This window comes from Mirounga angustirostris, unplaced genomic scaffold (genome assembly GCF_029215605.1).
Source record: "Mirounga angustirostris isolate CCGP_5_RB_7025 unplaced genomic scaffold, mMirAng1.0.hap1 SCAF_1, whole genome shotgun sequence".
NCBI lineage: Eukaryota > Metazoa > Chordata > Mammalia > Carnivora > Phocidae > Mirounga > Mirounga angustirostris.
This window is the reverse complement of record NW_026991709.1, coordinates 104,569,733-104,641,821: the sequence shown is the minus strand read 5'-3', so window position 1 is coordinate 104,641,821 and position 72,089 is coordinate 104,569,733.

Below are 72,089 nucleotides of genomic sequence, written 5' to 3'. Positions count from 1 at the left end.
CTTAAATGTTCTCACCATAATAACAATAATAAAAAAAGGTAATAATGTGAGATGAAGAATGTTTGAACTAACCTTATTGTGTTAAGCATGTCACAATATATACATGCATCAAACCATTACACCATACACCTTTAATTTGCACAATGTTATCAATAAAGCTGGGGAGAAAAAAGGAAGTCGGCAGTTGGCGCTAAGTCTGGCTGATATCAGCAAAGATGTCTCGCACCAAGTTTGTTGCAAATATGATAGCAATGTGTTGGACTCTCCTACTCTGCAAGAACCTGATCTTTTTCAGATTATTGCGAATCTAAAACTGATTGAAAGAAAGACAGCTATTAGATTTGTGTCAAAAGGCCTTTCCATAATGGAAATGTACGAGCCATTTTAAAATTTAATAATAACCCTTTAGATCTTTGTAAGCCCCTAGAAACAATATCTTTTAAAGTATAGTATAACTTCAAATGAGTTCTCCATATTCTATTTTTCTCTTACATATTACTATGTTAGGATATGTTGAGCATCTCAGGAGTTTCTTTTTATAAGTAAAAACAGAGAATTAGAGAGTGCAAACAAATTCTCTGATCAAGGTAACCCAGAGCACTCTCAGTCATTAAAGGGCTTGTTCCCAGAGCCTCTCTGGGTGTCCCAAGAATATTGGAGCTTGGAAACCAGTAACCTGTCTACCAGGTTCCTACTCAAATTATACAACTTGTTCTTCTTCTAATGATATAACAGAGGATATAGGGGAACTAAAATTTATTGCATCTTTACCATGTGGCTAGCATTGTGCTAAGCCTGTTACATGCATTACTGTATTCAATCTTAGCAACAGCCCTATGCAGATTCCCATTTTACGGAGGAGGAGACTTCCATACAGAACCAACCTTAGTGTAACTTCAGTCACGCCAAAAAACTGTAGAGTTGCTATCAGATAGCAAAATCAATAGAGTTCCAGAAACATCAGACATTTGAAAATTTTTGCTCGCTAGCTGCAAAAATTCATTATTGCAATCAATGGTCCCCAGGTTTTTTTTTAGTCACATACTGCTTTCAGAAAAAAAGAAAAATTCTTGTGCACACACCCACAATATATGCGTATTTATTATAAATTATGTAATATATGATATATATTGCTGTCAATAGCTAATATTTCAAGACATAATATCAGCTTAGGGCAAGGTTCATGGTTTTAAAATACTAGATGTAAATCATATGACAAGCTTTCCTGATAATTTTGAATATTTTTGGCTAAACTTCTTGTCAGAGTATGATTTGTTCAACATCAATTTTACTGTGTGAAGTAACTGAAGAAGAGTCCATCTGGCAGGAAGGAAAAGGTCAGCTCTGCAGCTTTCTTGTGAGTTACTTGTTGTGCATTTTTAGTACTAGATTAAAACTAATTCCTGGGCGCCTGGGTGGCTCAGTTGGTTAAGCGGCTGCCTTCGGCTCAGGTCATGATCCTGGAGTCCCTGGATCAAGTCCCACATCGGGCTCCCTGCTCGGCAGGGAGTCTGCTTCTCCCTCTGACCCTCCCCCCTCTCATGTGCTCTCTCTCATTCTCTCTCTCTCAAATAAATAAATAAAATCTTTAAAAAAAACAAACTAATTCCTTTACAGAAATCTTGTTAAACTACTTATTAAGTGAGGGTTTAAACAAAACAAGATAGCATTCATAAATACACTTGACACATAAAAAGCAGTGCATCTAAAGACCAACATAGGAGTCAGGGTCCCCCACATGCCCCTCCATCCACCCTGCGAAACATTGCAATGCCCTCTTCTTGTCCATCCCTTGGGAATCACGTGATCACCAGCTGTGGGGTGGGGAAGTCCATATCTTAGATAATTGGTGGTTTGATTTAATTTCTTTATATAAATCAATATAAATGTTAATATATCTTTTCTACCTCCCAGTGCCTCATGTGACTCACCTAGTGCTGGCCCCAAATTTGAGTTCTACTGCTCTAGTGAAGAGGGTTAGAAGTCAGCATAGAAGCATATACATTCCCTTTAATACAAGGTCTTCTTGATTGATTTTAACTAACTTCCCAAGACACATCTACCTAATTTCTCAAGACAGAAGGAGATGGAGACATTATTAGAAAATGGTTAGAAGCCCCAGCCCTGCCATGTACTAACCACAAGTTACTTCACCTCTATGAGGTGCATTACTTACTTACTTCATCTACAATTGTGAGGCTTTGTTGAGCAACACTTAGAAAATACTTTAGAGACATAGCGTAAGCACAATAAATATCCACTGAATTATTACAAAATATTTCATGCTAAAAATGTTTTAATGGGCAATCTCCCATAGGAAATTATCTTCCCAGGAATTAGGAAAGCCACATACAATTACCATATAGTTATTCATATTCTGTGGAACCCTTTCCACAAGCAAAGCCTGATTACATCAATATATCATTATGCCAATTGAAGTTCTAAATTGAGTCCCAACCCTTGACCTGGGTTCATAAGAGACAGATTCAAACAATAATCATTTGACTTAAATAAATAAATAAATAAATAAATAAATAAATAACCAAAAAATACAGCTGTTTGTGGGGGAGGAGGGTGCAGAAAGGAGTTAGAATAAATCAGTGCTCCCCAGACCGGCAGAATTAGCATCACAGGGGGCTTGTTAAAAATGCAAATTTTCAGCCCAATCCTAGACCTTCTGAATCAGAACTCCAAAGATGAGTCTTGTATATTAACAAGCCCTCCCAGTGATTCTGATACATTCTTGAGTTTGAGAATTGTTAGTATGCATTGTACCTGTCTTCTAAAACGAAGAGATAAGTAAGATTTACAGTCTCCACTAACAGGTGCATTCACTTCCTCTATATAATTTCCCTATAATGAAGTAAACTCTCCTCCCTTGTGGACATTACAATGTTAGAACAATAATAGGGATAATCATCCTTGTTAAATTTGGTTTGGTTTGGAAAAACTACTCAAAGTTAAACACAAACATTTGGCTATAATTCAGGAATGAATTTGTTTGGTTATAAATTCAAGATTGTTCATGATACATTTTTAAACATAATCTTAATTTGTGAGTTATAATTTCCAATACAATTTGGTACAATAAATAAACAAAATTGAATACCTGTTTGTTCTTAGTTTTCTTTTTCTTAGTAACTGTTCCATTTTCTTAGTAACACATGTATGTTTCACAAATGTTTTTAAATAAGGAAAAAAAAACTCCTCTACTTAATTTTCTCAATATTGCCCTTGATATTATTAGCTAAAAAACCGGTTACCCTTATTATCATTTTACCTTTTCAGTCACTTTAACTCAGTACAAGTCGCTGTTCGTTTGCTTTTTTTTTTTTTCTGCCTTCTGTTCAATCCATAACTATGTCTGCAGCCCCATAGACAAATTTTGGAAAGGAAGGAAAGGAAGTCCTGCGCATTTCTGAATAATAAAAATAGACTTCTAGCTAAGTAATTCTAGATGTTTTATTTACTGTTTAAACTCAGGTGTGTATATTTAAAAGTACCACCAAAATCCATAGAGCTGGGTCTCCTATATAAACTACTTTCCCTTGATACACATGACCCTCCCTTTGAATTAAGCACTATTTATTAATGAGCTGCTTTCTCATTTACACATGGTTTGGGACCTGCTGGCAGAGACTTTTGCCCACTCACACGATAGTATTTGTAAGACAGAATGTGGGTGATTTCAAAGCTTGGATGGCCTTTCAGTATTAGGACTGACAAATAAAATGCAATATATTTGCAAAATTTGGTGACAGAAGAAGAGAACATTCTCGGATAATAAAGTATGGCCCAAGTCCAGACAGCCAACTGTGAACTTGATTCTTTAAAAATGATTTACATGGTCCCATTGCACTGTCTCTATAATTTTCTTTTTACACATCAGTCTGGATCTAGATTATGTATGTAAGATTTATTTGGTGTTTTTTGTTCATTTTGATTTATTATTACACTATTTGGACTCAACTTTCTCTGAACTGTCTTCTATGAAAAATGATGTAACATTTATTGCATTTATTATACTTAAAGATAAACCTTTCAGTAAATTCACCAATGTAAAAAATGGTCAAAATAACATCCATTTAATTTAATGCAACACATGATTTTACTTTGAGATTTTACATGTATAAAAATCCCCAAATTTTAGCCTTTATCTAGGGCAACTTGCTTCCAGCAGGACACTAGTTTGAGTCCATTCTTTTCCATTTTAGATTACATAAGGGTCAAACCTCTTATGTGAACCTCATGGTTATTTGTGGGACATGACAAAGAAAGGCAAAATCTAACCATTTTTTCTAGCCAAAAAGTTTAAATACTGTTTCTTATTTGGTTCTACCTCTTTCATGTAAGATTTAAGTGTTTTATTTCTCCTACCAAAAAAAAAGAGCTTATAAAATCTAATTCTAAATCAACTTTTGTGGTTAGATACATACTCCTAAATGGAACGAAATGACTTCATCAATTTAAAATTCTTTCAAATCTCCAGTCACACTGTAAAACATGCAATCCTTAGTTGGGGATGGATTAAAAGGGTTAACATATCTTTTCAAGTTAATTAAGACTCAATTTGAACTAACTCGATTCTTTCCCCCCAATTTAATGCTTCCATTTTTTACCAGTGACCTGAAAACATCTGATTTCATAGATGCCAATGGAGACAAAAAGCCCCAAACACCGAAGAATTGATTTTCCTTGCAATGGCAACATGTTCATCTTGTTTAAGCTGGTCGGTAAAGTTCACATTTCCATGTCTAACACTCCAAATTTTATATTCATGCAATTTAAATACCTTATTAATGTTGTCATAGAATGCTTAAGTTTATTTTCTTGACCTATGATTAAATTTAAAATTTTGATGATTTCTCCTATAACTTATTGTGAAACCAAAGGCCTCACATTTCATAAATCTTTTAAGGAGTTGTAAATATGCTACCATGAAATTACCTAATTACATATTTTACAGTCCAACCCATGAGTAAAAACAATCCATTGCATTAAAAACAAATGAATCTAAAGATGCTTAATTCAGTTGAGGAGATATCCTAACTTAAGGGTTTTTTAAGCCCTGACCAAATAAACAATGTCATTTGTATTTGATGGAAAATGCAATTGCTATACAGAAAAAGACAAATTGTGTTTAAAAAGAAAATGAAGCTTCCCTTATTTTTGAAACAGAAAATATCATTCAAATTCAACCTTGTCCCCAACATATCACCATCACTTTGACCTTCACCAGGGAAAGTTAGACCAAACTGAGGAATAAGTGCTGGGCTGGCGGGGGGCGGGGGATGGAGATGGGGGATGGGGGATGAGAAACTAAGAACATTAACTGGGTAAAACACTAAGCTCACACAAATGAACCACTGATCCAAAACAGTTGAGCTCTGAACGGAGGTTATTTCACATCACATCATCACATCTTAGCACTGAGTTTTTGTTCAGGCTCCTTTTTTTTTTTTCTCTTCCCCTTTGAAAGCTGAAACTAGTCAGATTGGTAATTTTTACAATGAGAAGTCAGGGTAATGTTAAATCATCAATTTATTTTAACTTGAAAAATATCAACGATTTATAATTTGTTAACCATCCTATTGGCTTTGTTTTTCTATATGGACACCTTCCTTTCCACGTATCTTATTCATTAGAAAACAAGTTCATTTATCATGATTCCAGTACTATTGTTTTAGTAATAGAAGTTCACTAAACAGTCACGGAGTTTCAGATCCCACTCATCCTGCTGGCAGCCGGCCCACTCAAATCACTAACCGTTAAACCTGCATTTGGTCACTAATACGCTAAAACATTGCTAATGACGTGGAGGTAAGACAAGATAAGCCCACCCTCATAATGAATGACTCCACAAAAGCCAAGTGGCAAAAGTAATTATAGAATCACACGGACCGCTGGCCTTGAATTGTCATGGACATCCCAGTTCATGTGCAGCTAAAACAACTCAGAGATAACCTTATGTTCAGCAGAAGCAGAGGCTGTGTCACCCATGGACTTCAACTGACACATACTTCTGTTACAAGAACTAACTGTTCTATAGGAAAACAGCTTCAATTTCTTTATTATCAAGATGAATGAAACAGTTGTCCACAGTCAGATTGTATCCTAACTACAGAAAAAGCCTTGTGGAAATAGAAGAAATGATTTTTAAATGTTGCAATAATCTCGTGTTGAGTTTTATTAAGTACCATTCAGAATCACCAACCTCCCATGCATTCCCATAAAACTTCACAAGAAGTTTTAAAGTACACATGAAATATACTAGTTATAATTACAAAAATATGAGTGCACTTAAATATGTCAAATGTTTAATCTAATTATAATAAAGACAAATCTAATCAACGTTCTAAATAAAGATGCGACAAAAGTTGTATAGAAATATTTAAAATTACTTGATGTGATATTTAAAATGTGTCAATGGAAATAAAAATCCTATGAGCAAAATAATAAATTTAGCCCACCATTCCATTACAGTTAACATGGAAAACGGAAAATTTCTTTTTTTAACTAAGCAAGTAAAAGATTGCTTCACCAAAGCAACACTACAACAATCCAGTTGCTCCATCATAAAACTGAGCCACAAAATCGAGCCCGTGACACTGTCACTTTTATCCAGATGGGTATTTTTCTCCACAGTCTGTTAATAGACATTGTCAAGGTGATAATAAACACCAGCACCTAGGCACATATATCAATATACTCTGTGATGGGAGGGGGAAAAAAACAAAAATAACCACAAATTTTGAACAGAGTTACTGCTGTGATAATCTCTACAACAAATGCAACACGTCAAGGTATTTCTAAACATTAACCATTTGTTTGAGTTCTAGGCCTAAAATAGCATCATCCTAATCTTATCAGTTGAGAAAAAGACCATAAAGTCAGGGATGTGTTTGCTCTTCTAGCACATGCGATTCCAATTACTGCTTTCTTACTCCAAAACACTAAATATTGGGTTTTTGATAAGCTGAAATTAATAAGAAGTGACAAATGAGACATAGTGTAGTCAGGATAAGAAATTTATAAAGGGGAGAAAAATGTTGCCAGGGCATGGGAAAGAGGGAAGGAATGTTTCTGAAATTCTAAAAAATCTTGATATAGGAAACTGGATTCTGTAGAGCATATTTATTGTGTTTTAAAGACTATTATACAGACCACTATTTTAAGCTTGTGCTAGGAAGAAAGTATCACTCCTAGTTCTCATTTTGCTTTGGATACCAAAAAACAAAAAAACAAAAAAAAACACAGAACTAAATTTGGGGCTCACAGCTGAAAATTTACAAGATTTTTAAATTTTTTTTTGTTTTATTTTTTCAATTTACCTTATCTCAGCTTTTTACATTTTTTCATATTACATCTATTCATTTTACCTTATTTTACGTATTTTGAAAAACTGCTTCAAATTCTTTTTGGACAGAAGTGGGGATAAATACCCTATTTCATTCCTTATGAAAGTGGGAATAAATGCCCTATTTCATTCAGTCTAAGTCTCCCTTTATTGTAAGATGCATCGTTAGTGTCTATGCCACTAACAGGGGGCAATAAACCAACAAGAAACCCACTGCCAGTTGAACTTTGACACATCATCGATTACAAGATGCATCCTGATTTCAGAGATGATAAATGTAAAACAAAAAGTCCATCTTTGAATCAGTGAAATACAGTAACATCATTCACATCGCTATGTTTGTAAGTATTTATTGACAGTTCAATTTGGTGCTAGGTTTTGGAGGGCAAGGTCAACAACTCAAATTGTGAAGATGCGCAAGATGTTAACCATCATCTTGACCATAAGAGGTTATTTTACAGATGAAGAAATGCAGAAGAGAAGACACAGTCTGAATCCTCAAGAAGCTTATCATCTCATTGCAACTTCAATGATCACATGACATTGTAACATGAATTGACTGCCCTCCAATTACTCAAAGAACGAGATACATTTATCACACATATGTATATTGAGACTAAAACTAAACCTGCACTTAAAAAGCTTTTCTTTTTCTTTTTTTTTTTTTTAAGATTTTATTTATTTATTTGAGAGAAAGAGAGAGAGACAGAGAAACAGCATGAGAGGGGAGAGGGTCAGAGGGAGAAGCAGGCTCCCCGCTGAGCCGGGAGCCCAATGTGGGACTCGATCCCAGGACTCCGGGATCATGACCTGAGCCGAAGGCAGTCGCTTAACCAACTGAGCCACCCAGGCGCCCAAAGCTTTTCTTTTTCTATGAAAAAAAATACACACCACAATACCAACTGAGCATTCTCTTACATCTCATTTTTTTCTGAAAAATATAAGCTATTTTCATTTCTGGCATCTCAATTATTACTAAAGAGCTCCTACCATCAGTAAAGTCTGTTGCTTTATTGAAACATTTAAGCAGGCATGAGAAAAGCCATCCCATGTAAAAGTATCCCATGTTGAAAAGAGAATTTGACTCCTTGGGTTTTACATATCTAGAAGAAGATAAATTTTACATAGATTTTGTGAAACTCTAAATACGAGTGAAGAATAAAATTTCTCTTGAGCTTCTAGTGTTGTATATGGATATAGAGAAAATGAGTCATTTGAGTCAAATTTTCTGATTTTGTTAAATGGTGACTATAAAGAGATTTTTATTTTTCATCATTCAAGGATTAAGATACATTATCTTTATCCCTCTAAAATTTCTAATTGAATGATAAATCTTATATACGTAGCTTCAATGTCAAGTTACATTCAAGTTACACTCCAGTTACAGTAGAGACAACCCAATATCCAATCTAATTATACACACACACACACATATATATAAAGAACACCTTAGTGAAATAAAATCTGACTGTAGATAATTGGCAATATGAATAGTTGGAAGTTAATAGTGACTTTGCCTAAACACACAACATTTAAACATTAATGATGGTAGGTGGCTAATTAGTAAAATTTAACTGGATGTATGCAAAGGGGTATAATGAGAAGAATTAAAGCATATTTAATTTTTAATCCAAACATAAACTCTGAAGTGGAAAACCAACTAAAGCCAATCATTGTAAAAGATAGATTGACACATTTTAAAGACTACCCTATTAGCACACAGAATGGATAGATGTCTAAAATTAAACACAGTAATATATTCTCTTGTGCTTTTTAAAAACACACACACATATAGCATGCAATTATCTAAACTGCTTAAAGAGAAAAATTTGAAATGGTAAGGTAGACAAATGTATATGGAAAATGACCCCATGGAATATAGTTTAAAAAAATGAATTGAATTTTATTATATGCAGATAAGCATCCATAGCAAGTGAATTCAGCAGACCTAGAAACCTAGAAAGCAGCCAAGGTAAAAGGAGACATGTCAGGGATAGTGCCCAATTTCACTGAATCTGATATCAGGGCAATATGATATGGAAGTCAAAAGGGTCAGTGCTATTTCAGGGAATATATGTTACAGAGAAGTCGATAGTTCCTCTCTGTACACATGATATTGACACCACATCCAGAGCCTAGGGCAAGGGAAAAGGTTCTGTGTAGAGTGGATCACAGTCCTAGCTGTGATCATGATCCATGATCATGTCAAGAGCTTTAAAATACTGGTGCCTAGGCCCCCACACCAGGAATTCCAGTTTAACTGATGTGGGCTAGGGTCTGGCCATGAGGATTTTTTAAAGCTGTCCCAGAGGTTTCTACTGGCCATCCAGTGTTGAAGACCCTGGTTTGGAAAGACCTTGGAGCAATTTTTTTTTTTTTTTTTTTTTTTGCCATTAATTGGTCCTGGCTTTTGCTGATTGGTAGGTGTGTATCTTTTTCTTGGAAGTGAGTATAACTTTTTGTTCTTGCCTAATATTCTTCAAAATAGAAATGTGATGTTGGCACACAACATGAGATAATGTCAAAATTATAAGTCAGAGATATGTTATCTTAAGCACTACAATCAAGTTTGCAATGTTTTCCAATGTCTTCTCTGTGTGATAGACAATTATGCTAAGTACTGAGCATTGAAAAAGCCTGGCTTTATGGCTTCTCGGCAGGGAACTTAAAATATGACATAATCAAATATGAGTTGTGTTTGCCAGAGTCCTTAGTAACAACAGAAACAACTCTGACTAATTTAGGCAGAAAAGGAATTCTCAAAAGGCTACTCTCTAGAAAGTCAAAAACCAGACTTGAGGTTACAAACTAGCAACAGTGGCCCAACATACTTCATGACTGTCTTGTCAGAGCCCCGCTGCTTTGGGGCACAGGCCTGGCCATGCACCAGCTGCTTACACTTTTTGGCATCCCCAATGCGGCGTGCAGGGGATATATAGCTAGACTCCCCACTGGTGCCAGAATGGAATCCTAGTTCCATTGAATGGAGTCCTTCTGAATGGAGCTGTCCATCATCTACACCAGAATGGAGTCCTAGCAGTCCCTGCTTCTGTGTCACCACTCACTGAATCTAAATCAGCAAGTAATGGTCATGTGTCCACCCCTGGCTCTCAAGGAAGCAGGCAGAGCCTTCATCTGGCATCTTCTATGCCCATAGTGGAACATGTCCTCTACTTCCCACTAAGATTTATAAGGTGGGGAATTCTTCACACAGAAAAGGAGTTTGTTCACTGAGAAACCTAAAAAGAATTCTAAATGGCCTCTACATTTCACTTTTCCCAGAATTAAGCAAAACTATAGGAAATGTCTTGGTCTGCATTTTAGTTCTGTGTCTATAGTGTGCTGTATCTGAAACTAGACTTAACTTCAAGTTCCCAAGTTCATTTTTATGTGTCTTGGGTTCTTCAGTCTCTCCAACACAAAAATATTTTATTAAGTACTAATGTAATGTTGCTCAGTTCATACCTAGCATACTGAGTTCTTACACTGGTTTCCCACATTGTGCTATGATATGCTCTTATATGTAAAATTTGCCAAGTTTGGGTAGGTATTAACATATTGTAAAATATTGATGCTTCCTTAGTTACATGCGGCACCTGAAACAACCATGTCCATTATCATACATCAGACATTTATCTTAAATTTTCCATTTTACATCATAAGTAGATCTCATTTTTAGAATGTACATACGCCAGGTGTATGCCAGGAACTATGAGGTTTAACATGATCCTGTGGTCCTGAGATCCTAACTTGCTGAGGAAAGAAAAGTTTATGCTGGCTCAAGGACATCTCTAAAATTCTTCTCCTTGACTGTGATGCTTTGATTATTTCTAAAACATTTTCTGGTCCTGTAAATTATAGCTCCTCCTGCCATTTGTTGGCAGACTCTTTGAAAGGAGTGGTTAATATATATCTTTTCAGAAACAACTGAATGGTATGATTTCAAACCTACATAGTCACTATTTAGCATTTCAGCCTTGTTCTGACAGGTGAATCCAAATCTTCTCTTTTGGAATATATTAGGTTATTACTGCAAATACAAAATCAAATGAGGTACAGGTCCGTGATTCAACAGTCTTACACAATTCACAGCGCTCACCATAGCACATACCCTCCCCAATGTCTATCACAGACATATACTTCTGAAACAAATAATACATTATATGTTTAAAAAAAAAAAAAGGAAGAAGATAGTAGGAAGGGAGAAATGAAGGGGGGAAATCGGTGGGGCAGACAAACCATGAGAGACTATGGACTCTGAGAAACAAACTGAGGGTTCTAGAGGGGAGGGGGTGGGGGGAGGGGCTAGCCTGGTGATGGGTATTAAAGAGGTCACGTACTGAATGGAGCACTGGGTGTTATACACAAACAATGAATCATGGAACACTACATCAAAAACTAATGATGTAATGTATGGTGACTAACATAACATAATAAAATAAAATAAAATAAACAAAATCAAATGAATCCTCAACCAAAGTTTTCTCAGAGTTATTTCTTTCAATGGGAAACTTTCTTTTCTCATGAAAAGGAAAGAAGTTATCTTTACCCAAGAACAAGCATCCAGTCCAAACCAGAACCTGTATGAAGTAGTTAGTCCCAATATACAGTTAACGGAAATGACTTGGGAAGGACCCCAGTATTCCCATAAACTATTTTCCTAATGCCAAACTCTAAAGTTCTCTTTGGAAAAATAAAACACAAGTCAGGTGAGTTTTGGAACACAAAGAACATTTCTAAATGCAAAGGGCTCCAGCTTTCAGCAAAGAGGAAACACAAACAGGGCTTTTATGAGAGATTCTACTAATTCTATGCATTTTTTCTATGGAGAAGGTGCATGGCTTTCAACAGAATCAAAAAGGGATACATCTTTAAAAATAAAAGTTAAGAAACGTGCTCTAGAATAAAATTAAAGAGCCTCTTCCCTGTTCCAAAGGTGGATTCTTCAACTACCACCACCCAACCTTCTAACTGAAGCAATGAAAGATAAAGTCAATTTTTGAAATTCAACATTTCTCTAGAGTCCTAGTTTCCAAATGTCTTAGATATAAAGACACAAACTGCCAACAACTGTATCTTAAATGGGTTTCTCATAGAAGACTGAATTATTCTTCTGCACCTTTGGGAGCAGTGAGTTTTGAGTGGGGACTCCATCCAGTGTTTATAGACATGATCACCACCATTCACAAGCTTAGTCACCACATGGTGACAGGTAGAAGAACTGTTCAAGGAGCAGAGATGTCCCTCTGCAGTAGGAGACATCATCATATAAAAAGAGAGAAAGAGTAACCCTGAGTACGGCATTAAACCATAAAAATGGCATTTTTCAAACATTAAAATGCTACTCAGCAGTTTAAAAGCCTAAATGGTACAGTAGGCTCTTCTGATACTTTCCATTGTGTTCCCACAAAATTCAGAGGAGATGGTTGTCATCAGATATGGCTAAATGCTTCTTTTTAAAATACTAAAAATATTCTTATCTTATAATGCAGACAACCCAGTCCTCATCCATTTGTGAGTATCAAATAAGTCACGACTGAATGCATCACTAGCCTGTTTTTCAGAAATTAGTTTCTCTCAAAGTGTCCCCCATTATTTTTAGGAGTTCCCTTACATTTCCCAAAGTGTATTACCTGAAACACTAGACCCAGAAGATGCTCCATGGAGAAAGAGACTCAAAGTCCAGGAAATACTGTACCTAGATCCCTCCTTGGCAAGAAGCCATGCACCTTTGATCAGTATGAGTGCTGAGAAGTCCCATTTTGCTTTCTTTAGTCCAAAGTCACTTGACTCCTGACCCAGAAAGTGAAGAGTTTGTGTTTGAAGGATATGTTTACTTTCAGTTATAGCATTTGGTAACATTTATGACTTCATATTTGTGAAGTGAGTAGGGCAAGCATTAGCTGCTCTGTGTTGGAGATGAGAAAATTGAGGCATGAAAAGGTTAAGTCATCTGTTCAGTGTCATCCAGGGTCTAGGTGACAAAGCTGGGACTCAAGTCCAGTGCTTTTTCTGCTCTGGGGCCTCTGAACAGCCACAAGAAGCTGGGATAGTCACTTACTACATATCCTCTAAACACAGAAATACACCTAGGTCTTCAGAGAAGCCATTGTAGGAAAGATTTCCTGGGTCACAGGTCCGCAAATTCCTGATCTCATTGTCCAATGCAAATACCTTAGCAAGGCCAGGAAATTCTTACTGCTTTCTTTCACTAACCCACACCTAAATTATGTGTCAGCCTTTCTCAATTCACACCCATTAGTGATGACAAATCTCCTGAAAATTTCAAGAAATGGTGAGAGTTAATGAATTGGAGAGAGAAAATATATGTAAACCTTATATTTAAGGTTTGAAAGACTTTTTTAAGCCTTTAGGAATGTAAAAGTACTCATTAGTTTATGAAACATGAAATATATTGATTGTAATTTGATTTGTTCACAAAATCATTAGGTTTCATTGTTGTTCAAATAAACCATTCAATGGGTTAATTGAATTTACATTTAAGTGTATTATATTTTCATATAAAGGGAATATTATATTGCCAACCTTTAAACAATTTAGCTGGTTTTAATAATTTTGAATTTTTGAGAAGCAGGCAAACTCTTAAGAACAGATGAAATATTATATTCCAGTAACACAGAAGGTTATTATATTTTCTGGGCGGAGTCCTCCAGTATAGGACAGAAGAGAGACCATAGTTTTAAACAAAGAGCTCAGAAAAAAAAAAGAAAGAAAGAAAGAAAAACATTTTTTGAGTGAAGTTGTGGTCACATGCAAGTATATCTGATCAGCTTCTGCTATCCAGAAATTTCTACAAGTAATTTCTGCTTTTCAGAAGCTTTGTATGCATCTTTTGGTGGTCTTCTGAAAATTAGAGTTTTGTTCTGAATGAGACAAGTTTTTTCTTGTCTATTTTCCTACACAGCTCATTTTCTTACACCAGAGGTAGTATTGTGGGGATGTGCCTGACTCAGCTTCAGGAAAGAGCCTTCCCCATCCCTGCTCCATGCAAATTCCTCCCTGGCACACCATCTAGGGTTCCAACAAACACTGGCCAGTCTTCTCAGTCTCCATCACCCCACTCCCTCACCAGCCTTCTGGTGCCTCCTTCTTCTGAAACTCCCCAGCAGCATCATTGCTTGCCTTCTTTATCTCCTCCCCCTTAATCTTCACTCCACAATTGTCTCTTCTGTTTCAACACAGGTGGTCTTAAAAACAAAATTGATCAACCATCTGTGTGTTTAAGAAAAATCCAAGTTTGTATCAGGCTGAGTCCCTGCCATTTCTTTCATTCATTTAACAGACTCTATTAAAAGCCTGCTCTGGCTGGATTGTGCTGGATGCCAAGGATAAAACATGACCCCTGACCTGGAAGAGCTCAGTCTAGTAGAATAGATACTGTGTCCAAAATAAATTATGATCCCACAGAGTACACACAACATGAGTACTGAAGAAATACAGAGAAGGAAGCAACTGACTCTCCTGGAAGAATTAGGGAAAGGACATGGCCCCACAACTAGGTCCTGGAAGGTGGATAGGAGTCTATCAGTCTGAAAATCTGAGCACAGGTATACCTGAGGCATTAGAAGATTTTGCCTGGAAAAATGGAAAGTTATTTTAACATACATGCCAATAAAGTTTTGGAGGGGCAAATGCTGTCACCTTCAAAATCTCTGTGAGAGAAATTTATACTTTCTGACCCAAAGGAGGACCATTAATCAACCTTTGGCTTTCCCTCCACCTTACCTCACTGTCCTGTCAGGAACCTCTCCACACCTTCACCAGCAATGATTTAAATAGGTTATCCCTTCTCCCAAGTTTTCAGGCCTACCTGTTAACATCCCCTCCTTCACACCTGATAAATGAACCAGCAATTCATTCTCGTGGAAATACTGCTGTAAAGGTTCATAAATAATAAATTAAAACTTGCAGTTACCATCTAGGTTAAAATAATCCTTAGACTGACTATTGGCAGAGCATTTAGTCATAGCTCATGAGGGAATATGGTTATACCACATTCAGTTCTAATTTGTGCCTGAGGGGGATTTTCCAGGTAAAGGTGGATAGCACAGTGTCAAAAAATGTCTGAATGTCTGGCCTTATGTAGGCATAATATTTAACTACATTTTGAGGGGACTTATCCATGATCCCTGGTTTTCCTCATCTCAAAAACAAGAATTTAAAAATGGACAGAAACTCTGCTTCTCCTCTCCTCCGTATCTCCTTTATTTCCCTACCAAATTTTGGGTGCAAATGTCCCCTCCACCTCCAGTTGATTATCACCATTCCCTTCTCCAACCCCTCCCCATCCCACACAGTGACATCTCTGTCAGGCCACTCCAATCCTATTCTACTGATTCTGCTCTAAAGTTCTCTAATGACTCCAAACCTTGAACCAAATGTTCCCATCAATGCTTAATATTTTATACTACACTATGGGTTATTTCTGTCCTCCATCCTTTCTTCTAAGAGCCACCTTGTCTCTCAGTTCTGGATGCCATCATTTGTCAAACATCTATTGGTGGACCCAAGCCTGTGCTAGGCATGGGGGTTAGCACCATTCCTGCCTTCAAGAAATTTATAATCCAATAAGGAAGGCAGAAAAGAATCCAGTGGTTACAAACAGGCATGGCATGTTATTGGAAGATGCACTGGGTGTCAGAGGCACGTGGCTGGGATCCTCTCACCAACAAATGAAGCCAAAGAAAATGTCCTGGAGAATGTGAGCTGGGTCCAGAGATCAAGGTTGAGTTCACAAGGAAGGAAAAGCAGGCAGAGCATTCCCGGGGCGGGGCGGGGGGGGTGGTAAATCCATGCTTTCCTAGTCCTGATTCCCTGCTGTCATTCTGCTTACTTCTTTTCTGTTTTGATTCTGGGTAAAAACTGAGGCTCAGTCCTCATTCTCAGTGCTTTCTCCACTGACTTCTGTTCATTCACAGGGCCTACATCAGGGTTTAACTACCTGCAGTGCAAAATGGTGGTCAAATCTGAGCTTCCTGCCCAGGATCCCCAAGTCCCCACATCATAGCCCCACAGGAAGGGTGCACCATCTCCTGGTTATCAGTGTTTTCAGACCCTGGCTCATTATCTGCCCATGAACAGTGGCCCCTTCACAGCCACAGGATTTCAAGCAATAGCACCATCCTTCTCGCAGGCATTAAAATTCAAAACCTTGAGAATAATCTTTTCCTTTTCTCCCCCTCCCTACTCAGTATTCCATGCCTTCATGAATGAGTGAAAGAAACTACTATTCATCATGGTTTTTCCTTCTTCTAAAACCTCTAAGGAGCTCTCTTTTGCCCTCAAAATAAAGTAAATCCTTAATCTGGATTTAAGAGTCTCCATAATCTGATCCTTTATCCAACCCCAGCTACCTATACTGTGCCATCTTGCTGCATTTATGGGACAGTTGATGGTTCTGAAAGTGTCTTCCCAAACCATTTTTACAAACATTATCTCCTTCGGTCTACGACAACACCCTGATCAGATTGGCAAGACAGGCATTATTATTCCCCTTTTTTCTGGAAGACAAAGCCAAGACTCTGAGAAGCAGATTAAGTCAAGTCTTCTAATTCTTAGCCCAGTACTCCTTCCCACTGGGTCGTCTCACGTCTTGTGTTTTGATTTGTTCCATAAGTGCAACATCAATTGTTTCATTTGTGAGTTTTATATTCTTGCCAAATTGTGAGCTTCTAAAAGGGTGGGGGGGTGTCCAAGATTTTTTTTCTATAACTCCTCAGCACATAGCAGGTACAACTGCATTGTGCATAGAAAAGACACTCAATAAATAATCCTTGAATAAATGTTCTACACCATGTGATTCTGTTTAGGGAAGTCATCACACTCTGCTCTGCTGATTAGATTCCCTTAATCGAAACTCATGACCACAGCCAACAGGGCTTTTGTGATCCTGCCCTGGCCAACTTCTCTGACTGCATCCTCTCCCTCTCCTTCTTCTCCACCTAGCTCCAACCTTCTCCACCTAGCTCGGGCCTTTTTTATGTCCCTCAAGTTTGCTGAGCTCATTCCTGCCTTGCAGCTTTGTGTCTGCTGCTTCCTCTGACTGGAATCCTCCATGGCTGGATTTTTCTCATCAGTCAGGTCTCAGCACAACTGCCACCACTTCAGGAAAGCCTTCCCTGACTATCCAACTTAAAGTTAGCCCTTAGTCATTCTCATCCTGACATATTTTCTTCCCAGCACACACCACAGCCTAAACCCAGTGATTAATTATTTACGTGTTGTATTGTCTGTCACGCGACTAAAGTATGGGAATCGGTAGGTCAAGGGCATTATCTCTCTTGTTCCCCAGGGCCTAGATCAGGGCAATATCTATTTGTCAAATGCATGGATAGATGAATGGGTGAATGAATTAATTAATGAATTAGCCTCAGTTTCCTCATCTATAAAACTAAGGAGTTGGCATGGATAACTTCTCAGGTCTCTCTCCACCTAATGTTTTGTAATGAATCAAAGCTCTTGCCTTTTGATGGAATCAGCCAAGGTTCTTTTATTGGTTATCATTAGATCATGTTTGCGTTTTCTCATAGCTTTAGGTCCCTCACCGAAGAGATTCCCCTAAGTAGAGAAACGATAATGAGAAGAGGAGAGACCAAGGTCAAGCCGTAGAGTTGAGGGGAAGAATACCTTGCTCCATATCGTGATGCAGCTGCTTCTCCTGTCACGGCTTTGTTACAGGCTGTGTTTGCCACAGTCACATTTGCCATTTACTTTCTGGTTTTTTAAAATATGGTTTGCATGACTGTCCCAATATGCTCCTTTGTTTTCTTTGGCCTTGACAAAGATATTCCTAAAATGGTTATCATTTCTGAGTTTTCCCCAGGGGACACATTATACTGACTGAGAAGATGGTTCCTCCTAAAGGGGCAGTGTTGGCACGTGGATGATAGGACAAGTCGGTGTGTGGCTTCGACTGCTACTAACAGTGGCCGTGGAGGTTTCTGTGTTTCCGTTTCATTCTCTTTATGTGCTGAGCATCTCATTACTGCTGAATTATAATCATTCACGAAAAATACTGTTTCTCTGAAGACTGTAGACACGTAAGACATCGTGGTGAAGACTGTGTTAAGTGTTCTCCAACCACCACGATGGATAGCCAACTGCTAACATGGCTGCAAATCACTAAGAATTGCTGACCTTCACCTGTGCTTTTCTTGGAAAAACAAAATCTACCGCTGGATACTTCCTTTGTCAAGAATCTCCAGAAAATGCATTTAAAAAAAAAAAAAAAAGAATCTCCAGAAAATGCATTTTTCAATTTGTTCAAAGTGTACTGGAGGTTTACCCATCATTTCGGCGGCTTTAGACTTTCAGTGTTTTCTGCCCTCAACTGCAGCTCACTTATGTAGAGATTAATTGAACAGCCCTCCTTAAAACCTGACAAGGTTAGATGTCCTGATGGTTCACAGTATGAAAAGGTCAAGAAATAGAAAAAAGCCCCCAGAGAGGTCTCTTCTTCAACAGTTCTCAGGACACTGTGGCATTGTGTTCTTCACTTTTGTTTCGTTACATCATCAACTTCTGGTTTGTGTTGTGGCACAAAGATGCCAATTGAATCAGAATATAAATCCTTTTCTGCCTTTGCCCATACGTAGCTACCACTGACAGATTGTTGCAGTTAATTAGCACTTCAAAGGACACAGAAAAAAACATAGAAACCAAGTTTGGATCAAAATTTAAGAGTTTATGGTAGTCACTTCTAGCATAGGGTGCTGGCATGCCTTGCCCCAGAGCAGCTAGTGGGGAAAGGAAGGCATGTGAGTATGGTCACCAAGGACAAAGGGTTCTCCTCCCGAGCTAGACCCCCTCTCTTGGATTTCTGCTTAGCATCTGCTTAAATCCCAGTTATTTGATTACAAAGATAAGATAAATGGATCCCCAAGGACTACATCAATTAAATTAATAACCTAGAATTTCAAGGACAAAAATTCCCAAGGCAAAAGATTCAGAATAATGGAATATTTACAGAAAAACCGTGAAAACCTGTCTTCCGAAAATGAACTTTATAAAATGAAGCTACCTCAAATGTGCCAGATTTAATTAATGATCATAAATAATGCTACAAAGTATATTATTATTAAATCTCTTCCCTTTTAAAAGGGCTGGACAAAAACAATAAAATAGTAACCATCAAGTCAATTTCAAAGCTAAGATATAAATATCATAATTAATTTTGCTCTAGGCCTTTTTATTTTTCATGAAAGCTTCTCTACTGATAAGAGAAATAATTTATGAAAACAGAAGGAATATTTCTTGCAACCTGCCTCATGGTCATTATTGATCATTTAATTTATAGCCTGAGTAGTTTATTTCCACCTTTAAGGACATTTTAAGCTCTGTTTTTAAATCTCATTACTACATCTTATTTATATTATCTAAATATATAATCCAAAAGAAAAGGGCTTAAATTATTCTCATCACTTTAGGAAAAAAAAAATAATAATCTTGCTTCTGGATCACATTTCTATGCTAGAGATTAACATACTTTTTTTTCTCTCATCATTATTTCATTCCTTTAAAAATAAATGTGTGTTTCCAAGTACAACAACAAGGACTAAGGTACATGTCTTCCACTTCCCTACTACTGCTAACTCAGCTCAAGAACAACTCCTTACATAATGTAGGAAATCATTTCAGTTCTTTCACTTACTTAAAATAAAAATCAGGTACTAACAATTAAACATGAAAAAAATCATTTGGTGATCGTAGGTAGATAATGCTTAAAAAGATGTTAATAGGACATAAAAGATAATTTTACAATTATAAAGGAAAAATCCAAAAAATGATTCAAAAGCAGTATTTAGTCTTCTATTTATTATGTTATAAACTCACAAAGACAATACCTAACCATGTTTTTTTCCCATTTTCTCTCAAAAAATTCTTGTCGAGTACAAGTTTAAAAACAGAAGTTGAAATCACTCACAATGATTTTACAATGGAAACATCAAAAGTGGGAGGGAAATGAGTGACCCAGCTCAACTCTGCAATAGTGTTAGAGTTCAGGACTAGATAAAGTTCAAGACTCTGCTAGGACCACTTTACATGTCCCCATAGGTTGGGAACGGCTCAACTCCAGAGTGTCCCATTTGTGTAGAATGCAGCGTTCGATGGCAGCCCTCAGCTTTGGGCAGTGTGCCACCAGCCCAGCTGTATCTGATAGACCTGTCTCAGTGCTGCATTTCTTCCAATGGATTGCACTCATACTACTTTAGTCTGGCAAACATTTCGCACTGTCCTTAATCCACTTCCACAGTCCTCCCTGGCATTTAACTTTTTTACTCCCCTTGTTATGAGCAGGAAATTCTGCATGGTTTTATTGATCTCAAACTATCCATTTTTCACCCAATTTTCAAAAAAAAAAAAGCTATTTTTAAGTCCTCCAATTAAATTTCACAAGTAAATTTCAGAGAGGATGTTATTTTCCCTCTTAGGCTAAGTGCTATAGAAAAAAGAACATGAGATTTAATGTCAAACAGATCTTCCTAGATATGTGACCTTGGGCAATTTTCATAACCTCGCAGAGCCTCAGCTCCTTCTTCTGTAAGTTGGAAGACATAAAAGTCGCCTTCACATCTTCTTGTAAGGATCAAAATGATTTATATGAAAGAGCTTAGCAGGGTACTTGGCACAATCTGTGCTCAGTATGTATGAGCTTTACAATTAGTCATCATCGGGGCGCCCGGGTGGCTCAGTTGGTTAAGCTACTGCCTTAGGCTCAGGTCATGATCCTGGAGTCCCGGGATCGAGTCCCGCATCGGGCTCCCTGCTCGGCAGGGAGTCTGCTTCTCCCTCTGATCCTCCCCCCTCTCCTGTGCTTGCTCTCTCTCATTCTCTCTCTCTCTCTCTCTCTCAAATAAATAAATAAAATCTTTTAAAAAAAAAAAAACAATTAGTCATCATCATTTTGCGTGCAAATGTCAACACACCCTTGTGATATTGTATTTTCACATGATTTCCTCATTTTTTTTTTCCAATTCATGACACACTAGTGCCCATCTGTGACAGGACATAATGAGCCATGCCAGGACTTGTGCCTGGTCTCATCTCCCCACAATACCTATTAAGAAGCCACAGGCTCTATGGCATGTGTTATGGACTGAACGGTTAAGGGTCCTGTCAAAATTCACATGTGGAAGCCCTAACTCCCAAAGTAATGGAATTTGGAGATTTTGAAGGTAATTAGGTTAGATCTGGTCATGAGGGTGGGGCCCTCATGATGGGAGTAGTGGCCTTATCAAATGAGGAAGAGACCTTTCTCTCCCCATACACACACGCACAGAGGAAAGGCTATGTGTAGAAGTAGCAAAAAGTCCACTCTACAAGCCAGGAAGAAAAATCTCACCTGGAACTGGATTGGCAGCATGTTGATCTTGGATTTACCAGCAGCACAAACTATGAGAAACAAACCTCTGTTATGTAAGCTACCAGGTCAATGGTATTTTGTTAGGGCAACCTGAGCGGACTAACACAACATGATAACAATTTGACGACACCCTAAAATCTGCTCGGGAGCACTGAGTAGGTCTATGGCATTTCAATGTAGAACATTCAAGCAAACTATGAACCAGAGATAAGAGATCAATGCAGAAATTGATCTTGCGAGCTTGAAACTTGACAAGGCAGTCCACACAGAATTTTAAATCTTCAAGTTCATTCTGCCCAAGGGGTTCGCAGTTAGCAAATAAATGGCCTCAGTGTTTGCTTTTCCCCTGTTCAGTATAAATAGGTCCTTTTTCTGGATGAGCAGTAATTTCCCTGGGTAGAATAACATATTCAGCTTCTTTCTGAGGCATGCAAAATCTCTGCCTCACCTACAGGAAGAGAGCGGCGGATGATGAAGAAGGTGAGGGATCAGGCGGTTTCATACACATGTGTTTTTCCTATAAAGCAGCATATGGTTTTCAGGTTGATGTTGGCCAGATTAAATTGATCAGGTCTTTGCTTACTGAAAGTAAAAGAAATTTCTGGGCTATCTCAAGTGAAGTGGCAATCAGACAGGTGATAGCCCTGCACTGAAAGAATACTAAGCACATGAATATTTCTAGATGGATGATGGGGTGTGGGTGTATTTTTTTCTGCTAGGATGGGAATATGGCAAAGAAGACTGTTGGATATGCATGATCATTTTGTATCCAGAAATGAGATACTAGTGCTATTCAAAGAGGAATGGAAAATCTAACACTTCTGAGACAGCTCCCTGAATGATTGCAGCCCTTTATTCTGAAATGAGGTGTCAGGGACGAGCATCCAGGCCTCCTTTCCCTTATTCCTGATGGTCAGAGAGAAAGTGTAACTCTGGAGCTAAAGGCCATGCAGGTGAGGTCAAACGTAGTGCCTCGAGCAGTTCCCCCAACTCAATAGTGTGCACTTTTCCGTAGGAAACCTCACTTCAAACAAATTGGGCCACTCACCCCAACACTCTGCATTCCCCCCCTCCCCACCCCTGCCTACATGGCTTCCCTCCTGCCCTTCCCCCAACTCCCTTCCCTACCTGGTGAAACCCTACGACCTCCCAAGGCTTAGTTCAAATGCCACCTTCTTCATGAAATCTCCATGCCTCCCTTGCCAAAAACAATACCTTATGACTCTTAGCTCCCAAAATACTTCATTTGTGCCTGTACAACACTAGGCATATGCTTCTATACACTCTGCTGTATATTTTCTCCCTTTCTCAGCCTGAAACATCCCAGAATCAGGAACTACCTGACTCATCCCTTGTGGCATCTCATAGTAGGAGCTCGATATTTATTGAGCAAATGGCATGTTTTCTCTTAATTTTCTCTCTCAAATGATCAAAACTACAGCAACTGGAACCATACAGGGAGAAGGGCCAGCTGCATTACACAACGTCATTGCCCACAACGCAACTGGTGCCTGAACTCATGCCAGGCAGCTACCCTCAGAGCATTCCATTTGCACACTGACTTCAAAAATGCAGATTTCAGGATAAATTCTGCTGCTAGGTGGGTATCTCAGTGCTTCCTGACTATTTTTTTTTTTTACATGGTATAAACATTGATAATGTTTTATATTTTTTCATGTTGCTTTTGAATGTGTCAGTATTAAGGACTGGAGGGGGATAGGGAGTGGATTTAGGGACTAACAGAATGGGAGGAAAGGCAAAGAAAGAACCAAACAAAAAGGAGCCCATTTTTGGAAGGCCCACCAGAGAGATACCCCAGGATGGGTCCGCCCCTTGTCTGTCTTGCCCAGGCCTTTGAGCCACACTGAGGGGACCTGTTTTTACTCTGAAAGAAGGATCTTTATTGGTCACAGCTGTACCTCATCCATAATCTATGAGCCTGAGAGGGGGCAGGAACCTGAACCCAGAGGCTGCTCTAAGAAATGATGAAAAACCATATGAAGTAGCATATTGTTGTGATATGATCTCTCCCTTCAAATTTAATCAAGTTTATCCTAGAAGAACACCCCCAAAATTATATCTTCTTCCCAAGCCTGAGCTCTCACCACGGCTTCCCAGTGTCACATGATTACCTTGAAGGGTTTCCTTTGCCTAAACACACTGCCCTTTCTCGGGACAAAGTCAACACAACAGCTGTGGCTTCTGCCTTGTGAGCTCTGATCGAAAATAAGAAGTAACTGGATTTATGCCCATTACAGATTTACTTTGGGTGCCATTATTATTAATTCCTGTTTCTGACAACAACCATTAAAGTCAGGGGTTTTAGAGCAGAGGTTGGTCAACTTCTCCTGTACAGGTCCGGATAGTAAATATTTTAGCATCTGTAGGCCAAAAGGCAAAATTAAGGATATTACATAAGCAAAATGTCCAACAATTTAAAAGCTACCCATTTCAAAATGTAAAAAAAACATTCTAAGCTTGAATGCAGCGCAAGAACAGGTGCTAACCAGATTTGGTCCACCAGCTATAATTTGCTGACCCCTGGTTTTGAAGGTTGAATCCCAAGCGATATGTTTTCTTTTCCATGGAAACCCAAGTTGTACTACAGACATCATTATTTCTGAAGAAAATAAAATACCAAAAGTAACCATTGCGATGTGTGTGCTTTGAGATCTTTCTGTCAATGCAATCTGCATGATGGAGCAGATGATTCCCACAAAGCATATCATAGTGCATCGGACAGCCCAGCCATGCCTACAGATGAGGCAGAGAATCAAGGTATTCTAGGCTGAGACCTTGGGAGCTATTTGGGGCCAGTAAAACTTTTAATCCTACCATTGCTCTAGCTCTTCATTCCTACCAAAACTTTCTACAACAAAAACACCATTAAATTACTTTTTCCCCTTAAAAATAAATAGTAATTCAATTTTCAGACAGGGATAATGTTCTCCATTCTATTGAATAGACAGAATATGCCTGAAGTTTCCAGGACCCTAAGATTTCTCTTGTAAAACTCAAGGGAGACAAGCATACACAGACACAGACACAGACACAGACACGTTTACTATCTTAACCCATTAAGAAGAAAGGTATGCTATCATTGGCACATCAGGACTCTGCTATCCCTGAAATGCATTTCTCTCCAGTGACCAAATTCTACCTCTCTATGTTGATAACACAAAGTTGCATCCTTGGTGGAGGGGAACCCTCTGAACCTAAGATCTGTTTACATTCCTTCATTTCTTTATTCAACAATTAAACACCAGAAAGTTTATCACATATTTCCTCACCTCAGCTAAATATGGATCAGACTTTCCACAGCTCTGCGGCCCCTCTGTAGCCCTTGCCCCTGACTCCTTCAAAGAGCAGCTTGAAAAACATTTGCTGATTAGAATATCCATTAAGACTTTAGTCAGATAATAATTCTGGTCCTGGTTTCTCTCTTAGAAACAATAGCAAATTATTAACCATTATCTCAAAAAAAAAAATTACTAGAGAATACATCACTAACCTTCACTTATTAGAGAAATTGAATGATTCTCAAATTTCAGAGCCACACAAGCACCTTCAGGTTGGAAAGGACCCTTGGCATCTATACCAAAATGGAAAACCAGTCCTCTCTTCTCTGCTTTTCAAGAATTGCATGGCTTCATTTATTTACAAAATTCCTCTTAATTTGTGTGTTAAGATTGCTGTTCTGGTAAATTTAATTCTTTGGGGCTCATGCTTAGCTTCATCTGGATTTCAAAATCCCAAGTCTAACCTGCCTGTTGTACCCTTACATCCGAGGGAACTGAAGATTGGTTCTTAGGGCACACAGGCTTAAGAGTTGTGAAGTAGAGCTTTTACCTGTGGTCCAGCACTTGTCCCTAAAAGAAGAAAAGGTTTGCTTATTCCTGCCTGAGAGTACATTAGGAACAATGGGAATGACTTCGTCAACATGAATGAAAGATAGTGTCCCTCAGAGAAGGTGTGTCCAACTCTTTTGTTAAATGGTAGGAAGAGCCCCCAGAATAAGATGAAATTTACACCATCTTCTCTGCAAAGCTTCAAAGGGGCTGGCTTTCCTGGAGCCCAGGACACAAGCTGAGTCCAAAGGAGATCCAGGCAGATCCACATTATGAGAAAGTGATTCTTAGAGAGATCGTGGTCATCTTATTGACACGTGAAGTAGCTTGATCCTTCAGACATCCATCCAACCACCTAACTGAACACCTACTCTCCATCCCTAGATAAAGACACTTTCCTTATCCACTTCCCAGAGCACACAGCACTATGCTTTGCTGGCACCATCTACTCAGGACTCTCCAGTGCTATGGCCAGCCACATGGGCACCTGTTGGTCTTCGGTCCTCTCTCCTTTCCTGTCCCTTCATGGCACCCGCAGCATTTTGAGGCATCCCTAGCTTGTACATGGTAAGTCTCATAGCTCCCTTCCTGATCTGGCCAGTGGTTACCATTCTTATACCAGCCCCTGCTGTCAGACTTCCTGGTGGCCCATCAGGGGACTAAAAACTCCTTCAGGACATGCAATGATTATCAAGGGTGCTAGTAAATGCCAGCTTTGGGGATGAAGTGATGAGGACACAAGCGGTGCTTCTCACCCCTCCAAACAATGAAAACTTTTTAAAAATTACTTCCCAAGCTAATGGAATATAGCAAAAATAAATGGGCTTGCCATTTAATATAGGTGAAGTCGCTACCACTGTGATCTGTCTGGTCTCAAGATATGACAGCAGTACTCTTCAATCCTGCCTCACTGCCCCAGTTCCTACTAACCCAGCTGAGCCACAGTCTTCAGCACCAGACAGTGAATTAGACTCTGGGGGCACAGAAGAGGTTAAGCCATGGGTCTCGCTACTAAAGAGCATGCAGACTGGGAATGAAACCAGGGACAGCAAAGAGATCACTACAATACAACATGACAGAGGAATGTCTGGATCCTAGCTGGCAAGCAACAGTTTGTTGTGATACTGTTCTCTCGTGGTGCAGGCCAGCCAACTTTTACTTGGCTGAGGCCTCCTGAGCCTTCAGCTCTCATCTTGCTAGTAATTCCCTCCAGGACTCCTTCCCTGATTGGCAAGACACCTAATAAGACTGATGTTCCTGAGGGACAAGAACTGTACCATTTGTTCTTCATCACCCTCCACCCTGGAGCCCAGCACCGTGCCTGACACTGCCCAGTCACTATCTGTCATATGAATGAGTGAGTGAATGAGAGAAAAAAACTCTATAGTGGAGGTAAGCATTCGAACCAAGGCCTTGAAGGATGAGGAGGAACCTGCCAAGAGGAGAACATGAGAGTAAGAAACAGGATACAAAGCCTGCAAAGGTCTGGTGACCTACCACCATGGGAGGGGCAAAGGCAAGGAGAGGGAGGATGGGAGGGCCCGCAGAGATTTCAGTTGGAATCAGCATATAAAAAGCCTTATATGCCAGGACTTTATCCTGGAGGCTAGAGGGAATTTGCCGATTTCTGTAAATAAGACATAACCAAGTTAGCCTGCTTTATTTTTTTCCAGACGATAACCAACAGCAGTGTGGGAAGTGAACTGAAGGCTGCCTGGGTCTAGGCCAAACACTCCCAACACCTCCCCCCGCCACCCCTGTGCTTTAAACCTGGCTCTCCCTTTATTCCCCCCACCCCCCATGAATATTTTACACTTTCTGCAGTATAGTGAGTTTTCATGTCATAGCCTCCCTCTGAGCTCCTGGAATGGATGGCTCAGCCTCCTATATTCTTTCCACCTCCTATAATGAAGACTCCAACGAAGGAACGTGACCGGGACGCAGCCTCTTTGCTGGCAGGGGTTTTCTCATCCTTCATAGGACGAAGCCTGTGAAGGCTCCGTCGTATCCACCAGCACAGCAGACGGGAAGCAGGCGCGTTTCCACTGGCTCCATTACAGCTCCCTGGCCCAACACGGACACCCCGGGGCGCGCCGCAGCGCTGGGCCCGCACGTTTCCTACGGAACTGAAGACAGCTCTGCCACAGAAGTGATTCCAGCCCGAACAGCATCTCCGTGGGTGAGCTGGTCTCCTGCCATCCTTCGGGGCTCCTCAGTGTTTGGGAGGTCGTTGTTACTGGGGCCCCTGCTCCAGCGTACTTGCTAGCAGCAGCCAATCGGCTTACATCAACGCCTTCCTCTCTTCCTTCCCGCCAGGAGTCTGCAACCCCCGCCTGCGGTTCTGTCTGCGCGTGTGCTTTGCAAAGAACAGCGACAACAACCCCCTGAAAGAGAAACCAGCGAGAAAAGAGTCCAGAACAGCAAGAAACAAGAGAAAGGTGAGCTGGCCAAGATTTTAAAAGAGCCACGGCTCTGGAAGTAACCCTATAGGCTTCAAGATAAAAAACCATTTTTGTCTAATAAAAGGATGATTATGTAGTATTTATGCGTGGGTTTATGGTTAAAAGACAGGAAGCCTCCTTCTGCTCAGTAGGAACTGAACACACAGTTGCTCTTTGCAAACAAACAGAAAGGAGTGGGACTGATTTTAAAGAAGTAGAGTGGATTTCAGGGCTGGCATCCCAGCCCTCAGCCCTGCGGCCCATCTGTGCCATTGAGGGCAGGACCCCTGATCACCAGCCCCGTCCTGCTGCCCTTCACCCCTGCCGTTCCACCCTTAACATGCTTGAGCTTTATCTGCTTTGGTGCTTTCGCAAAATGCCCTTGGTACCCCAGGCGCCCCACCTGTCCTCTCGTCTAAAAAAAAAAAAAAAAAAAAATCATGTCTCTTCTTTGTTTTCTTGAGAAAACTCTAGCCTTAGTACATTAAAAATAAGAGATTCGGAATCCAGGAATCATACACAGGCCACTGGAACTAAAAGGATTTTATGGCAGCCTTAATCTAAATCAAATTGGGGCAGGCAATATAAACATCTTTTCAGCCCCTTACAAATAAAAAAAAAAATTCAGCCACGTTTCAAATGCTTACAGGGTACATAGATAGCAGAGGCAATTCTTTTCTTTTCCCTTGCCCCTTTGGCTTTATTTGGTCTCTTTTTTGTACTAATGAAAATTAGGCATTGGAAGTAATGCTGCTTTGTGTTTATAATAAAACCTCATTAATTCAGAGGCAGCTAATTTATAATTTGTGATAATTTTACCACAACAGGGCTGAATTTGCCAATGTGCAATATATGATTTTGCTAAGCAAATTAATAGTTTAAATCAAATTTTAGAAAGAGTACTTAACTTCCCCAAACAAATTATCCCTAAGGACATTATTAGTAGGTATTTGCATGCAGAAAAAGGAAAATTAAGACTCATTTGTGGTTACAGCTCCACAGTTTCTTTCCTTATCTAAAATGCTTGGATACAGATGGGTTTCAGAACTCGGAATTTTTCACGTTTTAGGAAGTTAATAAGGTGTGCATATCATATATCATATCACACCCTGAGCAGAGTCTGAGGCTGCACCCAGTAATCAAAATGCATGAATATTTGCCCTAGATAAGGTAGAGGATAGACATCGTCTTACATAACATCAGGTCAGCTTGTTCTATCAAATAAGTTCACAGGGGGTCAGGTTTTGCCAACAAATAAGTTATGGAAATGACTTCCACTTTCCAGAGCTCTGGGGTGTCCAAATTGTGAATGTGGGTTCAACGTGTGCTGAATTATCCCTTCCACGTAAGAAACAGCACTCTGGTCAATGAATCTGAGATCATTGCTCAAGGGACAACTTTGAGAATAACATTGAGATGATCCCAGTAGCTGAAGTTTTCCTTCTCTTGACCAGCCTTCCCACCAGCTGGGCCATCTCAGAGGTCACCTGACATGCATATAACAACTGTGATCTAAGGAAACCTTTGAGAACCTTCAGAGTGGATCAGGACTTAAGCATTACATTCAGACATCCGCTTGCCTCCAGAGATGACCACAGCTATGCTGAAAAAGCCGGGGCCCAGTGCCCAAAATAGGCCTCACATTCCACAAACATTTGTCACAAGCAGATAACCCCAAACCGTCTCTGTTCTTCCAACCTCGAGCTACACGCTCCTGGTAGAGATCTCCGTCTACACACAGGCCTGACCTAAACTTTATAAATTGTAATGACTGATCAGATGAAAGTCAAACTCAACCATCCAACATCCCCTGAAAAGGTTTTTTTAAAGAGGTAGATTAAGTAGTCATTAGAACACAGCTTCAGCACAAAAGTCCCTCTTGGTCCAATGAGGAAGAGTTGATGGGAAGTCACACCACACACCATTAGTTATGAACTAAGGGTCTCCTGAAGTCCTGCCTTTTAATTACACTGTTTTTCCTACTGGTTTACCTATCCGACAAACTTCCCGGTGTGGAAAAGAATTGAGTTAAATATAAAGTTATGACAAAGAGCTAGTGTTTGTTTCTCCCTCTTGAACAAGTTCCTACCAATGATCTGGAAGAGAGTCTCGTAGAAATTATTTGGCGTATGTTGTTTATTTGTTTAGCCGTTCCCTTTGAGTTTCCAATTTTATATTCTGGACATGCCAGGAAGGCATCATGTCATGTGAATTTTTAATCTGTTTTTTTTTTTTTAAATTGTGCAGAGATTTTTCAATAACCTGTTCTTGGTAAATGAGTTTTCCCCTTTCAGGTGTGTCCTTGTCAAATACTATTCTTTTAAAAACCTTAGGAAAATGTTTACTTTATTACTTTTTTCTTCACCGGCAATAAAGTTGTAACCTTAAAATAATTTGCTTAATGTCAGTTTTTAAAGGATCAGAGATTACACTAGAAATTTTCATAAAGCCCAGAATTCAGAGACTATTTTTCCCTTATTGTCCATGTGTATATATCAGCCTTAATTCACCAGTGGAACTGGAGGTCATTATTTCTGAATTTGCACATTAAAAATAACATCTACCCATAAGGGAATATCTTTAAACCACAAATGCCAGAAATAACAATTGTATTAAACTGCATTTCATGAATACATAATAAAGTTCAATTTACCACTATTTATCATGTTACTTAAATTAAATCTATAATGGAAAAGAGATTTAGTTCTGTTTTGAAAATAACAAATTCCTTTATGCCAATTGCACAGGATTTATATTAGCTCCAATACATCCATGTCAATTTTTTTTAATTTTTTGCTTAATTACTATTGCTTTCTATTGTTGGGATCCTAGGGGACAATTCACATCCTTTCATGTATTTTTTAAAGCTTAAAGAGACACATACACATATAATACATTTAAAATAACTATAATTCTGTTACACTTATTTATAAAATCTGAGACTTTAAAAAAATGGCATTGTGACTCACCCAAACATTCTCATCCCCTCATAAATCCTCCAGCTTATATTTGTGTACTTCACTGGGGCTTTGACAGTTGCCTGAAGTTGCTAGAAAAAGTCAGTGTGAATACAGACAGCAGTATTTTCAGAGCTAATATTTGTGCTGTACCACATGCATTCATATGTGGAGAACTGAAGAAATCCACCAAAAAATTCAAGATCAACACACACTCATTTTCAACTATCTTAGCACATCTTGGCAGAGGAAGAGGCAAGGAAATGCTGAGAGGACTGAATTATCAAGTTGTTAGATATTCTTGAAGAAAATGGAATGCACTGTTAATCCTATATTGAATTCATTAATACCCTTGATATGAGTTTATCCAATAGTTTCAACATGGCTAAGCCTGCCCCACTGTGTCTCTGTCTTGGGAAATGGCCCCATTAGCTACCCAAACACCCAGACCAGAAATCTGGGACTTGGAATCTCCTCCTGCAGTTAGTCGGTCACCAAGACAAGAGCTACCCATTCTATTCCAATGACATCTCTCCAACCTACCTCCTCCCCTTCTCCTCGTACTCTGTATCTGCGTAAGTCTCAGCTCTCATGGTCTCTCTCCTGGGCTGCTGAATTGGTCTCTTAACTGATTTCCTAAGTGTCATCTAGTCAAATCCCTCCTAATGATCCTTCATGTTGCCGTCAGAGTTCTTACTCTTAAAGAAAAAAAAAAATGCAAATATGATAGTATGACTCCCTTGCTTAAAATCCATCACCCGCTAGACGAAGTACCAATTTTTACCGTGGCTTACCATGTCCTCTATAATCCTGCTCCCACCTCTGTCTCCGGGTTTATCTCCCACCAGATTCTCTTTAAAAAGACCCCAGGCCTCAGCAGCCTATGAGCCACTGGCCCAGGTGCAGCCCTTCCCACATGTTCTCCCTCTGTGTGCCAACACTATGCATTTGTCAAGGCTCAGCTCAAGTCCGACACTTTCCCAGATCCTTCCCAGTTCCCTTCTTGCTCCAAATAAGTAGACTGAGCCCTCTTCATTATACTGTCACTTCCACATGCACACTTCTAACCCAATATCTGGTCATTTTTATCGTACTTATTTCCTTACATGTCTTTCCCTTCTTGTGTGGAAATCCTTGTGAGCAGAGGCTGTGACTGATTTTTCATTATATCATATGGTAAATGTTTAATTAACAGCTATTTAACAAATTCAGGAGAATCTGCCATATATGTCTGGCATGGACTCCAAGTACCCCTCACGCTAAAATGGGAAAGTTTTCTGGTAGGAACAGGCTAACTGTGGAATGCCCTCTAACACCCCTAAAGGATGAACATCATATCTAAAACCCCAAGGCAAATGCATTTCCTTTGGTGGCATATAACGACCACCTTTTGGTTGCGGCATTATCTTGAAAATGTACAGTTACTACTTAGTACTTATCAGGTGGCAGGTTTATCACCAGAGCAAGCTCAAAAAATTCTTGAAGAAACAGTTTCCCAGCAACTAACTTCTCTAAAGTCTCCTTTAAATACCAGATGCAGCTGGCTGACTCAGCACTTCCAGTAACACCCTGTTCTTCAAATGAACGCTGCCACAGCCAGGACTACAGACAGGAGTCTGGAACTCACAGCGGTCCTGCCCAGAGAGGACATCAGTGGTTTATGTGAGAGCAAGGGAAGCTCCCCCCCACCCCACCCTGCCGCAGCACAGCCATGTGAGGCATCAGGAGCCCCCTGAACAGGTTGGGAAGTGAGGCACAAAGCACAGAGAAATGAGGCACAAAGCACTGAGATGGGGAAAGCAAGCTTAGAAGACAGTGCCCATATTTCCAAATCCAAACTCAAAATACCTATTATGTAAATAGAAGTGTACATTGGGAGATAATCAAACCAAAGATTTTAATCAGGAAATATGGGCAACATGATACAGAGAGTTTAGAAATAAATAAAACTACAATTGTCCTTGGCAAGAGGATTCTTTTTACGGTACACTCCCAAGAAAAAAGAAAAATGAGAAAGGATCATAGTAGAGAAACCATATTCAAATTAGACTGTACTCTGAACCAAACAAGGAAGGAAAATCCTAAACCAAGTATTTTTCCATCTTAGAGCCCACATGTTACCAAAATGTAAAGAAAGAAATTACTGCATATTATATGATTTGGTCCGATCAGTTTGTTTTTTTTTTTTTTTTTTTTTTTTTTTTTTTAAAGATTTTATTTATTTATTTGAGAGAGAGGATGAGAGGAGAGAGAGAGCACATGAGAGGGGGGAGGGTCAGAGGGAGAGGCAGACTCCCTGCCGAGCAGGGAGCCCGATGCGGGACTCGATCCCGGGACTCCAGGATCATGACCTGAGCTGAAGGCAGTCGCTTAACCAACTGAGCCACCCAGGCGCCCAGGTCCGATCAGTTTTAAAATCATTGTAACTAAATTAGATTTTTCTCCGAAATGAAACAAGCAGAAAGCCAGACTTATTAACCAAAAGTTTCTTGAGCACAGAAAAACCTACTCAAATCTGCAAAATAGAATCTGAACGAGAAAACACTGCTATAAATTCTCTTCTTATAGTCCAGTATCCACATGATTTCCACATAAAGAAGGTCACACACAATGGCTGTAACTGCTACCCAATTTATATTAAGCAAATGTATCTTCTTCCTAGAAATAAGTACTCACTCAGCAGGCTACTTTCTCACCTCAAAGGTGAAACTCAATGGCAGGCTTCAAGATAGCTTTGACACAAACTTGTGTATCAGAAAAGTAAAGAAATACCACTATAATCTCTTTTAATCCTTTAAAGCTGTGATTGAGAAGTGGCATTTGGACAGGATTTAAACTTGGCTTTGGTCATGAAAAAAATTAAACCAACTCCAGTTCTCTCCTAGCTTTATTTTTTTCTTATTAGTTAGATGTCATAAAGGAAATGAAATTATTATAAACATATTTAACTTGTTTAAGTAACTTTAAAAACATAATTTACAATCAGTGAGTTTCAAAATTCAATAAATCCTCTCACTTATTAGTTACAGAATATAGTTGCATTTAACCTAATAAACTTAAAAACATGGCTTTAAGGAATATTCTTTCTTGGCAAGAATTAAATTGGCTTGGCTAATTTACATTGTTTTAAATTTAGAGAGAACTGTGTATTGACTCATGATTACAATACATAAACTATTCCCATGAAATGGTCTGAATTAACTTCCATGCTATTTATATAAACAGCACATATCCTTGTGTGCATTACAGTCTACTAGATGGGAATCTTTTTTAATCGGCAAATTAAGCTTGTAATTTAATCCTTAGCTAAATAAGAAAAGTTTAGTATTTCATTATGTCTAAATGATAGGAGCTCATTGTTTCTATATGTTTTAATACACCAAAAGTAGTTGTTAGTGTCTAAAGTTAATGCAAGATAATACAGTATTCAAGAGTCTATTTATAAAACATACATAATAAAATCAAAGGCAGCTGAACTACAGATGAAGTGATGACTGCCAGGTTAGTTCATAGATATACGTAACGTATGAGTTGGGCTCAAATCTTTCTGAGTTTATTCCTTATAATGGTATCCAATGATAACACTCACCCTGAAGACTAATAAAGATAGAACTATTATACAATTTTCACCTGTCAATTAGCAACTACATCCTAACACTACTGGTAGCCATTTGTTATCTAATCATGAGGACTCTACATCAAGTCAAAATAAGATAAAAATATGCAGGATTAAATTTGTTAATAAAATCTGACAACAAAATCTCAAAGCACAATAGGTATGTGAAAGTAGGCAGGAAAAACACTGAAAGGATCAATGGCCACACTTCTTAAAGAAGACATATTGTCTTGAGACGCCTGGGTGGCTCAGTTGGTTAAGTGTCTGCCTTCAGTTCAGGTCATGATTTCAGGGTCCTGGGATCGAGCCCCACATCGGGCTCCCTGCTCAGCGGGGAGTCTGCTTCTCTCTCTGCCTGCCCCTCCTCCTGTTTGTGCACTCTCTCTCTCTCTCTCTCTCTCTGACAAATAAATAAATAAAATCTTAAGAAAAAAAGACATTATCTTTAAAAGAACTACTGGTGGTAACATGGTAGTTTGATTTTGACTTTAAGATCTCCTTATATCCACAAAAAAATCAGAGGGATTTTTAATTGCATGTTTTATTTAACAAGTCTATATTATGTCTTAAAATGGAGTTTTTTTATACCTAAGTGATTTGGTAATTCATATACTTGCCTTCCACTGCAGATAGATTTGGCAAAAGCATTGCTTTTACTCACGGGTATGTTTGGCCCACAGCATTCCAAAAATAACTAGATCAAAACAAAGCATTTGATTTTACTCCCAAACTTGTTCCTCCTTAGTCTTCCCCCATCTAAAGAATGGTACCATCATCCACTGAGCCAATGAAACCAAATATTTAGGAATTATTTCTGGGTCCTTTTCCCTCATTTCCCAAGTTGCTGTCCATTGCCAAGTCATATCTCCAACACATATTCTGAGTCTCTGCTCCTCGTGTCTCCCCTGCACCAGCTCTAGTCCCAGCCCCCAGTGCCTCTCCTGGGACCACTGTCATGGAGTCCTGTCTTTGATCGTTTTGGTCATACACCTGTCCCACTTCCATCCATTCTCCTCACAGCTAAGCGAACTTGGTAGAAAGCAAACATTGGATATCACTCTTCTGCTTAAAATCCTCCAGTGACCTCCTATTTTATTAAAACCTAAGCTCATGGCCCACCTCTCATGTCCCTCCAGCCACACTGGCATCTTTTGTTTCCTCCAATAGACCATGATCGTTCCCACTTTAGGGCATTAGCTTGAATGTGGTGTGCTCTCTGCTTAGACCCTGTGGCCCCCAAATCTTCACGTGGCTGGTTCTTTTTTATCATCTCCTCCATGGCCCTAACTAAAGGAATGCTTAAGCACCCCACCATCTTTTCCATTCTTCACTGCCCCATTTTCCCTCTTTAGAATGTAACCATCAAGAAGAGGCCAACCTCACCTATCTCATTTATGGCTGAACCCCCAGAGCTGGGCAGTGCCTAGGATAGAGTAGGTGCTCAATAAACACTTGACAAATGAATCATTTATATAGATTTCCTAACTCACCAATTTAGGTGATATTTAGTCAAGATCAAATTCTGATACTTTAGAAGTAGAAATAACAGTAGAACAGAAGCAAGATACTTGAAAACCCTGAACGGGTTCTTGGTTCTTGCCTAATTACATCCTTCCAGAGGATTGAATTTGCTGTAGGTTTAGGAAATATGGGTTTTTTTGGGTTTGCTTCTATTTTCTAATTTTTTCTAACTAGAACAAAAACAATTTTTGTTTAGCCAAAGAAGTCTATGAGAAATATAGCAGCAACATCCAGGTATTTCCATGGCTTCACTTTTCATTGCAAACAAAAACCAAAATAATTGTACATAACTATTCCAAAGAAAATGGAATCCACAATTTCTTTAATTAAATACGTAATTGAAAACAAATCTAGACAAAGTCACTTTAACAAATAAAGAATATTTTAATGTACTTATACTTCCAAAGCACACTGACCCAAAATAGTAATAATAGCTAACATTTTTATTAAGCTTTTCTCTGTGCCAGGAACTATCATAAGCACATTCTTTGTTTTAAATTTTATAATCATCTCAAAAACTCTATATAATGGGCACTATTATTATCCTCATTTTACAGATTTGCAAGTTACATGTCCAAGGTGTCACACAGTTAATAATTATGAACCAGAATTCAAATCCAAGGGTCTAAACTCCAGAGTTAACACTCTTACCATTGCATTATATTGCCTCATTAGGTTAGAGACATCACATGACAGTAGAATTACATATATAAAATTCCTATCACAGGGGCACGTGGGTGGCTCAGTCGGTTAAGCATCTGCCTTCAGCTTAGGTCATGATCCCAGGGTCCTGGGATTGAGTCCCGCATTGGGTTCCCTGCTGAGTGGAGCCTACTTCTTCCTCTTCTTTTGCTAATGCTCTCTCTTTCTCTCTCTCTCTGACAAGTAAATAAATAAAATCTTTTTTAAAAAATTCCTATCACAAAGTCTAGAACGTTAGAGGTACTTGATAGTGTCCTTAGCAACATTTTATTTCTACATTTTCTGAGGAAAGGAGATTCAGAGGACACCAACTCCTACCAGAGGCAGACCTCAGCAACTTGATCCTGAGGTTGTTCGGAAGAATTTCCAGATCTGAAATCAGGTTATCAGCCTGAAGTCAAGAACTCAAGAGGTCAAGATTTAGGGAGCAATTGAAGCAGCAAACAGAAAGTCAAGTAAGGAATCTAAGAAATTACAATCATGTTGTCAAATCAACATCAGGTATATTATAAGTTTAATAAGTAAAGTCAAGGTCAGAAACAAGAGAAATCAGAATGTGGATGATAAAAGAAGCTGCTAATACCAATGGAATCAAAGAGGCAGAATAAGACCAGAGACAGTAGAGGAATGAGTGCCTTTATACCCACAGTTGGTTCACACACTAACCCCATATTCTCAGAACCCTCTGCATCCCCACAGATCCTGACAATTCCATTTTATAGTGGAAGAAACTGATTTGTGTATGTGGATAATGTCAGTAATTTCCCAGAGATGCTACTTATAATCAGTGATGGAAATGGAATTTATATACTTAGGTGCTTTTCCAAGAAAAATCCAAGATGACTGAAGAAACTATCCCAACACTAAGAGAAAGCACATCTCTGGTTTTGCTTTATATTTTCCTTTCTTATTGCAGGGTAAGCCTTGAAAGAAAGAAAGAAAAAAGGACAAAAAGAGAGAGAGAAGGAAGGAAGGAAGGAAGGAAGGAAGGAAGGAAGGAAGGAAGGAAGGAAGGAAGGAAGGAAGGAAGGAAAGGAAAGAAAGGGAAAACGGAGAATAGTCAAGAATGGGATGGATAATATCAATCTCATCCCAATCCTGATAATCAATGGCTGACCATGACTTTTTCGTCTCATCAGCAATGTCTCCCCCATATCTGACTGGTCCCAAGGGGAGAAAATGACTTTCATCAAAGCTTTGGGAGAGCCAGGAACATGCCATAAGCTTCCAGGTATATTTTTAGGAAGAAGTCAGAATTAGGATCAGAAAATGTTTTTATTAAATACAATCTGAAATAATGTCAGAAGCATAAACATATGATCTTAATATGAAAAATGAAAAATAGTTTTCACCTGAAGGCCACTATTTTGAATATTGTCAGAAGGGCATTTCCTGGGTGAACAACTGTAAGAGGATTCCTTGGAAAAAACAACTCTCTTGATTCACTTCTTGTGTCCCATTGTTTATAAAGTCTGTGAAACTGAGAAAGAACATGGAATCAATTTTATGTTAGACTTGATGAGAGAGAAGACACAGAAAGCTCTTGTTTTTAAACTAGGGGGGTTATTTCTCAGAAATAACCAAGAGAGGAGTCAAAAATGTCACTAAAGTAATACATGAGACTTCTGAGCAACATAGGGGTTTTCTGAATTGTGCATCTAATTTTATATTTTCCCTTAACTTCCTCTGGAATAAGCTTCCAATTTCAAGTTCCATCTGTAAAGTAATAGAAATTATCTACTTATAGGAACCAAGAGAAGGGAATTTCCTGGTATGGCAATCTGGTACCTCATTATCTGGTGAAAAATGTCTACATATTCAGGATTATGAATGTCACTAATAGATCTAAAATCAGCACGTGTCAGTCATCAATATTCATATTGCTCAAACAAAACAGCTCATACTGTAGCTGCTCATAAATCTGGCAGAAATCAGGGGTGGGGAGGTGGGGAGAAAAGGGAGAGGTGAAGAGATAAAGAAAGAAAGAGCTCAGGGATATATTGAACACAAGAGGGGTCTCCATTCATTCAGTCTAACATCTGCTCAGCCTGAAGTGGAACCACCTGTTATTTTATTACATTCTAGAATTAATTTATGTGGAAATAAGAGAGGAGGGAGAAAGGAGGCTTTAATTCATACCAAAAGAATATATATATATATATACCCTCTATTTATTCTAACATCTAAAAAAAAAAGAAAAGCTTTTCATGGACCTAATCAGTGCCATGAACAATAAGCCTCATTATGTAATTAATTGAAGAAATGAACTGTTTCCCTTGACTGTTATGTAGGCATATTGCCTGTGATGTATTCATCAGCTAGTTCTTTAGTCCTCCCTGAAGAAAAGACCAGTGGTACCTCCCTCCACAATTCCACAGCTGCAACCACAGGGAAATAAGCAAAGAGATTCCATGAGGATTTTAGCAACACCAAGAAAGGTCTTCCCTTCTTAACACCCTTTTATTTACCCAAGTTTGTGAGGGATATTTTCATCTCTCCCCAGCAGGGCAGATGAGAATAATATAGCTTCAGCTACGGGATCATAAGAGACCTGGCTCTGAGTAATGCAGAAGTCTCCATTAACCTCTCTGCCTCCTTTAATGAAAGACATGCTGCTTTGCTTCCTCCAATAGTCTCAGATCTCAGGATCTCAAATTTGCTGAATTAAAGTGATGGATATTATATCTACAGTTGATTTCCTCCTAAGTTTGCCAAGAATATCAGATGGTCATCAAGGAGCACAAATATGAAAGGAGATTAGAAGGGCTACGTAAGCTTTTCTATGAACGAAGACAGATATTTCCTAGTATCTCACACATGCCAACATGTCATTTTTGTCTTTTTATAGCCTGTGGACCGGTTATCTAAGTTGATCAAAATTACTTGGGGCATTGTATATGACAGCCTCTTCTAAGCTTTGTTTACCAACTACGATCATTTAGGATCATTTAGGGTTTTAGGGGTAGGGGAGAAGAGAGATTTCTCTTTGAGTTGCATTTTACTGTTTAGTCAAACTACTAATGTTGTCCTTTTCTAAAGACTATTTTGTTCATGTAGCCTAGACCTTATGAGGCAACTTCCTTAAGCAGTGCTTTTTTTATGATTAAGGCTCATAAACTTCCTTGGGTAAAAACGAGAAGAGATCATTTCAACTTGCATCCTTCTTGTCTCTTGAAAAATCTGCCCAAAAAATTGAGGCCAACTTTCCATAAAGCTTTTTATAAAATGCCATGGAGAAGCCAGTTTTCCCTGGAGACTTATCCAATTGCATGGACAGCATGGTCTTACCCTAAGAGAGAGGAGCATTCAAAATTGTGTTTTTCTGATCATGGCAGTAAGTGTAAAGAGAGAAATCTAAGAAATTCAATTATTTCCCTGGGTGTCACTCAGCTTTGGGATTAATATAATTGGCTATAAATAATAAGAGTACCTTTCAGGCAGAACTTCTGCGGGATTCATTATAACCCCGTTGCCACTGAGTTGCTAACAATTGGGTTTGCCATGTGGGTTAGTTGGGGTTGCAACTGCAGAGAGGTTATTTTGCCAACCACTGGTTTTCCTCATTTTCATGGTCTTCTTTACATATTTTAATTAATGTCCCTAATGTAACATTTTAAACATGTATGTGTTTTCAACACATGCCAAAATGACCTTTTAAAGTAATGGTTTAAAAACCCAAAGTAATGCTTGATTACCAACTCAGTACCATATAACATAACTTTTCTCTTTTTCATGCTCCTGAAATTAATGGAATTCTACAATAGCAGAAGATATGAATAGGAATGGCTGATGGAACTGAATTCTCATTCCCAAAAGACCACGCCAGTGGCCCAATCTGACTTTGTCTGTGTGTGGATTTCTCTTGACCACACGCCAGCAAAGACTTTCTAGCTGTGAAATGGGGAAAGCTGTGGCTCTCTACTTTATTGATTGCACATAGTAGGCAATAAAATTTGTTGATTTTATCCTAATTAAACCTTTTGAAAGCTGACGCATGTTGATAGAATGTTTGAATAGTGCCACGAAGGATGAGGGTTTTGTAACCATGCCCACATGGATGGGCAAACCCAGATGTATTTCGAAGTCATCCAGTGGTCCAAAGTTTTTCAAATGTTTTGAGTTTAACCAAATCCTAAACACATTGTGCCAAGTACTATTTTCCTTTAAGTCTCAAACCCATGTGAATTTTAAGGGAAATTAAATCCACATGTTTCTGATTCATTTTTATTTAAATCATTAAAATGCTGTTTTGGATGAGCCATTTAACTTCCAAGAAGCTTTTCTTCACAAACTCTTTTACGCCTTTTTGGTGTGGGGTCAAAAGCAGGAAGTCAGACTTTGACAATGATAAATTAATTGTGACATCAAACACTGCAAATCCAAACCTTAGCACTCTAACAATACTTCAGCAGTTGACAAGTTCATTTTCCTAATTTTCTGTCAGGAAATACTTATATTTTTCTTTATTTTGCCTGCATAACCTAAGAAGCAAATATCTCACCTATAAACACAATACCACATAGAATTCAAATTTGAGGTTGTATTGTTTTTGCAAAAAGAACAGTACCAGTTTGCTGCTCTGTCAGATTTGGATAGTCTTACCCAAGGAAAAGTTAGAAAATATACACAAGATTCTTCCTGTTTCATCCAAACTTAGTTATCCTGAGAAAGACGTCTTATAAATGCCATGCAAAGCTTGATAGGAAGTACCCAGGACATTGCAAGGAAAACAGTCATCACATCATGGGTCCCATTTCATCCTTTTGTTGATTTCATAATTCACATTAAGACCCTCTTTCTATATTTCACTCTTACACAGCTCCTGTTCCTCTGCATCATCTCTAACTTCAAACTTCTACAAGGCTTCCTTATCTTTTGGAAAAAGAGGAAGAGAAGAAACAATTGACCCAGTTGCCTCCTCTCTCTAGCTATCTTCCTGCATCATTCTTTCTTTCCACTTCTGAATTTCTAAAGCTTCAACTCACTAACCAGTCACTCCCTATCACCAACAGTCTCCTTAACTTCTTGGTGCTAATGATCAAATCAACATTTTTAGCCTCGATCTTGAGTTAGTTATTAGACAATCCCATTTGGCTATCTCTCCACCATTTCAAACTCAGTTTGATGAAAATTTAACCAAAATTCACTCCCTGTTGCTGACTTCACCATTTCTGTAACTGGTACTGAACTTGAAACTACTTTGTCACATTTCCAGTCAGGAACCAATTTTTTGGCAATTTGCATTCCCCCCATCCTTTTCATTTCCACCACTCAACCCTTCGCCACCTCATAATTGTGCCTACTAAATGATTTGTTTCTCTCTAGCTTTTCCCCTGATTCCAGCTACATTTGGCCAACAGATTAATCTTTTTGAAATACTATCTTGATGATTTAACTTCCCTACTTGAAAGCTTCACTGGCTCCTCACTGTCAAAAGAACAAAGTTTAAAGTCCTTAATGTTGTATACTTACAGTAGTCAAAAATTTTTTAATCTGGTTTTAACTTACACTTTCATGAACTCTGTCTTCTAGGCCAACTGATCAACTAAGGTCCCCTAAACACAATTTGCCCCCCACCTCTGCCTTCCCTCCATTATATCCCCAAATTTTCCCCATCCAATAAGCAGCTCTCATCTATCCTCACCCAAGAGCCTTTCCCAGATCAAGCTTTGCCAGTCAAAAAGTTCTCCCCTCCTTTATACTCATTGCCCTTTTTTTTTCTATTATAATAATGTATTTTGCCATACTTCTGTAGAGTTCAGAATGTGTTGTCCTTTTCACATGGTTATAACTTTTATCTTAACTACCTTTTAAACTCCTTAAAGGCAGGGACCATCCATTGCTCACATTAGACTATTGATAACAAAGAAATATTAAGCATCAGCTTTAAAATGAAATAGCTACTAGTTTTAAGTCTTTTAAATATGCATAGATGCTTTAGTGATTGTCTTATAGCTACCTCAGCACTGTAAACCTTTAGTGTCATATTTCAATATGGATGAAGTAAGAAACAGATGAAAAAGAGAACTACTTCAGTCACACCATAATATGATATGGTGATACTAACAGGTGACTTCACTGCATTTGAGAAGTGCAGACACACAAAAACATCTAAAGATATAGGCAATTTATATCAAAAAAACGGGACTAGTGCAAGCCAACGGCAATGGTCTGTATCTAATAAATTAATAGCCATAAATTACAGGGAATTTACTGTATTCCAGGTTCTGTGCTAATCCCTTTATACATATTATCTCACTTAATCTTCACAATAATCCTGTAAGGTAGATATGATTATCCCATTTTATCAATGAAGAAAGACCAAGGTTTAGAGAGGATAAATGACTTTTGCCCAAAGTCACAGGATTTGTAAATGGAATAGCTGAGTTGAAAGCCCAGCACCAGTGGAATCCAAAGCCAAAGATTTTAACCATTAGAAGACCCATGTCATCAACTACTACTATTTGCAGTGTACAGCAGGTATGGTTCAGTTTGTATTCATCAAAGATTAACCTTTCACTCTAATTTTATCTCATAACAGCCTTCTGCCTAGAAGATAGATAGATGATAAATAGATAGATAACTGATAGATAGATAGATAGATAACAGATAATTCTTGAAAACCCAACAATAACATTTTATGATGTCTTAAAACTGAAACCAAAAAAAAAAAATTACTGATCCAAAAAAAATGTATCACTGGTTTGAACATCACTTGAGGAAGAGTAAATTATATGTGTTATAATGAAAGATGCCCTAGATGAAGAATCTGGAGAGTTGAAATTTTACACTGTAGCATTTATACAGATTACTGACTTGGCAAAGGCACATGGCCTCACTGGGCCTCTCTTTCTTCATCTGTAGAATGAACTAGGTGATCTCTAATAACCTTTTCAAATTTAAAATTCTGTGATCCAACCAATATTCATAAGTCTGAAGCAATGAGGAATATCAAACATTTTCTGGATATATTTCAGACTCTCAATAGCATTATATCTCAAATTCAAGCTCTGATTTTAATTTCCCATCACCAGTATAATAGTGCTGTTTAATCATGGTTCACACTGAGGAACTCTGAATTACAATCATTCATTACTTGTGGGACTTCCTAAGTAGACAATAAGCTCCTTGAAGAAAGGGACAGATTGTTATTTAATTCTATATCCTCAGTTCCTGACACACAATAGAAGCTTCATACATAGTAGCTGAATAAGTGGAAGTTTAGGAATCTATAGAAAACACAAGTAACCACAATAACCTGTGCTAATTTAGGAAAGGAAGAACAGCAATAAATAATGCAAAAAAAAATTTTCCAGAACAAAGTATTATTGCAAAATAGGTACAAGTTGTGTATCTTCCAGTGTCCCTTCTTATCTGGTGGTCCCCAAATGTGGGCTGCAGGTAATTGGTGATGTGTGAAGGTGTACCACATCCAGTCAAAAATTCACGAAGTTTGTATTCAGCATCTACTACAAATGTAGCACTGCTCTTTGGCAAGCCAGCAGCTCAGACAGCAATAGTTGTTCTTAATTCAAATCTATTAAGTCAAATATTCACATATCACACATAATAAAAAATATGAAAATTGGTTGATGCTACAACAAATTCAAACAATATATAATAAATCAAAGAAAATCAACTGTAAGTTATTAGTATTAGCAAAGTAATTAAGGTGGCCAGACACAAGATTAACATATAGAAATAATTCCTACACAATGGTTAAATATACTTTCAAAAATAAAATGGAAGACAGGATACCATTAATAATAGCAACTAGTTGTATGCCATAAAGTACCTTGGCATAAAATGTCCAAAAACTAAAGTACAATATGGAGAAAATGTACAACCTTTATTAAAGGACATAGAAGAATATTTAATTGGAGAAGCATACCTAGTTTCCAAATAGAATGACCCAATATTTTAAAACTATAATTCTTTCCTCAAATTAATCTATACATTTAATGCAATCCCAATCAAAATCCCAATATTTATATTGTATGGAACTTGACAACCTGATGCTAAATTAATATAAAAGAGAAAATATAAAGAATGTTTGAAAAAAACCAATATGGTGGCACTTGCCTACCAGATATCAAAATATATTGGGGGCCTATAGTAATTCAAAGAGTACTGTATTGATGCAGAAATAAACATAGTTCAATGGAATAGACTAAAGTCTTAAAACAGACCTGGGGATACGTAAGAATCTATTGATTATATACAGAGCATTAAAGTGCAAAAGGGAGTATGGAGACAAAAGTACTATTTAATTATTGCTATTTAAGAATTAAAAGTTTGAAAGAAGAGCTTTTATACCTTGAGGAAGTAAAGGCTTTTCTATACGAGATACATAATTACAAATTGAAAATACTAGTTTTGAGTATCCAAAAATTTTAAATATTTTTATAAGGAAAGATGTCATAAACAAAGTTGAAAGATAAGCAACATTTATCAACAGACACCATGAAGTGAGTAAAAAGGCAAGCCACAAAGTGGAAGAAGATATTTGCAGCACATATATGTCACAAAGAACTCATATCCAGATTATGTAAATAATTCTTACAGATCAATATTTTAAAAGCAGATAATCAACAGAAAAAAATGGTCAAGAGAATATCTAAATGGTCAATAAACATAAGAGATAATGTTCAATCTCATTAGTCATCAGAGGAATTCAAACTAAAACCACATTGAGATCACTACATATCCACTGGAAGGGGTGAAATGAAAAGGACTGACAATACTATGTGTCAGTAAGGATGTCAAACAGATGAAACTATCATACACTCCTGGTGTGAATTCAAGATTGCTACATCTCTTTGGTAAACTGTTATTTACTAATATCAAGCATATATTCACTCTATAAACATATACACTCTCCCTGGTGTGTTTTCAATGAAAATGCAATTCACCATAAACCATACAGCAGTGAGAATGTGTGTGTGTGTGTGTGTGTGTGTATCTAAGTTCCTCTACTCTTGTTTGACTTTGTGATTGGCCGCAAGCAACACTCTGGCATGTAACCTAATTATGTATTCAGAGACAGTGGATGGAGAAGGGTATGATGAATACTGGCATCCTTTTACAAATTACCTTCTTCAGGTGGACATGTTATAATAATATCATCTGACCATGAAGGAGGGGCCATTTAATCTGGAGAGCAAGGGAGCTCTAGCCGGAGTTGGGGGCTCAGCATAGTCCAAGTTTCCTGAAACATACTGTATATCCCTATTCCAGTTCTCTTTTACTTTTTCTTCGTCAATTCCTTAATTTTTACATAAAAGACCTAAGAAAACTATAAATTCAATGAATAGTGCAATTTGGGCAGCTCACAGGATTAAACTTTGCTTTAATGTTGAGCTATATCAGTCCTGGGGTCTTAAGAGATAAAAGAGTCTTTTAGCCTAATTCTAGTCAGTCCTCTGATTTCAATCCAATATTTTTTGTCAAAAAATTAGTCATTCCCCACTTTCTCACACCATAAACAAAAACAAACTAAAAATGGATTAAAGACCTAAATGTGAAACCTGAAACTATAAAAATACTAGAAGAGAGAACAGGCAGCAATTTCTCTGGCATCAGCTATAGCAACATTTTTCTAGATATGTCTCCTGAGGCAAGGGAAATAAAAGCAAATATAATAATGGGACTACATCAGAATAAAACCTTCTGCACAGCAAAGGAAATAATCAACAAAATTAAAGGCAATCTACTGAACAGGAGAAGATACTTGCAAATGACTTGTCCAATAAGGGGTTAGTATCCAAAATATATAAAGAATTTCTACAACTCAACACCCAAAAAAACAAATAAGCCAATTAAAAAATGACCAGAAGACTTGAACAGACATTTCTCCAAAGAAGACATCCAGATGGCCAACAGACACATGAAAAGGTGCTGAACATCACTCATCATCAGGGAAATGCAAATCAAAAACCACAGTGAGATATCACCTCACACCTGTCAAAATGGCTAAAATCAAAAACACAAGAAACAAGTGTTGGCAAGGACATGGAGAAAAGGGAAGCTTCTTGCACTGTTGGTGGGAAAAACTGGTGCAGTCACTATGGAAAACAGTATGGCGGTTGCTCAAAAATTATAAGTAGAACTACCTTATGATCCAATAATCGCACTACCAGGTGTTTGCTCAAAAAACACAAAAACACTAATTCAAAAGGATACATGCACCCCAATGTTTATAGCAGCATTATTTACAATAGCCAAATTATGGAAACCCCAAGTGTCCACTGATAGATGAATGGATAAAGAAGAAGTGGTATATAAAATGAAATATTATTTGGCCATAAAAAGAATGAAATCTTGCTATTTGCAACAACATGGATGGAGCTAGAGAGTATAATGCTAAGTAAAATAAGTCAAAGAAAGACAAATACCATATGATTTCATTCATATGTGGAATTTAAGAAACAAAACGAACAAGCAAAGGAAAAAAAGAGAGAGAAACAAACCAAGAAGCAGGCTCTTAACTATAGAAAACAAACTGCTGGTTACCAGAGGGGAGGTGAGTGGGGGATGGGTGAAATAGATGATGGGGATTAAGGAGTGCACCTGTCGTCATGAGCACTGGGTGATGTATGGAATTGTTGAGTCACTATATTATACACCTGAAACTAATATAACACTGTATGTTAACTATACTGGAATAAAAATTTAAACAAATGCCTTAAAAAATTTAGTCATTCCTATTTCATACAAGATGTACAAATTTGAGACAAAACAACAAAAAAACACAACTGCAGTCACAACACTATCCTACCTATATTGTGGTAATTATGCTCTTCAGTCAGCTGTCCATTATATACAACTGGGCTTTAATAGTGATATTTACAGAGAGGCCAAGAGCCCCTCAATAAGCACTGTTTATTCTCAATAGACACTTGATTCTGGGTCACCACAAGCAATAATTTAAATAATTTTACATAATAATTGTTTCACCACCTTTTGCCAAATTCAAATCTTTGAATACCAATATTATTTTCATTGTCTTCAGCCCCATTTATGCTACATAACCAATTCCAGATCCTTCTCATCTCCTTGAAGGTCTTTTGAGTGTGATCCACTCTCTTGTGGATTACTCTAACTTTTGGAACCTTTTGTTGCCACCAATAGAAGTCATCTCTGACCAACTTAAGCAAAAAGAATTTCTGAGAAGATCATCAGGTATATCAGCATATCAGTAGAAAGTTTGGGATTGAGCAGGAACAAAGAGAGGTTAGACAAGGAAATAGGACGAGGTCCCACCACAAAAACAATCTGATGAGGAAAAGACCACCAGTGCTACCAGAGCTGCCAGGGATAACTAATCAACCGTCCCTGTGGTTTTGCCTTATTTCCTCAAGGGTCAGGTGCCTTAGACAAGAGCAATCAATTGGCCAGGCCAGGGTGCTTAGATGTTTCGATGACAAAAAAAGGTCACTGTCTATTAAATAACCAAATAGAAAAGTTATCACAGTGTATAGATATTTACAAAAACAAAAACAAGTGGCAAATTAACATATAAAACTATTTTACCTGACTGTAGAAATGCAAACTATAAGCATAATAAGAAATAATTTCTCATCAAAAAACTGACAGAAAAATTAGAAGACTAATAACATCCTGTGTTTGTGAATATGGAAGAACACAGATACATTCTATACTAGTGTAGGTTGGTAGTCTTTTTGATGGGGAATTTTTCATTACCTATCAAGATTTACAATGTGCATATCCTCTACCCCAGAAATTTGACTTCTAGAAATACGATCTAGAAAAATAGTTCACATATGTCCACAAAGATAGATGTACACAGATGTTCATGCAGCATTGGCTGTAATAGTACATTTGAAAACAACTTAAATGCCCAGAGAGGCAGGTTAAATAAATTATGATATATTCCTATACTGGAATCTACAAAGTCATCATAAAAAAATAAATGGCTTTATATATGGTTGCTCGAAATCTCTCTTACATACACTCTTAAGGAAAAGAGACAAGTTGAAGAATAAAATTCATAATTCCATTATATGTAAAATAAAAAATAATATGTATGCCTCCATGTATGCAAAAAGAAAGGTATAAAAAAAAAATACCAAACTTAACGGTTGCTACATGTAGGGATCTAAGAGTTGGGGCTTGCAAGACCAAGGGCTTTCCCATTTTATTCTATGAACTGATGTATTGCATGAGCTTTTACAACAAGAATATATCCATCTTTCACTTCTACATTAAGAAATGTAGGCTGGTAGCTGAAGCTAAAAACGGAAGACTAGATTCAAGTAGTAGAGCTACAAGCCCAAAATACAGTCTCCTGTAACTATATGGATCAAAAACAAAGGAGCATGGACTTGGTAGTCAGGACCTGAGTTCAAATCTCCATCACTTCCCAGTTGTGTGTTAGTGGGAAAATGATTTTGCCTCCTTGTGCTTCAGTTTCCCCATCTGTTTATAAAATATAGTTATAGAATCTTTCACAGAGTGGTTGTGAGGATTTAATAAAATAATTAAAATGTTCAGCACTGTGCCCAACCCATTGTATGAGGGTAATGAATGGTGACTCACTCTCTCCCTCTTTCTCTCTCTCTCTCTCAATAAAATTGGGGAAGTATAAAGCATCACCCTCTATTCTGACAATATTTTCTATTTAAGAATCCCACTCCAAGAGAAACAATTTACAATAGAGGATTTTTGTCATTGTTATGTCCTTAGTTTTCAATTCAGCCTAAGGTAGGATTGTAATGATCCCCACTTTCTCAGGTGGAGGAACTAAGCCCCCCAAAGACTAAATGCCTGGTGCAGGTCATAAACCCGGGCACTGAAGAGTGGACACCAAACTCCCCCACCGACCCCACTGGCTCAAGCCTACCCCTTTTCTAATCAGACCTTAATACATTCAGCATCAGAACATGTAGCAGAAGACCTTTAGCAAAAGAAAAAGCTAAGCGTTTGTTTGAAATATTTTCACACAGAAAATCACGTGTAGCTTTGTGTTTTACACTTAAAAGCCTCTTTTTTTAGGAGCCCAAAATCTGATCAATAGCAGGGAGACTCAAACCAATCCTTTTCACTGGAGAAATTTACAACCGAATAGGGCCTTAGAGCCAAGATTTTCACAGCAATGAAAATGATGTGGCCAGGGAAAGGAGGTAAAGAAAGACGTTGGCGATAACATCCTTGGGATATCTCTAAGCTCCATTACATTATCCAGAAGAAATGCAATAGGATTTGAAGCCCAATTATTACTTCCTCCATCTAACCCTCTTCATTTAACATATCATTAGTATTTTTAGACAAGTCTCTGGGGGCTCTCACACTTTGTAGGTGATTCAGACAGCAAGAGCCGTGGCAGCTATCCAAGGAAACTGATCCCCCTTTTAATGCTCCATTCTGGTTACCTGCTATAATGCAATTATCATGTACTGAAGCAATTTTCAGGAAAATGACTTGACAAGAAGAACTCTGTCATTTTGTAAACAAGAACAAACGTTGTAATTGGATCTTAATTACACAATGCTCTGAGAGGTTATTTTTATTTCTTTGTTTGTTAATGCAATTATTTAGCTTCCCTATTTTAGCCTTGACCTTGCAGGAAGAGGGTAGTTTCCAGTCAGCATAATGCTTTATCTTTGAAAGCTACAATCAATAAGGATAATTAATGATGCCGGCTGCAATGATAGCCTCAGCAATCATTATCCCACATTAATCCCTGCAGTCAGACTAGGGTCAAGGCCATCTAAATCATTCACCTAGGGGTGGAGAAATTCAAATCATTTACCAATTTAAATCCTTGCAAACAAATCCCACTTTATTTTCAAAGCAGTTTGAACGGACTGGGTTTGTTTTGTGTATTTTCACTAGGTGCTTTTTTTCCTTGTCTTTTCTTTCTTTCTTTTTCTTTTCTTTCTTTTTTTTTTTACTGACAGAATATATACTTTAGATTAGCATTGCAGTTTTATTGTTGGTGTTTTGATAAATTAGTGTAAAAACAGGCAGCCCCTGAAATGCCGTGATGCCTGGAGGTACCCAGTACATTTAGCATTTCACACGTTGTCCCCAGTTTTAAAAGAGGAAGTGGGGAGGAAGGGGAAGGGGGAAGAGAGGAGGGGAAAGGAAGCTAGGAGGATGGGGGGCTGACTGAGAGCCTGTGGCCCCGGGGCTGGCAGAGACCTGGGGAAGAATGTTAAAACCTATCAGCTGGAAAATCTTTGAGATGGAACTGCAGTCTTAACTCAGCGCTCTCAAGGGCTGTTGGATATGAAACTTCAGGCTGGATCTTGCGAAACAGCCTCCACCAAGGTCTGTTTCTCTCTCATTTTGGCCTTTTTTCCCCCTGCCTTTCCCTAACATGCAAGTTGGCTGACTTGATGTATGCTTCTAATTGTCTGCTATAGATCACACTCTGTTATAAAGAATTCCACTGGGCTCCCAAATATTTTTCAATGATTTCATTTTAATTAGTGTTTTGCTATAAATCATATTCTTAGTCTGTATACACTGGAGATGATATCAAATTGACGTCTCGTCTCTCTCCCTACCCACTCCCCCCACCCCCCCCCACACACCCTCCCCTCTCTTTCCAGAACTGAATTTGAAAATGAAGAGAAGTCGGCAGTGCATTGGATCTCAAAAAATATTTGTTGATACTATATGGCCAAGTTTACTTCAATCCTCTTTTTTTTTTTCAAGTCATGTAACATATGGGAAGGAATTGCAACAGCTAAAGTGAACTTTCCTGGCATGGTAATTAGGGATTGGGATGTTTATGGGTGTTTGGGGAAGGTGGAGGACAGGACGACTAAGGGAGCTGCTGGAAGCAGGGTAAAGGATCCTAAGACACAGCCAGAGCGCCTCTCTCCTCTCACTGTGAGGAGATCTCTGCAAAGACTGTGTTGAAAGCTGCTGAGAATTTATCACCCGTTGCTTTTTCATTATGAACAGTGACTGCTAAAGAGAAAGCTCTTCACATGTCTGAGCCTAGTTATTATATTCACGATAAGGAACTCCTTCTAATGAGATTTTATCACTATTTCACCATCTCCCAAATGTAGATCCTTATTTTATCCTGGCAAAAGAAAAACAGAAGATATTTTTGGGGTCTTGGAAGAGATCTGAGTGGAGGGAAAAAGTGAGTAAAACTGAATTAAGAAGGAGAAAGTGAACTATGTATTCGAACATGGAAAATCACATGTCATTCTAAGAAATGGCATGCCCCCTTTCCAGCTCCCAGCTGTCTGACAGTCTGCCATCTGTCTTTCCAGGCTTGTGATTTTTGGTGAAGAGTCTGGTCTTCGTAAACACTGTCTTCTTCCATCTTCACTCTTACCCTAGCTGGTCTGCAGTCCTTCGATAAGTATTTTTCTGTTAAGTATTTACACACAGGACTGGTTACATAATTTGAGGGTCCAGTGCAAAATGAAAAGGTGGGGCTCCACCCAGGACTATGAAGTCAATCTCCCCATGGCCCAGCCACCCCAATACACAGCAGACTGGCACCACCCTCCAAGGATTGCAACCTTTGCTCTGGATGATGCACTAATAAATGGACTCGTAGTGAGATCTAGAGAGGCCACTACTGAGACACCAGCCCAGTACATCATGGAGCTGCCAGCCTGGCATAAGTATGGCTGCTACCTTGCCCTACCGAGATGCTATGGGGCACACACTGAACTCCAACCCACCCCACTCCCACACCCAGGTCCCTGCTGGCAACTCACAGTGACAATGCAATGTGAACATCCTCTTGCCTCAGCAATGTGAGCTGGTCATCACCCCCAGTGGAGGGCAGCAGCAGGTTTGGGGCAGGCAGGGAAGGGGAGGCTAGGTGAGGCAAGGCTCCAAGGGACAGAGAGCGGGCAGTTGAGAACTAAACTTAGAGAGGTGGGGAGGTGATGTGAGCCCAGGCTCCAAGTCCTCTGACACACACTCCATTGTCCCATCATACTTTACTTTATACAAACTTAAACACAAATTCAAAGATAAAATAATTAAGAATTTCAAGACAGTGGTTGTAGAACATTAAACCCCAAGCATAGGATCTTTCTGAGCAAGGGGTCCTATTCAGTTGCACTGCTCACTCACCCATGTAGCCAGCCTTCCTATAACGTACGAGGAGAAGACCCACAGAACAATAAGACTCTACTTCCTGACCTCTGAGAACTCATTGTCTAGCAGAGGACACAAGCAGGTTCAAAAAAAAAAAGCTACCTCACAGTGTGAGTGTGGTTCACTGAGTACCTATTGTGTGTGCCGGGCATTCTACTGAACGTCTTAGTGTATCATCAATATAACTCTCACAATGATTCCATGAGGCAGTACCATCGTTATCCCTGTTTTTTAAATAATGAAATTGAAGCTTAAGAAGTTAAGTAACTTGTCAAGTTTGCATAACTTTAAAAAGGCAGAGCCAGGATTTAACTTTTTTTTTTTTTTTATGTTATGTTATGTTAGTCACCATACAATACATCATTAGTTTTTGATGTGGTGATCCACGATCCATTGTTTTTGTATAACACCCAGTCAGATCCAGGATTTAAAAGCAAAATAGATACTCCGAAGCCTGGTACCCTCCTGCCTTCCCTTGTCAGAGAAATTTGTGCAAAATACTCTATAAAGAGTCTAGAGGTCATGAGTGCTGTCCTTCAGGAGTTAAGAAAGGCATCACAAAATGATGACTTTGAGCTAGGTTTTAAAATACAGACTGGAAATTACCCATCAGAGAAGGGGTAATGCCATATATATAAGTCATGGAAGGGCATGAAAGTTGGGGAAATTCTTATGAACTAAGCAAAGGATCAATGGCAAAAAGCAGAGGGGAATAAAGGCAGGGAAGCAGGGGAGGACCTGTGCAAGAAGTGTATCCTGTTAAGGCCTTGGGCTTTATTCTGTCTGCAATGACAGTGACCAACAGTGACCACTAAGCTGAATGGTAATGTGATTGAATTGCCAATCCCTCAAGAAGTCAGGCCAGATTTATATGGAACACATACAAAAAACACCACCAAAAGGACTATCATCGTTTGGAAACCATTCTAATTTATGTCAAGGATTTTGTAAAGCCTTTTCAACAACAAAGTCATTCTTTCAGAATAGTGCCAACTCAGCAGAAGAGGCCAAAGAATGAGTGAAGATGAGTCAATGGAAAAAGCCCCTAAACAGAAGAAAACCTCAGGTGATCAGAAATGTGGGCCCATGTTCATGGCAGCAGAAAAGAAGGGCTATGGAATAGGCCTCCTTTGTAACTATTGTACTGAAGAGCTGTTACTGTTTAGACCAGTGTTTGAAATGCTCTAGTACAGTGGAGACAAGTATGGAATCCTAAAGCATTATTTCATTTACAACTAATCAGTGTCCCCAGACTGGATTGGAGTCAAGAGATGTCAGATTTAATGCTGGTGTTGGCTCTGCTTCCAATGAGCTCTGCAATCTTGGGCCTGAACAGTTACTTACCCTAAGCATTTTCCCCAGGAGACAGGTGGGTGAGCTTGTTAAGTTATTTATACTCCATGAGGCTTGGTGTCCTATCTGTACTGAGAATAAAAATTGTAACTATAAAAGCATATTAGGGGTATGAAATGATATAAGAACTATGTGCCTGGAATAGTGCGCATGGGGGGTGCCAAGATGTGTCATTCTCCCTTCTAGTCTTCAATCTTCTCGCCTATAGTATGAAGGAGTCTTAGATGAGCTCTAAATGATCTAGCTACACTTTTCTTTGACTCTGAAACCTTCTTCAATTTCCCTCTTTGAGCACATTTTAGGTGCCATGCACTGTGCTATGTCTTGGGGACATAATGGGGAGCACTGTCCTTGCCCTCAAGAAGTTTATTATTCTAGCAAGGAAGCACTTTGATAGCAGTTATGTATGAGCAATAGCAAGGGGAGTGAGGTGCCCAACAGTAGCCTTTATGTGAGGAATAAAATAGCTGGTCGAGGTTCCCTGTCTCCAAATGTCTCCCCTAACACCTAAAAATTCTGTATTTGAAAATCAATTTTTTGAAGTTTGAATTATTGAATGGGAGAGAAAATATATTAAGCAATGCTTGGCTAATGCATTGAAGAGATTAGTTAGCCAGGAGGTAATAACTAGAAGGGAATGAGGAATAGAGGAATAGATGCATAGAATAATGGCAGAAGTAGGAAGGAAATGATGAAGTACACCAAACATCAGACTCCACATCTGTAATATTTGCACTAAGATGTACTATCCTCTTCCCAATACTCACTTAATGACCACTCTATGTGGGCCAAGTTCTGGAATACAATTTTGGATTCTAGAAGTTTCCTCAAGGGAGAAGTGTTGACTATATGGCATACCCCGGTATCCTAGATTGTCCATGATTCCTATTTCTAAACATGCTCCATAACATAAGTAATTTTACCTTCCAATTTTATCTGGGCTTTCATGGACTCCAGTAAATCCCAAATAAAACAGAGAGTCTGAGCACATACTTAATTATCTTCACTCTTTTATTTAAAAAAAAGAAACATTTTAATTAGTTGAAAGGCTTTTAATTTTTTTCTTCACAATTATACCCTCTTCTCATATTTAAATATATTAGTTCGAAATATGAGAACAGTTGTGGTGAAGCTGGAAATTGTTGGGATTCTCTTGTCTAAGAAATTCAGAGGAGATGCTCAGGAATGAGTCTCCTGTATCAAAAAGTAAGCGGTGATAACCAAATTAAATTAGTCCAGGAGCTATATCCAAATCCACATGCCCATTCCTTTTCAATGTTTGCTATTTGAGGGATACAATGTCTTGACAACTCTCTGTGAGAAATAAAGAGACCTCCCTCACACTATTCTGCCCTAAATATGAGATCTGGGATTTTGCCAGCTTCTCAATCACTTCCTGATGACTCTCAATGCTGAATTGGCATTTCTTTGGCCTTGGGAAGGGATCAGAGAGAGGATTGGCTGCTTTCCAAAAGAGACCTAGGAGCAGGAGGGGGAGGTGGTGGATGCTCCCTTAGCGAAGAATTTTTAAGACAATGAGTCTTTTCTCTATGGCTTTTTAGGCTCCTCCCCTCATTCTTTCAGAAGCCTGGTCTGGTCTGTGAGTGGTAGCTCTGCTCCTGATTTTATACACATGGTCACTTAAGTTGAGCAAATTCAGGCACACACCAGAAAGAGAGAGAACATTCAATACTGAAGGCCATTCCAACTGTCATCTCATTCAATGCACTGGGACCCAAGGGAGGATAGATGGGGAAACTGGATGTGCTATTCCCTCAGCTGTTCCCAGGTCTTGTGAGCTTCTCACTGTGTGAATATCTCCTCATTCCGAATGGATCTCAGGTGCTTAAAGTTATTTTTTCTGCCTCCTAAATGTGAGCCAATCTCAGTTCTTCACCTGATGTACAAGCAAAGGAAAATCCTAACTAAGAGAATTTTGGGGAGCAATTTTGACCATACACAATCCTTATTTACTGCTTAAATCCTCCATGAGTGGTGCCTCCATTATTCTCTATCCAAACTCAAGTTGTGATTGACCACAGTACACCAAGGAGCAGAAAATGACATCAACTCTTAATTACTCTTTTCTAGCTGGAAAAATATTTGAGACCATGTGGTCTGGTCTTAACCTCTTGGCTTCATAGAGGAAGACACCAAAGTCATGGAAGTGTCTTGCCTAAGGTCCTGCTGGCAGAACTGAGATGGAATTTTAGCCTCTGCCACTACTGCGGCATATGAGAGAAGGAAGCACTTTGTATTTCACTTATATGAGATCAGTCTTCAACTCTGCCCTGTGGTGTCTATAGTAGATTACAAATAATTATCAAATTTGGAATGATCACCATCAGCTGAGAACAATGAAAAGAAAATCAGGCTACTGTTGAAGTGCCATGTGATATATATTCTTACATATTAGTCTAAAAGACCCTTTCCCTGCCAATGATGAGTCTCTGAAGACATAGTGCTATACGCTAGAGGGTAAATTCAAAATCAGTCAACCAGTATGTATTGATCACCTATTTTATAATATACACAACATGATGTGGGCTCATGTGATGGAAACATAGCAACATAAAACAAGATCTCTGCTCTTGTAGGGCAGAAATTGTGTAAAATACATAGTTATGTGTGTATATATTCATATATATGAAATGGCAATGAACTATAAAAACTATGATAAGTGCTAGAGGAAATCAAGAGAAAAGATGTTATTGTGGGTTGTGAGGGCATTTCTGAAAGAAGGAAAACTTGAGATCTGTTAGGCTAGAATAGGACAAGATAGAGCAGGGTGAGAAGAGAGAATGGTATGGGCAAAGGTGAGGAGATGGCAATGTATGTGGCAGATTTAAGAATAGTGTACAATATGGCTAAAGTGGAGGGTCTTGTAAGAGATCATGAAATATGGGAATTTGAAATGCCTGGTAAATTGTAAATGCCCTATAAGTAATAGAGATTCATTTAGGGTTTATCTACAACTGTGTTTTGAGAAGATACATATGACTTCAGAATATGGAGTAGGTCAGAAGCAAAAGAGAAAAGAGGAGAAGGAACTATTAGGAAGTTATTGCAATAGTATAGCCTGAAAGGACAGAAGACTAAAGGAAGGTGGTGAACGCGTGAACAAAAAGAATGGGATGGATGTGAAAAATGGACAGATTTAGGCTCTGGTTGGTACATGAGTGACAAAGGAAAATCAAAAAGATAACCATCCTGATAGCAAGAATGGAACCATCTAGTGAGGGGACTGGTTTGGGAGACAGACAGAAAAGTCTGTATAAAGCATACTAAGGTTTAGGCAATGATAGGACATACTAATGGAAATGGCCTATAGCAAGGGAGATGTCTGAAACTGGAGTTCAGAAGGTGAGTCAGGAGTAGGACATGTTGATGTTGGGAGTTACCTGCAGAGAGATGAGTACTAAAGTGGCACGGTTTGCTAAGGATGAGAAGGGTCAGAGAAACACCAGACATGACCTCCCCCTAAAAGAGGTATCTGCTGCACTTGTTCCCTATTTATGACCATCCTGCATAAGAACCTTAGCCCTGACTATTCAGTTTCTGCCTCCAAACCAAGTATAACAACATTAAATTACCTGGGAGCTTTGTGATGAAACTACCAATGCCTGGGGCCCACCCCCAGATATTCTGATTTAATTGGTCTGGGTTCCAGGCATTTGGAATTCTCCCAAAGCTCCCTGTGTGGTTGACAGTATCGTAGTTTTGTTTAAGAAGTAGAGCCTTCATCTTTTAGAGATACAAAATGAAATATTTATAGGTGAAATGCTATTGTGTCTGGGATTTACTTCAAAATAATGAAGCAGGTGCAGGGAGTGGGTAAGGTATAGAAGAAACAAGATTGGCCATAAGTTGATAACAGTTGAAGCCAAGTGATGGGTACCTGGGGGTTCATTGTGTTTTCCTTTCTATTTTCATATATGTTTGAAAGTTTACATAATAAAAACTTTTAAAAAATCAATCAATATACCATCTTTGTAGGCAGTTCCACAGTGTACCATGTTAAGGACCCCTGGAACACAAAGTTCTTTGTGAGTACCCATCTCTTGGATCCTCAACTCCACCAGCTCTCACTGTCAGATTGCCATGAAGACCCCCTCCCAGGCTGAGAGTAAAGCAGTGGGGAGGGAAAACAAGTAGCAAAGCTGGATCCAGCAAGCAGAGTAGGTCAAATCAGGCTCCGATGATGCCAGGCAAATCCAGTTGCAGGACTATTCCATGGCTCTGGAATCCCTACATTCCAGGGAGCTCAGAGTGACAATCTCATTGGAAGGGCTGTTAGGTACTGAAAGCTGTAGTCACATGGCAAACTTGGACTGCATCCTTTGGGGGTGGGTCCAGTGGGTTCTGATGGAAATTATGGGGAAACTAAAGCCCCTCAACCCATACCGCCAAGTCACCTCTTGGTACAACCAATAGGACTAAGGAAGAGGAAGCCAATCAAAGTTAAGTGGACCGAGACCCAGGCCCTGGGCAGAATTCTTACTCGAGCCCTGCTGCTTCTCCAGCTGCTTGTTGGATGTAGGAGCAGCAGCACCCAGCACACAGGCAGGAGGCCTTACAGCCTCTGGGACGGCCTGCTGCCAACATCCACAGGGACTGTCCCTAACAACCACTTGGGATAGACCAATAACAAAGGAGAGAAGGGGTAGAAATGGATTCAACAGGTATGACAAAGGTGGAATTCACAGATCTTTTTAACTTGCTGGACGTTGGGAGGTGATTAGAGAGTGGGGGCACTGAAAGATGGCTCTGCAGTCTGGAGTCTCAGTTACTGGGTGGTCTTCCCTTGGGCAGTCTGTGCTTCAAGGTCACAGGGTTGCACTGAGTTGTTCACCCAAGGATAGCCTGAGTGAGTCTATTAGAAACAACTCAGGAAGACATAATGGGATTGGAGGACTCCACTGTGCGGGTCAAAGAACTAGAGCAGGGAATTTATTTCACAATAACCAAAAACTATTAGGACAGTCACCGCATCATCATCGTCATCATCATCATCCCAATATCCAAACCCTGCACCTGAGCACACGAGAAAAGGTCTGCAAATACACTAATAGACATTCATCAATGTTAGTTCCATTTACACTATAAAGTGTTTTCCCAAACATAGACATTGTCCCATTAAAGTCACAACAACCGTGTAAGGGAGATAAAAGGATGGTGTTAACTCCATTTTAGAGATTATGAAACTAAAGTCCTCACCCAATTAAGTGATTGTCACAAACCCAGTAAGGAGGGTTTTGGCTTATACCTTAAGTCTTCTACTGCCTCACCTTTTGGAAAGCCAGCAAAGGGAGTTTTCTCCAACATTCAGGACCAAAGCACCAGGGATCAGTTCCTGAGAAATAAGAAAGAATCAGAGCAAACAAATTCAAGTAAGCAGCTCCAGGTGGGTAAGTAAGTAAATAGTGGATTATTTAAACACTGACACATTGCTTGTCAGCTGACAATAAACCCAAGGGTGAGAAGCCCTGAAAGGGGACAGTCTAAGGAGGAAACAATATGGTAAATATAATTACATTTTTTAAGATTTATTTATTTATTAGAGAGAGAGAAAGAGAGAGAGGGGCAGAGAGTGAGGGAGAGAGAGTCTTAAGCAGGTTCCCTGCTGAGCGAACTTGGGGCTCAATCTCATGACCGTGAGATCACAACCTGAGCCGAAACCAAGAGTCAGATGCTTAACTGATTGCTCCATCCAGGCACCCCATCATTAATTTTTTTAAAAAGAGCATATTTTTGAACTCAGATCATTTATATTTATGTAACGTTTTATTTAAATATATTTGCTATTGCATTATCCCTGTTTTTTATTTGAATTGTTGATAATGAAAATGAAATAATTTCTCCTCTGAAGTTAATTGGTACCTGAAAAAGCTTTAAGTCCCCTTAACGTAGTGGGGGACAGAAGCTTCTATTATAACTCTAACTTGATAAAACTATGAAACTAAAACTATGAAAATAAGTGTTATACTATATTTAACAAAGTGTAGGGCATAATTGCTACTAGTTGCTAATTCTTAGAAGGAACAAAGAATGAATCAGTATTTATTGGTTTGGTTGGACTTTATGTAAATTTTTAAATCAAACGAATAGCAAAATAATGTGGTATTCACTTTATACAGAAGATCCTAGGAAACGTCATTTTCACGAATAGACCTAAGAACTTCAGAAATGTTTTCAAGGAAAAAAAAAATTGATATTTCCATGATTCTCTTTTGAATGTACAGAGTGAAGCCATCCCTTTCAACTTTTTAACTGTCAACCCTGACAAATCTTCATTTGTCAATGATTTTACATATGGTTGAAATAGTTCTCCAGCATCACTTTTATCGACTTCGTGAAATCTTGCACCTTTTGCATAATTTCCCATTTCCCTCCTGCAATCAATTTCCCTTGTGTTTGCATTTTATTGTCAGATGTTTGCCACCTGAGAAACCTAGCAGGAGCCAGCAGACAAGGATGCTGATGCCATGAGCAGAGATAGACACAAATATTGAGTGGAGGCTAATTTTATAGGAGGTCACTTTATTAATGTTTTATGATTCAATAACCCACTCAAAACTACTAAAGAAACTTAGATATTGAAAACCCAGAAGATGAAAGTCTCCTGTAATGACTTTTTCTTGCATCCGCATGGTAAATGTGGAAGGATGTAGCCTGTGTCTGGAGAATCTAAGTTATCTAGGCCCAAAGGCCCTTTCCACGGGAAGTCGTAACTCTCATCACCTGGGGCAGCACTGCAGGTAAAGTCATGCTCCGTAACCTCAGTAAGGAAATCCCTCACACCCCAAATCATGTGAGAAACATCACAGTCACAGTGTCGACCTGACCTCCCCACGCTTTCTCTACCTCAGGACAGCAGCACTGTTCCTTGGGCCTGCTCTGGTTACCTCTCCTCCTAGAGCTGTCCCAGAGGACACCAAACCTGGCCTCTCTTAGCAGCAGGGCAAAGAGTGAAGATGGTAGCTCATAGGAATTAGCAGATCAAAGGAAGAAAAGCCACTAGACGCATCGGCTATGATCCATAAATAGGGACAGTTTTACATGTGTGTCTATGGAAGGCAGTTTAGGGGAAAGGAATGTACATCCTAAGATAAGGCTGGTCATATTAGCAATGCCACTGGTATTCATGACAGCCAGAGATGTCAATAGAATTAGAGCTCCAGGCTTTGAGGTCGGGAAGCAATTACTTGGATAAGGGTCTTCCTTTTGGCCACCGCCACAGCAATAGTCTCTCCTGTGACTTCTTTACTCCAGAAAAGATTCTGGTTGAATGAGTCATCTTCTTTCTAGGCCAAGAAATAAAATTTCTGAAATCCTTAGGGTAACACTTTGGAGAAGTGGTTCAAAACTGAAAACTTATGATTCTAGCCAATCACATTCTCGGCAAGACTCACTGAGACCAAGTTTTCTGCTTGATAAATATGGTAAGGGCTTAAAATAGACCGTGCTCTGGAGGTAATGAAATTTCTCACATTCATATGTGGCATTTCTAGTTGATTCCAAAAATGGCAAGGATGCAAAAACAAGAGACTGTTTCCAGGACATGTAGATGTAGGGAGAAACCTGCCTAAAGTTGTATGTATGTAAACTAAGTTTGGGTCGCTAAACGCTGGGCAACATTATCATGAGAAGAACAAAGTAATATCTACTGAGAGTGAAAGGAATGATACAAGTTCCAAGCAGGATAGGTACTAGAATGTCGAGGCAAGTCAGGAAATACTGCCTGAAAGAAAAGTAAATAAATGAGAACCTGTGTGAGAAGAGCGGAAATGGCCACCTGCAGGAAGAATAGGCATTTCCACAAAGTGGGAGTCCACTAATCACACGTCCAATCTACCTGCACAAACCCTGGGAAGTATAAACGAGCACGTGGAATATTGGATCATCATTTACCGAGTCTGCCACAACCCACCCTTCTCATCACCAAATATTTCTTTGTTTTCCCACACAGAATACACTTAACTCCTCCACAAAGGAGACAAGCCAACATTGCATCCAGCCACTGCGTCCAGCTTAAAGTTCATCTTTCTGGGTGATGTCCAGTTGTCTCTCCATCAAATTCAGTTAGATGTGATTTTTTCAGGCCCCAAAGTCTTGATCTAAAAAGAGACACGTCATCTACTCCCTCTCCACATATATGCACGTGCATACATATCTACCTACTAGGGTGGGTGAAATACTTCTATTTGGAAGGCGAAGAATGGGGGAAACAGAATAGCCACTGAGCTGTAGTAATTCTGGAATTCAGCCACCCTGGGGATGGGAGGCTCCTGCGCTAGGATATATGAAATTCTGTTCTCCCAGGAGAGCTGTTTTTTTCATTGCTCTCCATAGCTCTGAAATTCATCCTCTAGAAGATTCTTTCTTTCCCTTACTCTTGGGCCACATCTGAAGTGAACTTTGAGGAACTTGGACCCCTGGGTGACTTCTGGGCTTTCTCATCTTGCTTCCTACTCACTGGCTATCAGGGGCCATGGGGCTGTTTTAAGTTCTGAATATTCAGATACTTTTTCTTGGTTGCTTTAGTTATGTAGTTCTCTAAACACCCTCTCTCTCCATTCAACACTAGGCACCCTCAAGGGACTTTTCAGCCTATGGTTCTCAGATCTCTTTTATTTTGCTTCCTCACCTCCATGCCTCCCTCTCTCAACTTCGTGGTGGTTGCTGAAATTAGGCTATTAGACATGAATGGGAAGGCTACATACTGACTAGTGTTTGCCTTGAGGCATATTAATCCATGGAGAGGCATTTTTCCCCTCAAGTTCTTTTAAAATACCATCTCTTATTATTTGGGTTCTAGAAAAAAACAACTCTTAAAAATTTCTAGACCCTGAGTTTTGAATTCTCCCTGTACCTTTTTTCTGCTTTATAAACTACTTCTGTCCTTAGTTCATCTCTTTCTTATAATACCTTGCCAAACATAGCCAATAATAAAACACAATACTAAGGTCCTGTTCCTCACCCTCTTCTGATAGCACTGCAAGTTTATTAGGGACGTCTCTGCCTGCCTGGCTATAAGAAGCAACGGTTTACCTAAATATTATGCCACAACATAAGGGATCGTCATCTTTCCAGCTTCCAAGGTTAGTTTCCTCACAACCCACGCTTGATGACTAAAGCAATGGCATGTCTTTTAGGTTTTTCTAATGGCAGTACCCCATTTCAAGACAATAGTTTCTACACAAGTCACCACCACAGACCAATCCCCAAATCCCAGTGACTCAGCTCAATGCAAATTCATGCTTATTTACGTAAAGTCTTATGCAAAACAGGCAGACGTTCCCTTCCATTTTTGACTAGAGCCTGAGCAACCATGGGCCAGAGTACAAATTCTAAGTACTGAACTTGTAAATGTGTGGGCCAGCTCCCTGGCACACGGTGACAGTCCGGAGGCAGAAGCCCAGCCTCAATGAACACAGACACCTTCTGTCTCTTCATGCCCCCTTTGTGGAGGCAGCATATGCTTTTGTACCTAAATCTTTTTAAAGTATTGGTTTGTAAGCTTTTGTGGGTCATAGATAGAGTGACCAACTATCTCAGTTTACACAGGACTTGAAGGGTTCCCGGGATGTGAAACTTTCCATGCTGAAAGTAGGAGAGTCCCAGGCAAACTGGGACAAGTTGGTCACCCTAGTCATTGTTCTCTGAAAAAAGTAGACAAAAACAAAAAGGTGCCCATATCTGTAGAATCTGCCTTGGAAGTCACATAAGGCATCGTCTTCATCTTCCTTCCACTGTGAACTGACATGGCCTACTTTCCAAAAGAAGACACAAGCTCCTAGACAAACAGCCTGGCCCACATTTTTGTGTGACTCTGATTAAGTACGAAAGCTCTGTTGCGCTTTTAAAATTTAAAATGTGTGCAGACCCCTCCCCCAATACAAAGCTTATACATAAAATTGTAACGGGATTCAAAGAAGGAAATATTTAACCGGACATCCATAGGCAGAACTTCTCTCCCCTAAAAGAGCAGGGTCGTGATCACTGCATTCAGCAAGAGTTCACTGTAAGCCTGAAGAAAGACCCGCTTGGGGCCTGGAGTTATGATTGAGAAGGTCAATTTTCAAAATAAACGTTCATTATATTTTACCCTTTGAAGAAAAATGCTGCTTGGCCTTAAACAAATTAAGAGTGCTCAGGCTTTTTATTTGGGACATTTTTTTAGTTGAATATTATTAAAAATAATTACAGGCTGTGGATTTAATCTAAAACACAATCAGCACCCCCAAAGTCCCCTACAGTGAGTTAAAGCATCCTCCTTCTCAAAATTCAAAATTAAGTGGAAATTCAGATTAGTTTTGATTTATAACCACATTATGAACTATTTAATATTTTCAAGAAGTCATTCTCTGTGCCCATATTAAATTAATTTACAACAGAATATTATACAATTTATATATGCATACATATAATAAATTACAGCCTGACTATATAATTCTACATGTATAATTAATTACATTAACCATCTACATTTTAAGCCTACAATTAGATAACCCTAAAAGACAACCCCGTTAGCATTTTTTAATAAATACTTGTGTTTGGAGCTGTTTAACAGAGCACCTGATAGCTGATAGAGCAGTGTTAACATCTGTTCCATTATTTCCAGAGGACGTTGGTTGAACGCAATACTATTCACATAAAATATGCATTTGTTCTTGACTGTCAAGTACCTCTATTATTTTATTAAAAAGTCAAAAAAGAATATAATCAGACTTCATAATTTATGTGTGACATTTTCATTACAGAAAACTTTATGCAAAATTGAATTCTAAAATTTAATTTCCTGTGATGTTTAAATTACTTACTATCTGGCTCCTCTCCAAACAGCACGATCACTGAAGGCCCCATATGAATTCTATTAAGGATACATTTTGCTGCTGCCAGAATATACAGGGTATTTTTCTAAGTAACTCTAAGAATATGCTTCTTAAATATATTTTGTGCCAGTTTAAATAGTTTTTCTCACGCAGGAAAGAAAGGCAGGAACTTTTCTTTCTTTAAAAAAAAAAAAACAACACAGATTTTCTCTGCTCCTCTCCTTCCCACCTTGCCTGTGACCTCTTCTTCCTGATACTTTAACCCAAAAGTAGCCAGGCTGGTCCAGTCTTGACAGTTAGGGCTCACTATATCACAGGACAATAACCAGGTACCCTCTGCTTTCTTTTTCTTTCAGACAGTGCTGAAAAAGAGGCTTTATCCAGAGTAGAGCCCACAGTAGGGAATTCTGACCCTCCGTCTTTGTTGCCCACTGAATGTGATGGTGGGCAACTCCTCCCAGCACTCCCTGTTTCTGCTACATCAGCGGGAGCAACCTGGCTTGGCACAATCATTCCCAAGGTGCTTTGAGAAACCTGAAAATGTCATCGCACCTCACAGCTGCCAGGGGAAATAGGACTGCTAATAATGAGCAATAATTTAAATAATGAGCCTTTGAGGGAAGGAGGTTACCACAAGCAAAGTTACCTTCACATACTCTCTGGGAGAGAACAGATTTCCAAAATGGCGTTTTAAATGAGGAAAACATGGAACTGCCAGCAGTGAGGGGGAAGAGAAAATGTGTACCACAGCCAATCAGCCAAGGTGTAGCAGGATTCCCTGCTTAAGGCTGCCCCACACAGCCAACCAGCAATCCTTGGATTCATCCAGCCATCCATTCCACCAAAGGGAGCCTCCATGGTCAGGCACCATTTGGTGGGCTTGGAATACAACAGAAACAAGACAGGATTCCTGCCTTAAAGAGTTCATAGTTCAATAGAAGGGTAACTTCTTACAATAACGCAAAAGTCTATGTTTTACAAAGTGATTTAACATGTTGTTTCATTTGACGGTCACTTCCCTGTGAAGCAGGGGCCAGGCTTAACTCCATCTAATGAATGAGGGAACTAAGCCCCACTTGAGTGAATTTCCAGAAGTCACACCATAAGTCAGTGTCCAGGTCTCCTAGAGCCCAAGGGATCAGCTTTACTCAAATTTAAGGTGGGCTTCAGTGGAAGAAGCTAGGAAACTCTGATGTATGTGCATCCTGATACTGGGCGTGGGGGACAACCAGCTGGTGCTCGCACTCCAGCACCTCTCCTTGGCCTTCTGCAGTGGCGGAGCAGGAAATTCAACTGAGATACTCATCCTTTCAGTTTTCCCCGTTCGTCTGCTCCTGCAAATGTCTATCTGGTCCAATCTGGAGAGATCTTGCAGAGGTTACCCAGCCAGTCTCATTCCCCCAGGCTATTACTGCCCCCCCCCCCCCCACACACACACTGCCTGAAATTCCACCACTGTGAGTCCTTCTTCCCTCTTTAGGCATTCTCCTTTAGAAGAGCTAATAGAGTTAAACCGTAATGAGCAAGTGAGACTCTACTAGAGAAGAATTCATCAGATGTCTTTTTCTCAACCACCCAACACCCCCTGAGAACCATTAAAGAGACACTGCAAACACTCCACCAGGGTTTGGGAAAATGTCTCCAGGGCAGATTCTGCATTCCAATCTGCTCCCTTCCCACTAACAGTCTTTTCCTTTTAGACTTAGCTTTCCCATCTGGTTTCTCCCAAACATTGCCTTCAACTTCCCAGTGTGAGCTCTGTTCAGGCCTGCGTTTGCTGCAACCAATCCTAATTGTAACTATATCAGGTAGATGTGCTATCTCTTTGGGCCCCGACCTACCACCTAGTACCCTGAGGCACCGACGGGAGGGACACTTGATGTAAGGTGGATGAGACAAAGACTCTGGGGTAAGCGATGTATAGTGCATAGTGACACCCAGACTTGTGGGCCCTGGGCAAATGACCCATGGTCTGAGTGGGAAGGGAAGGGTGGAAGAAGGGGAGAGAAGAGAAAAAAGAGAGGTTTCCAGACTTGGACTCCCTGAACTCACCCATTCCTCTGCCTTAGCAACACAGGAATTTGGAGGAAGGCTCTTCCAAAAGGCAATATAGGGGAATACATTTGGCCAAATAACTGATGCTTATGGGTGCTCAATAAATAGAATGGATCAATAATAATAATGTGCAAATATCTTCAGGTTAGTTGCTTGTCAGTTTAATAAGACTTTCCGCTTGTGTTTGCCAGGTGTGTGGAAGAGGATAAGAAGATGAAATAAGTATTCCAGAGAGAAGCCCCACTGTGTAAAGATGTGGAGGCATCACATGAAATAGTGATGGCGTGTAGGGGAACTCAGGTCTGCCATATCAGAAAGTCTCAAGTGTCAAAATACAAAGTGGAAGTGACAAAGGGAGAGGCTAGGGAGTCCTGCAGACACCACTTTTTTGGTAAGGGGGAAATTTTAGCCTTTAGCCGCATAGAGCAAAAAGCAAGGTAACACCGTCCAATAAACAAGAATTACTACCTAATCATAGCCAAAGCCCCAGAAGGCTAAATTAAGTGGATGTGGTCACTCAGCAGGACTTATACCCTTCTTGAAGACCAGTCATCCACCTTGGCTGGGCTCACACATTACCTTCTCTGGGAAACCTCCCCTGGCCTAGTTGGATAGACTAGCAGCTCATGTGGGTAGAGCAGCCTCTTAGGCCTGTCCCTGTCATAACACATACACTCTGAATCTTCATGGCGGATGGGCTGGCTTGGCCACTCCACCACTGCAGGCACCATGAGGGTAGAATTGGTGACTGGTTTGCAGTAGGTGTTCAGCATTTATTGAAGAACCTCCCCTTGACCTCACAACTGTCCTGTACTAGCCAGCATATTTTCTTTGTCTCACAGCACAACTCCTTGGGAAGAGTTGTCCATACTCAGGGTCTCCACTTCTCATTCCACTTTGCGCTCATGCTCACTTGAAACCACTTCAGTAAGGCTCCGTCCTCTCTTTTACAATGCAACTGTTTTTGTCAAGGGCCCTCCACATTGACTTCCACACTGCCAAGTTCAGTGGGGCTTTATCAGTGTTTCTTTTACTCCTAGCAACACATTGGGCCACTTCCGCCCCCTTGAACATTTTCTCTTAGCTTTTGTAACACCTTTCTCTCCAGTTCTCCTTCCACACTCAACAGCTCTTCTAAGGCCCCTGCTTCCCCTTCATCTCTTCAACATGTATTGTCAGGTTTCTATTAAATGTAGAGTGCCCTCTGGCAAAACCCTTGGACTTCTGTATCCTCACTCACTCCCCAGGTGACCTTTTCTGGTCCCATGACTTGAAATATCCCTCTTTATGCTGGCAGCCCCAAAATTGATACTTCTAGCCTTGAACTCTCCCTTAAATTCCAGGCTCCTTTTTCCAACTCCCTGTTCAACATCTTTACTTGGAAGACTATTGAGGATCTCAAACTTAACATGTCTAAAACCAGACAACATGTACACACACACAAACACACACACACAAAGTTGTTCTTCAGCTCCCCCATCCCAATAAATGGCATTTACATTTAGCAAGATGCTTAGGCTAAACACCTAACAACATCCTTGGCTCCTTTCCTTCTCACACACCTGCATCTAATTCATCAGCAAACCCTGTCAGCTCTACCTTTAAAATATATCCAGAATCCAAGACAGAAGAAAGAGAGATTAAGGAGTCGATCCCATTTACAATTGCACCCAAAACCATAAGATACCTAGGAATAAATCTAACCAAAGAGGCAAAGGATCTGTACTCAGAAAACTATAGAATACTCATGAAAGAAATTGAGGAAGATGCAAAGAAATGGAAAAAATGTTCCATGCTTATGGATTGGAAGAACAAATATTGTGAAAACGTCTATGCTACCTAGAGCAATCTACACATTTAATGCAATCCCCATCAAAATACCTCCAACTTTTTTCAAAGAAATGGAATAATCCTAAAATTGGTATGGAACCAGAAAAGACCCCAAATAGCCAGAGGAATGTTGAAAAAGAAAAGCAAAGCTGGTGGCATCACAATTCCAGACTTCCAGCGCTATTACAAAGCTGTCATCATCAAGACAGTATGGTACTGGCACAAAAACAGACACATAGATCAATGGAACAGAACAGAGAGCCAGAAATGGACCCTCAACTCTATGATTAACTAATCTTCGACAAAGCAGGAAGGAATGTCCAATGGAAAAAAGACAGTCTCTTCAACAAATGGTGCTGGGAAAATTGGACAGCCACATGCAGAAGAATGGAACTGGACCATTTTCTTACACCACACACAAAAATAGACTCAAAATGGATGAAAGACCTAAATGTGAGACAGGAGCCCATCAAAATCCTTGAGGAGAACACAGGCAGCAACCTCTTTGACCTCAGCCGCAGCAACTTCTTCCTAGAAACATTGCCAAAAGCAAGGGAAGCAAGGGCAAAAATGAACTATTGGGACTTCATCAAGATAAAAAGCTTTTGCACAGCAAAGAAAACAGTCGACAAAACCAAAAGACAACTGACAGAATGGGAGAAGATATTTGCAAATGACATATCAGATAAAGGGCTAGTATCCAAAATCTATAAAGAACTTATCAAACTCAACACCCAAAGAACAAATAATCCAATCAAACAATGGGCAGAACACATGAACAGATATTTCTGCAAAGAAGACATCCAAATGGCCAGCAGACACATCAAAAAGTGTTCAACAATGCTCAGCATCAGGGAAATCCAAATCAAAACCTCAGTGAGATACCACCTCAGACCAGTCAGAATGGCTAAAATTAACAGGTCAGGAAATGACAGATGTTGGCGAGGATGCGGAGAAAGGGGAACCCTCCTACACTGTTGGTGGGAATGCAAGCTGATGCAGCCACTCTGGAAAACAGTATGGAGGTTCCTCAAAAAGTTGAAAATAGAGCTACCCTATGACCCAGCAATTGCACTCCTGGGTATTTACCCCAATGATACAAAGGTAGTGATCCGAAGGGGTACATGCACCCCAATGTTTATAGCAGCAATGTCCGCAATAGCCAAATTATGGAAAGAGCCAAGATGTCCATCAACAGATGAATGGATAAAGAAGTTGTCGTATACACACACACACACACACACACACACAATGGAATATTATGCAGCCATCAGAAAAAGAAATCTTGCCATTTGCAACAACGTGGATGGAACTAGACGGTATTATGCTAAGCAAAATAAGTCAATCAGAGAAAGACAAGTATCATATGATCTCACTGATATGAGGAATTTGAGAAACAAGACAGAGGATCATAGGGGAAGGGAGGAAAAAAATGAAACAAGATGGAACCAGAGAGGGAGACCAACCATAAGAGACTCTTAATCTCAGGAAACAAACTGAGGGTTGCTGGAGTGGTGGGGGGTGGGAGGGTTGGGGGGGCTGGGTGATGGACACTGGGGAGGTATGTGCTATGGTGAGTGCTGTGAATTGTGTAAGAATGATGAATCACAGACCTGTACCCCTGAAACAAATAATACATTATATGTTAAAAAAAAAAAAATAAGAAGATAGTAGGAAGGGAAAAATGAAGGGGGGGAATTGGAGGGGGAGAAGAACCATGAGAGACTATGAACTCTGAGAAACAAACTGAGGGTTTTAGAGGGGAGAGGGGGAGGGGGATAGGTTAGCCTGGTAATGGGTATTAAAGAGGGCACGTACTGAATGGAGCACTGGGTGTTATACGCAAACAGTGAATCATGGATCACTACATCAAAAACTAATGATGTAATGTATGGTGACTAACATAACATAATAAAATAAAATAAATAAAAATAAATAAATAAATAAATAAATAAATAAATAAATAAATAAATAAAATTTTAAAAATATATATCCAGAATCCAAGCATTCGACCACCTCCACCAGATCATGGAACCCAAGCGGCCATCATGTCTCACGTGGGTTATTGCAGTAGCCTCTTATCAGCTCTATCCCTACCTTTACACTCCTAACCCCACACAACAGCCAGAAGGAACATTTCAAAACATCAGCAAGATCATGTGGCTCATCTGCTCAAAGCCTCCCAAAGGTGCATTCTCCTCCTCTCTAACGACACCTTCGAACAGTCTCCCTCCTCTGCCCCCTCTAGGCCCACTACTCTGGCCCCCTTGTTGTTCCTCAATGTGCCAAGGATGCTCTCTCCTTAATGCCATTTCCTCTGCCTGGAAAGCAATTACCCCAAATATGCAAGGATGCATTTCCTTACTTCCTTCAAGCCTCTGCTTAAATGTCACCTCTTCAGAGATACCTTCCCTGATCTTTGCCAGATAGCTTCCCCCATCCCTTTCTACTTCTCTTACTCTACTTTGGTCTTTTTTGTAGTGCTTATCACAACCTGACATATTTGTTTCTTTTTAAAAAATTGTTTATCTCTCACCATGACAGCAAGGATTTTTTTTGTTCTGTTCGCTACTGAATCCCCAACATCTAAAACTTGATAAATGTATGAATGAAAGAACAGATGTGAGGGAAACGTTGGTGTCTTTAAACAAGGCAGGAAGACACTAACATGAGACAAGGGGTTCATTTCAGAAATGTGAAAGACAGCTTCCCTAATGAATCTGCATGAGTTTTTGTTGTGGTGGTGGTAGTGGTTTCTTTTGTTTTAAATCTTTGTATTAAACTCAGAACCACTCACTATTTAACCCTGCCAGCAAATATGAGCTTCCCCTACTGGTGCTGTGATCACTGTGGTAGCTTCAACCAGGAAATGAAATCTTAATCATAGCATCTGCCATGAGCCCTTCACTTACAAGCCCACAAATGAAACTCCAGCTAGGCAATCTCATTTCACTAAAGTGTGGTTGGACCCAATAACTGGAGGCTGGTGTTCACAGCACATTGTTCTGCCCAATGCTCCTTAATCTTGACAAGCTCCAAGGTTTATAGCACCATAATCTTTAACTTAAACAGAAAAGCATGTGCTGGCTACTT